Source organism: Thrips palmi, unplaced genomic scaffold (genome assembly GCF_012932325.1).
Source record: "Thrips palmi isolate BJ-2018 unplaced genomic scaffold, TpBJ-2018v1 HiC_scaffold_18, whole genome shotgun sequence".
NCBI lineage: Eukaryota > Metazoa > Arthropoda > Insecta > Thysanoptera > Thripidae > Thrips > Thrips palmi.
The window spans coordinates 600389-667565 of NW_023144627.1; the positions used below are offsets into that span (position 1 = coordinate 600389).

Consider the following 67177-nt stretch of genomic DNA (forward strand, 5'->3'; position numbering starts at 1 on the left):
TAGTTTTAGGGCATCTTGGTCGCAAATACAGAGCTTACTTTACTATGCTGGCCCAAGGCATTGCACACAAGTTTGCCTGCACATGGATAAACTCAATGATTTCACATTTGGGTTGCGTCAGAGATGCCCCGAATCTAGGCGCAATGGGTGCCCCGAATCTGGGCAGCAGTGGTTTACATTAGGTCGGACCAACCCCAAAGGTGCTCAGGTTGAGGGCGCCTTGGGCCAGCATTCATAAGTAAGCTCTGTATTTACGACCAAGATGCCCTAAAACTAGGCGACTGTGTCGCCCAGAAACTAGGCGACTGTGTCGCCCAGAAAGTAGGCGACTCAAGTCGCCCTAAAAACTGGGGCGGGCGACTTAGTCGGTCAGTTTCAGGGCACCACCTTGTCTGAGTGTAGCTGCTCCCTCCAACAAGGCGTGCCGGAGTTTTGTTTCCATATGGACCGAGTCCAAATTCCGCTTCCCTGAGTTTTGTTAATTTAGACCCCTAAAAGAACAAAACTCAGTGGAGCGGAATTTGGACTTGGTCCACATGGAAACAAAACTCCAGTTCGCTTTAATCGCAAGGAAAAGCAATTCCTTCGGCACTGCAAGAAGAAGTGTGAATAGTACAACAAATGTACAGCAAAACCTGTACAATAAAAGTACAACGGGGATTGTAGAAACTACAACGAGAATTGTACAAACCACAACGAGGCCTGGACTGCACAGCACTCGTCATGCCGGTTCCATTGGACTTTGTACAACAATTTGTTGTACTTTGAAAGTACAATAAAAACCTGATAAAAAATTTGCCAGAAATTTGTGTACTTTTGTTGTGGTTTTTTCTTGCAGAGGGTTGGCTTTCTTCCCCAGTTGAGCATAGGCCGTTCGCCTTTGCAAGTCAACCTATAATTGCTATAATTTTTTAGTTTGCCATAAGTGTTTCGGTTTGGGTATCATCCCTGGTGCGTTGTTGCGCAGTATCAGGCTTATGCTCAACTAGAGAAGAAAGCCAACTTAAGCCAAAAAAAATTCTTGTTAAGGGGAGGTTCTGGTGAAAATGCTATTTTCTCCTAAATAGGTCCCACTGTGAAAATTTGTTAAAAATTTGGTGTCTCATCAAGTATTTATTAAAATTTTTCATTGGGGAGGCACATTTTATGCCCTGAACCCAGTCGCAGAGCCATTTTCTCCCATTTAGGCTATAACTTTAAAAATCTTCTTGCGCATACTATTTTGTCGTAAAAGGTTGGCTTAGACGTTTTTCACTTCTTCGATTCATTTTTTAAAAATGCCGGCATGCACACCTCAAAATGTCAATTGCATTTTTGTTCGCAAGCTTTCTAACCAAGCATTTCACTATAATTGATCAAAAATGTACAAAATAGACAAATTTTAGGGACTTTTCAGCTTAAAAAGTTAATAATTAATAATATAATGGAAGTTTTGAGCTATGCATGCCGGAATCTTTTGAAAATGAATCAAAGAAGTGAAACATGTCAAGGTCAACCTTTTACGACAAAATAGTATGTGCAAGAAGATTTTTTAAGATACAGCCAAAATAGGCTCAAAAAGACTCTTCGACTGGGTTTACAGCCTGGCATGTGCCTTCAAAAGTCAAATTTTAGTCTCCTCAATGAAAAATTTTATCTTCTGAACAAATTATGACTGTGGGATCCATTTGGAAAATGGCAAGATTTTCACCAGAACCTCCCCTTAAAAAAGCGAACGGCCTCGGTTACATTTTGTTATTTTGTGTTTTTCAACGAATGTGATGTCATGCTCCTTAAAATTTGCCGTCACGTTTCTTTCAACTCGATACCTTTTTTGGTGTGAACGTGATTCGGCCATTTAATGGGGATGTCAAAATCACTTAAATGTGGATCAACATTGAAAGGAATATAACAGCACATTCAAACGAGCGTGACGGAACCACATTCTACACACTTAATGTTTTTGTACAAATTTTGTACGAGACATCACAGTTTTTTGTGCATACGAACTTTTCGTACAAATTTGTACAAATTTTGTACAATATTGTACTAAAATGGCGAAAATGTGCAGATTTTCGTACGAAAATTGTACGAAAATTTCGTATGCACCAAAAACTGTGATGTGTCTTGTTCAAAATTGTACATAACATTTAGTGTGTAACGAACATGACGCCAAATTCATCGGATAACATTGAACCATTTTTAACCATGGCAGGTGGTGGTGACGTCGACGGGACACCGTCTGCGCTTCCGCCGGCTCCGGGAGTGTGAGCCCCCCTCCAGTGCACGGCGACCAGCCCCGCAGCGGCAGCCCGCCCAGCGACCTCACCACCGCCGCCAGTCTGGACACGGCTCCGAGCGCGTCATCCTCACGCAGCCTGACTGCTGCAGCGTTCAGTGACGGGCCGGCGGGCCGGCTTCTGCATTCGTCACCCTCGCGATTCCTGTTGTCTGTATTCATCATATCAATCAAGAGATTCAAATCAACAAATCAATGATAAAAATAAATATCTTTCACAGTTTGTCCTCCTTGTTTTTTTTTCCCGTCAATGTTCCGCATGTGACAGCCGATATTTGAAGAACTAGCAGTGTGTCAACACGTAGGCGCCCCACGCCGCGCCCCCGACATCCGCGTTTGTAAACATTCGACGTCTCGCCGAGGCACACCCGGGAGTGTGCTTGTCATGCCACCACACTCGACGAAGGTTTCCCGCAGCCGATGCTTCATTTCAAGTGCCACGTCTTCAAGCGCAACTTATGCTTGACTAAAGCACGATGACTCGGTGATACATTTATGTAGGACCTTTTCCCTCGGTAATACATTCGTGTGCAACCCTTTTTTTTCTGTGATACTTTTTGTATTGCCGAAAATTTACTCTGAGACTCGTAATGACTTGTTTCTCTCCAATATTGACCTTTTATCCTTGAAGCAGCAATAATATTTAGTATTTCCTTTGTAACCCTCTGTACAATACTGTTCACTGTAAAGACTGTAAATTGTCAGCAATTATTGACCATTTTTGAAGTCAATTGCGTATTGACTCTTTGTCAATGGCAAACTGACTGTAAGTCAATATAACGAGCCAAATCTTATATAGATATTGAGGAAAAAGTACTTTTTATTGCTGTGTAAAATACTCTTTACCAAAAGATAAAAAGTCAACATAAGTCTGAGAGTGTGGGTGAGATGTCTCTTTGATAACGTGCAGTCAATAATTGCCTTAACGCAATTAGCGCCTTTACCGTCGTCATCCAAGAAATTCAGGCCGTTTAGTGGTGAGACGTTTTTGTCTCATTTGTCTCACATTTAGGCGACACTTTCAGGTCTGGACCTTTGGATTAGTAGTGGTAACCATGAAAAGAGAAAGAAAGCGTCGTAGACTTGCTATTTCCTGTGAAGAGATACTTGGTTTCACGAAGGAGTTTCCTTAAGGCTTCGTTGATTTTGCAGTGCATTCGTGTTCTTGGTACATTGCGCAACACAAATAAACGAAGTCTTCAAAGCTTTTGCTTCGTATCTACTCGAAGAAAATGAACGCATTGTAGAAATGCTTCGTATTATGAAGAAATGCTTCATATTACGAAGGAGTTTGCTTCGTAATGCAAAGCACTCTTCGAAAAATTTATAAATGTCTTCGGTTTCTTCGTGTTACGAAGCGATGCTTCGCAGACTTTTTCCTGTGAAGGCAACACTGCAAGAAAAAGTCACAACAAAAGTACACCAATTCCTAGCCGATTTTTGACCGGGAATTTATTGTACTTTCAAAGTACAACAATTGTCGTACAAAGTGCTATGCATCGGCATGACGAGCTGTGCAGTCCAGGCCTCGTTGTAGTTTGTACTGCAATTCTCGTTGTACTTTATGCAATCCCTGTAGTACTTTTATTGTACAGTTTTTGCTGTGCTTTTGCTGTAGTATTCAGACCCTTCCTTGCAGTGAATGCTTCGTAGGCTCTTTTCAGTGTTTGTGTTGTTGACAGTGATGGTGGTGCTCGTCCTGGCGCTGGCCTGCGGGGTGGCCGCCCTGCTGCCGCCCCCCGCCTTGGACGCGCCGCCCGAGGCCCTGTGCGCCTTGTCCATGGTGCCTCGCCTGCTCGGCGCCGGCCGCCACCCCCGCCTCTTCGTCATCGGGGTCGTCCCGTGGCTTGACGCGTTCCTTGGCCGCCTAGGCTCCACGGCGGAGGTCACCTTGGCCAGCCGCTTCGAGGACACCCTGTCCTTCCGCATGACTTACGAGGACGCCTTGGTCATGGTAAACACCCTCAGCACGTTACTGAAGATACGTTGTTCTGTCAGATCACTCAAATGTGTCACGGGTATACTCTACAAATCAAAGAGTGTACATGGTACGCTCTAACTGGAGCATGCCTGCAAGCACGCTCTAACTAGCGCATGCCTGCCAGGCATGCACTAACTAGTGCATACATGCCATGTACACGCTAACTGAAGCATACATTTACTGCATGGGATAGGGAGTTTTCTGCATCAGGAAGCGTGTACATGGCATGTATGCTCTAGTTAGTGCATGCTTGGCAGGCATGCGCTAGCTAGAGCGTGCTTGCAGGCATGCTCCAGTTAGAGCATACTATGTACACTCTTTGATTTGTAGAGTAATGCCTGGTGGAATGCTCGTTGCAGGCAGTGGCGAACACCTCCTCCACACTGGTGGAGACGGTGCTGCCCCGAGTGTCTGTCCCCTACACCACCCGGACAATCCTGTGGACAGGCCTGTCGCCGGGACCACTCAGCTCTTCCATCCATTCTGTTGGCGGGCTGTGCCTTCGCAACGCGGCGCTCGCGCTGACCGCCCCCAACGGCAGCACCTTCCTGTACCGCAACCCTTGCAACTGCGAAGAGGGCCCGCTGCGCACCGTGGAGGACAACCGGTGGGACCCCGGGCGCGGATGGCGCCACGCAGGTAGTGGCGGGGGAACGCGGAACTGAGTCGAGTAGGGGGCACGATCTATTCATATTCTAAAGAAAATTGTTTAATTTTCGAATCGATCTATTTTGAACCAAACCAGCATAAAACCCGAGTCAACCCCTCCTGAGAAAACCACCATAACTCACCTGGGCCTTAAGAGACATCCTTACTCGCCGGGGCGCTAGAAAAACGTCGAAACATGCTGGGAGGCAATCTCAACTTAAAAGGTTTTGTGCACCCACTGCTCGGGCGAATTAGGGTACGTAGTTTTCTAACCTTCCGGCGAGTTAGGATGGTCTCCTTGGGCCGAGCACTGAGATTCCAAACGCTACGAGTTATAGCACGCATGGTGCAATGCAGCTGAGATATCGCACCGTACGTGCAATGCGATAGCCATATTGCACCTTACGCGCAATGCATCCCATGCTAATGCATGGGAATGGAGAGGCATTGCACTACATGTGCAATGCTTAAGCATTGCACCAATTGACGCTATACTCAGCGTTTGGATTCTCAGTGATGGCCAGTTCCAATGTTTCTTTTAGGAGGAGTCGATTTTTAATTGATTTTGACATGAGTATCACATTTGATTATTATTCGAATAGAGTACTCCGAAGAAGCTCTGGCCAGGAAAAAGAAGAACAAAAACAGAAGTAAGAAATTGCAATTACTATGAGAAATATACGCTGCGCATGAAGGTATTTTTCATGGAAACTGCAATTTCTTACTTCCGTTTTTGTTTTTCTTCTTCCGGGCCAGAGCTTCTTTGGAGTACTCTATCGACTTTGCTCTCGTTCGATTCCGATCAATTTCGCAACTTTCGAGACTGAAAGACGCTGCTTCGCAGGGCCCGTCTTCGCCCCGCCCTGCTGGCACTGGCGGCCGCCCGAGAGCGGCGTCCTGGAGGCTTGGGTCAACCCGTACCTTCCCGGACACCACATTGAGCGCTGGGCCGCCAGGGCAGAACGCGAACTGCGCCACTTCGCCAAGTACAGTGGCGTGCCGCTGGCAATAGACAGACTCAGCTTCAACGAAAGCGATTCCAGGTCAGGGAAACACAACTTGAAATTTTCGCACATCTATTGTAGCACTGAAAGAGCACTGTCAAAAAAGTACGGAAAATTTTGTTAATGTTTTTTTTTGCCAGGATTCTCCGCAGCCCGTAGGACCGCATAGTATTCTCCATACGACCGTACAGTTTTCTCCGAGGCGGCAACCACTCGCGAAGTCCTGTGTACACCTGATTGGCCGAAATCTTGTGCGAAATCAGTAGAAATCTCGTGAAATCCCTTCGAAGTCTGGTGAAATCTCGCTAAATCCCATCAAAATCTGGTGAAATTACGCGAAACCTTGCAAAATTTTGACGCAAAATCTCTATCTTTGAAGAATCCTGTGAACAAAAAATTTCAAGTGATTGCCCCCTCCGTCTTTTCTCCTACGTATAAGGCCCTACGGAGAATATTGACAAGGGGGCTACGGAGAACTACCCCAATCTCTTCACAGAATTTTCCGTAGCTTTTTCCCCACAGTGAACAGAACGAAAATAGAACATCAATGACAATGATAAAATGTGATTAAAAGAGAAAACATATTTGAAAAACGTAACAGTAACACGACCGTGCGTTGATTTTCCTCGCGGTCCAGGCACTCGTCCGCAGTGCTCTCCTGCCGGATGGACATCTTGACCACGGCCCTGGCGCTCGTCCCCGCCCTGCCGTTCGTCCCCTTCCCCTGGGAGAGGGCGCGCTCGTACGCCGTGGTGCCCGCGCCCCTGGGACTGCGGCGGGGGCCCCTGGCGGCGTGGGCGGGCGAGATGAGCCCCGCGGCTTGTTGGAGCACGCACGCCGCCATCCTCGCTGTGGCCACGGGGATGTGCCTGCTGAGACGCCGAGGCCCGCTCTCCTGCGACGCCACCAAGGCCCTCAGCAAGCCCCTCCCGAGCGGGCTGCGCTTGCTGCAGCGGCCCGTCCTGGGGTGCTGGCTGCTGGTGGGGGTCGTCCTCCTAGCCTCGTACCAGGGCCGCCTCCTCAGCAGCGCCAACGACCGCGACTCCGTCGGAGACATCAAGTGCGTCGGGCAGCTCGCCGACAGCAACCTGACCATCCTCCTGCCGAACCCAGTGAGCAACGTGCTCTTCCTGCTGCGGGAGTGGCGGCTGGCCGGAAGAGTGCGGTACACGGAGCCCGAGGGCCTCTCGCTGGCCGACGTCCTGAGGCACATCGGCGCGGTGCGGGACGCCGCCACGCTCGTGACGCAAGCGTCCGTAGAGAATCTGCCACCGCTTCAAATGCAAAGGTCAGACTTCCCGCCGGTCCAGAGGACACTTTGGTCAGAGCTGAAAGTCTTGCCAAAATTTGGCTACACTGCTGCAAAACCACTCTGCAAACTCATCCAATTACTTAACAAACTTAAACGAAAAAAAAGAGCCACGTGCAAAAAATGCACCAGAGGAACCAAAACTCTCTGCTGACTATAGCTCCACTTGACTTGTCTCCAAATTCCACTTCGTTCAGAACATAAAAGTTGAGATGACTCTGCACTGAGAATCCAAATGCTATGAGTATGGCATCAATTAGTCAATTGGTGCAATTTTAAAGTGCACAAGGTGCAATATGACTGAGGCATTGCACGTATGGAGCGAGATCTCAGGGCATTGCACCATACGTACTATATTCATTGGAATCTCAGTGTGTTTTCCATTTTAACGGCAATTGATGAGTCACAGAAATCCTATACGCACTACGCAGTGACCTCATACTTATGTTGTTTGAACCAGTTATTATGTAAAACATTCATTCTCTTTAGTTTTACTTTTCCCTGCTAACAGTGTTTTGTTAACACTAAATGTTTATGTAGAATTTTGTACGTCGTAATGGACGATTTTAAACCTGCGTGACGTTATGCATAAAATTGTGCAGACATTCGCATAAATTCATGCATTTGCACGCATAATATTATGCGAATTCCCCGCATGCACAAAATCGTGCAGGTGGCACGTACAAAATTCTACATAAACATTTAGTCAGGGATCCTTTACTCAACTTAACATTTAACTAATACTGCTTTCATAACGTAACACAAGACAGTGTTCGCTAAAGGTTAAGGGTACGGAAAGTACTTGCTAAAGTATATCCACACAAACACTGTTATTTGACTTGCGATACAGACCGCACTTTCTGCGCAATACAAATTTCACAGCACTTTTCTGTGATGATCGTTGCTAAAAGGTGTGATGAGCTACAGTATCGCAGAATTTTGTAATGATCATTGCAAAAAACTGCAATGATAACAGATTTTTGTGTTGTCATCATCACAGTTTTTTGCAATAATTTCGATCCTCATTGCAGAAAGTTGCAGAATTTTGTGCGATACAGAAGTCATTGCATCTCAGGAGCAATGATTCGTGGGAATCACATTTCGGATATCATCGCACGTTTTTGTGTTGAAAGTATCGCAACTTAGATAACAGTGAATTCGAGACATAAAAAAATAACATACCCTTTTGAAAAGATGTTATAAGTTAAGGGTAATAACTTTAACTCTTATCATAACGTTATGATGCCCTTATGAGGTAAGTTAAGGATCCTTGCATTTAGTGTGGTTAAGTTACCTTAAAAATTGCCGAAATGGAGTTATCCCCCTTCTTCGGCTTCCTGGATCATTTGGTCTTTATTTTGAGTGTCCGTTCACCACCAACAGGGCCCGCGTGCGCCTGTTCCTGCTGCCGCAGAGCATGGACGCCACCGACCACGTCGTCATGCGGGGGTGGCCGTTCGAGGCGTCGTTCCGGAGATTCCTCGGGCGATGGCGCGCCGCTGGGTTGTACTCCAAGTTCAGCTTCAGGGAGACCAGTGGACTGGCCCACCAAGCCGCAAGGCCGCAAGTGCCACGAACCTCTTTCGAGCCCCTCAGGCTAAAGCAAGTTCAGCCAGTGGTCCGCGTCCTCCTGACGGGCTGCCTCAGCTCTTGTCTGGTCCTGGTTGTCGAATTATTCGTCTCTTTCACTGTCTCCGCTACACAGGACTCGATGGGGCGTTCAAATCACATCTCGAACGGAAGAAATTAAAATAAAAACCGACTTTGCATGACTGTAAACCGAGCGTTGTAAGGGACTGAAGAGTTCCGCACTGTGAGAAAAGAACACGGTAAATCCTGTACTGATTACTCCACACTTCGCCGTATTTCTAAAGCCAGCATCTACCGTACTGCGCCATAACAGAGTTTTTTTTATTCATCGTGTAAATTTTTCGTAAATTACAAAAACATAAATTTGCAACAATCGAAAACGTGATCCGTTCATGCTATCAGCAAATTGTTTAGATACAAAATGTGCCACTCAAAACCAAACCTCCCGGCTCGGCTCATCGAAGTAACAAGAAATCGTGTGTTTTGGGCAAATGACAACATGAAGCAACAATTTCCATGGCAACGGCACGGTCCTATCCTGCCACAAGTCAAAATTTAACATCGCAGATAAAAAGAAATCAAAACGCCGGGAAATTCAAAAGGTAATGCTAACGCAATGCACGGTGTCCCCACATTCGAACATCTTTGAGGTCAGTCAATAGTAAAATGTTCGTAGCAGGAAGGACGCTGTAAATTAATTTTCGTGGGCTGGCAAGAATTTTCTCGGCGTCTGCGCCTCTTCCAAAACAGCGAGGCTGAAGAAACGAGTATTCACGCATTGAAACTGCCCCTCAATTGTTGCTGAGGTTAGATTGTTTGGCTTGCTTTTTAAGGCCGCGGTTCTCTTGTCATGTTTTCCTCAATTCTGTAGAACAGTTCTTACAACGTAAGAACACACTGTAGGAAAAATCCACGGGAAAAGGTACAGGCAGGGTGATAAAACCTGCGGAGGCAAAACAACCGCAATAAGGCGTCTCGAGCCGCCGCCGCCTTGGTGGTGTTAGCGTCGTATTACTGCCGCCACATCCTGGCCAGCACGCTGACACAGCGACATCGCTGCGACGCGCCTACACCCGGCCGGCCGCGAACCGCGGACAGACGCTGAACACTGTAAATTAACCGAAGCAACAGAAGGAAAACAGAGACCGGAACAGAACAGAATCCACGGCTGAGGGCGTCGATGCTAGGAAAATTGACTCGTGGCACAGCACCGTCGAGCTAGAGCAGAGAACGAGGTGCAGCCCGAGCACACACAGCCCAAAACCCCAAACGAAACCATAACGTAGGGTGACTCGGAGGCACTGGGCGATTGATGCGGGTGTTAATTGACGATGCTGATGAGTCGAAGGAGAGGCCGCTACACCTAAACAAGGGACACGGCACGGCAGAAACGGTACCTGGTTTTCCCAGGAAGCCTATGGTAAAGACATAGGCGATTTCCAGGGGGTTCCTGGGAGAACCAGGTACCGTTTTTACCGTGGGGGAATACCCTGGCCCAGCCCAACCCATCCCGACGGACGACACAGAGTCACCTGGAATTCCGTGGTGTGGAGCAGGTGATGCAGGCAGAGGGATCCATTGGCGGTGATGCTGATGAGGAATCCGTAGGAAGGCTGCAGCAGGTCGCCCGCTGGGGTGCGCAGAACGAGGGCCGCAACCTAACCTCACTCTTGTGGCACGCAGGACGCTGGCTGGACATGCGTGAGCGTCGCGCCGCTGCCGGCTTATCGCACGCACTGCCTCAAGGCACACAAAGACGCACATGGCCGGGACGACCAAAAATGCTCATAACCTCCACAAAACGACACCGATCGACACACGAACAAGCACACGCAATCACTGTCAACCACCCGCGTCAGATGCGTCAGATGATACCAAAAGCAGCCATCGGAACTGATTTTATACCACCTCAACCGAGACAAGTACAGGAGCGGCTCCAAACGCGTAGCGGGCGGCTCTCCGAGGCCCCCAGCGCTCCGCCTGCGTCCTACCGGGCCGGTGGTCGCCACACGCCCAGGTCGGTCGAATTCTCTTGTAAGTTGTACTGTACGTCCGACTTGTTAAAAGTGTCACCTTGAAATCCAAGAAGTTTCGAACGAGTTTTTTAAGTTGTCCAAATTGACATTGCTGCATACAAATGGATTCGTCTCCACAAGTCAAACAAATAACAGGAAAAGTAGCGATATACATCGGCAACTTTGGCCCGTCCCGTACATTAACAAATGTGTGAATTTCGCCTTTATTTAGCCCTGATGGGTTTGAACCTGAGTCTGGGGTCAAAATGGATGTTATTTCCGTGATCAGCGCCCTAAAAAACATAAGAATCAATGGAAAAACTCGAATAAAAAGAATGTTCAAAATATACCCCACTGGGATTTGAACCCGGGTCCAAACTTCTTCGATTCGCTTGAAATTGGCACCATTGGTTTTGTCTTGTCACCCTGATTCCAAAAATACCCTTACATGCCCTGCTAGCTGTATCCGTTACCGAAATCCTCCTCGACCCCATGTAGACCATGATGCACCTGCAGCAGCGCCCCCGGGGCTCGGATCGGATTTGCTGCCACCGGGCGGTTCTTAGGGTCACCCAAGGAGGCTGCATACCAAATTTGGTCAAGATCGGACCGCGGGAAGTCCTCGGACGGCCGGACGGACGGACGGACGGACGGACGAACGAACGGACGCACAGCAAGGATCATACTATATGCCCGTCCCTCCGTCATTTTTTTACAAAAAATAAACGGGACGGGCCAAAAATGTCGACTCATGTCATAGGTTTGGATGGGAAATGCATAAGTTTGAGGTACCAAAGTGCTGAAACTGTCCGAAATGACAATTCGGTTTTTCAGAAGGCGAATTACTGTCTTTTCCCCTTGTCATGACAAATCTATTTATGCCATGCAACATCAATTTGGACACATTGTCAAAGATACATATGGAATGAAATTTGTTAATTTGGATTTGAGTTAAAAGCTGGTTGGAAATTAAATAATTAATGTGAAAAGCACATCAAACAGAAAATAATTATTTAATGAACCGATAACATCATAGATAATGAGTCAGGAATTAGTCAGGAAATAAAAATGTATCAACACGCACAGGGGTGATTCCGTGCGTAGGGGGTCATTTCAGGTCACCGGGGCCTTGCGCCTGAACTGAGGTTGATTTGGTAGCTTGGGCAATTCAAATTTGTTTTACTAAACGAAGACCATGTCCTCATGTGGATAAGTCGATCTAACTTTTGTTTATCTGGGTTTCGTAAGCTGCTAAAGTGTCGTTTTGTAAGTTCCGTCATGGTCACCAACACCTATAAGACAACATTGCCATGCTGTAGTATACGACTCAGCCACATCAAAAGAAAACTGGCTATTTCACTCTCTCCCCTGACTTATTCTTCACAAAATTACGGAGGGTGACCTTTGTATCATCACTTGTTGAACCCGAAACAGCCTTTGGGAAAATGTCCACCGTGTGACCATGTGACCTATGCTGTTTTTACAAATGACGGTCTACTGGGGTTCCTTTTCATTTTAGAAACTCGCGACCACTTGGGATCGAAAGAACATAAAAAACACTTCCAGAAGCCCGTTCCCACGGGACCTGGGGCGGTCAAACGACGCTTCCAGGCCGTCAGAAGAGTTCAAAACGGTAAGGGTGTAAAAATGGATGTAAATTCCGTTTCGGGCCGTAGCTCCTCCATCTGAGGGAGAAAGTTCCCACAACCTTCGCTGAAAAATGCTATTTTGGATGCTGAAAATGACACCGTCAACAGTTTTTACCTATCTTGTAACCCAGCGGTTCAGGAGACTAAAAACTTCGCTTTGTAAATTCCGTAATCTGTAAATTCCGTCATTATTTCTGTAAATTCCGCCGTATTTCATAGGGAGTGAAAATAAAAGTCAACTTGTAGCGCTGCCACGCTCAGAGGGGTACTGTGGGGTACTAGGTATGCCATCTACACCAAATTTAGCCCCTAAAGTTGAACTTTAAAAAAGAACATTTGGTACATCCAAAATGACCCCCTACGCACGGAATCACCCACAGACATAAAATCACATTACGTAGAATACACTCTCATTCCAAGAACGTGACACCACGTTGAAACGAACGTGACAAAAAGTCACTTTCTTTTGAGCATTGTGCCACATTCGTTTGAATATGAACGCTAATTTTGAACGCTAAACAAATGTGACACTTTGTCAATTTTTTCAAAAATGAGCTCATTTTGACGTTTCTGAAGGATACCGGGGACAGGTTACCGGGGGGGGGGGGGGGGCATTATGGCGCCGGGTGACCTGGGGGTTCCTATACTACTAGTCTGCAAAATCTCATTAAGGTTACTGTAAGATGAAAAAACTATCTTTCAAAGTACGTGGCAGTGCTTTGGTTTTTTTGTGATTTAGTTGCTTACTATGAAAAACTTTTACAGTCACAGACTGGACTCCCAACTCCCATTAGTTCCAAAGTTATGAGGGTTTTAGTGTTATTTTAGTCGTTTACTAAAGTTCTCCTTGCGATGAACCAAAAAGTTTACGGAGGTGTGAATTTTTTATTTTAAGGCCCAATGGACATGCAAACAGACTAGCAAAGCCGGATTTGACAATATGTGCATAGATAAGCTGTAATTTCTGTTTGGAAAATACATTTTGAATTTTTTACTAAAATTTGGTAAAATTTTGGCATTTTTTGGTGCTTTTTATACTCGTTCTTTTCACACCACTCACTAACATACAAAACTCTATGTGAAGAGAACGAGTATTGTGTTCAAAAATGAGTTTTGGGGGGACATCTTTCATCTCAGATCTCACAGCATGTGGGAAAATGAGAGTGGTATCAAATGAAAGATGGAGTGTCAGTCGCTTGATCGTAAATGAAGTTTTTTTTTTACTTGCAATGAGAAATATTGAGAAAATGAACATGAAAGAGAGACGTTTTTAGTGCACTATGTGAAACTAACCTCTTTTCACGTGTCTGTATCTTTTGATGTTGAACGCCACTGAAACGCAAAGTACAACAGCAATGACACGAGATCTTTGGTCAACAAAAATCTAGGAGGGTTTTTTGCAAGAAAGGGCCTATCTTGTATTGATGCAGTCATAAGTCTGAATGCTCATATCTCTCAATGTAAATGCAGGAATGAAATCTGCCTGGCTATTTTTCTTGATCTTTCCAAGGCATTCGATTGTGTCAATCATAAGACTTGGAGGGGACGTAGAGTGTGGAGTAACAAACAAAAAAAGAAGAAAACTTTAGAATATAATGTCAAAAGCTCAGGCTGGAACAATATTAAGATCATTTGTCACTTCAACATAAAGCTTGAGTTCACAACTAAAACTATTGCGCTCACCATTGTTTGTCTTAGACTAGTTCAAGGTACTTGAGAAAGAGAAAAGATACTATCCAATGCCACAAAGTTACACACAAACAGGATGATATTCTTAAGAAGGCTTCAGGACAGCACACATACCGTATTTACTCAAAATATCCTGAGGGAATATAAGATCTTGGAAATTGATCCATGCGAACCTTATGAGTTATGAGATCTGGTTCTTCAATGATGACAACAGACGGCAAGCGAGTCAGGTACAATCAAGGCAACATATTAGTGACGTGGCTGTGCTTTGATGCATGAGACACCATATCTCAACAGATTTGAGGTTGTCTTTCAAATAACAAAGGAAAAAGAAACACAGCTGAATGGATTAAGTATTGCTAAATTGGAATGAACTCAAGAGATTGAACAAAGCAAAAAGAATATAAATCGCTGGATACATTGATAGCGATTACTAATGCTTCACAAACCAAGCAGGAACACATTAAAATGACAAATCATTTTAAAAACATAAATGAAAAAGTGACAAGTGATTTATTGGTTGACCAAAGCATCCATAAAAATAAATAAACATCAAATACTGGTAACTGCTTTACAAGAAGCTTGTCCGCACAAATTTCAAGCCACAGCTTGAATTATAGATGCTGCATTGATTCACCAATGAATATGAAGAGGAATAAGCAGCTGCACCCCTGGCTCATGAGTTTAAGTAAATACGGTACCATTGATTACGAGGACCAATTTTAAAACAAGAAGCTATAGGGCTTCTACACCCTTCTAATAACTGAGAGTCAAACATGATTAGAAGCAAATAAACTCTGTGGAGACCACAAACACACACAAAACACCCACTTGGGCTTTGATTGTTGATACAGATATCCACATACAGCGATCTGTGACACAACATACGGGTCATTCCACGCCAAGTCGTCAAGGTTTTGAGGGACGTGTCGGCCGAACCCAGCGGCATTTTCAGGGATTGTTGGCCCTATGGGCCCATTGAAGGCCCGGTACTTTTTTCCCCGGAAAGTCGACAGGGGTCTGAGATATCTCAAACTTCATTTTTGGTAAAAGAAATTACCTATCAACCTGAAAAAAATTATAGCTCGGAAAGTATTTGTCCTTTCTCAAAACCGCTTATACCGTTGGAAAGAGGAAAAAAAACTGAAAAAGATAGGATTTTTTCCAAAAATTCTTCGAAACTTTTACTTTTTGCACTTTTATAGTGAAATGTTAAAAATGATGCAACTTTTTTGTACCCTGATCAAAAATGGCGTTCTATGGCTCAAACTGTACCTTGATATGTCCTCTAAACGAAAAGATCAACGCCCCAATGTATTTTGTTTAGTTCCGGAGAACGAGCGGTTCTTGTGGACCACTGCAAGGCTACTTTCCCGCTGGAACGGCTCCCACGCCACGCTCGCCTTCTCTGTGTTAGCGGACGTGATCGCCAGTGTTCGGCGACCGTCAGGTAGGATTCCCTCCTCACTTTCCAGCCCACTAAGGAAGCGCTGGACCTCAGCGCCTGAAGGGAAAGCAAGGGAGAGACTGGGAAGCAACGAAGGGTCACCTACACACACATTTTTGAGGGTTGGCCGCGACTGTGCTCCGCGGTGCGCGTCGCCGCCGGTGGCGGACTGCGGAACTAACGAACTTGGTGGTGTGTGTTGTTTCTGACCATCGCATGTTTGGATTAGGTGTCAGGCAGAAAGGTTCGGATACTTGCTGCATCACGCCCTGCGTTTGTTCCTGGCAGTTTGGTGGTGAACTATGTAATAGTTCTACACTGGAGAATATCTTTGCGTGGCTTAAGTCTGATTCATTTGCTGGTTCAGATTCACGACGGGCTCTCTGCCGTAGTTTGATTTTTTTTCCGTTTCCAACCCAACCACTTTTTAGTCATCTTTTACTGGTTTTGTCACTGTTGTCAAAATGTTTCAAGTATGCACATGTTCAGTGTTCTCGGAGGGGTCAGTGCGGAGAAAATACGGGCAGGGGAATAACTGAACACCAAATATTTTACTTCGACTGAAGGTGTGTTTTTCATAGTTGATATTTGTTTGGCATAGAGGACACGATCCTTGTACCCAGTGACCAGAAACCCAACCTGAATCCCAACCCCAAACCGAGTTGAGGCCCCCCCCCCCCCCCCCCCGGCGTGAGCTTGATACGGCCCCGATCTCAGCCCGGACTCGAGCCTCAGGTCGGGGCTCAATCTGGGCTAATGTCGGACCTCCAGATATTAGGGCTTTGGGGCTTTGGGTCAAGGCTCAAGTCTTGGCACAAATAGGTCATACAAACAGGCATATTTGCAATATTTTGACAACAGAGACATAATTAGTTAAAGATGACTAAAAGCTGGTTGGGCTCGGCAAAGAAACAAAACTCTACATTCGAGAAACGTTCATGGAAGCATACGATACTCGTTTGGTGCTGTCCGCGCACGCCGAGCCGTACCGACCCTTAGGGCTGTACCTGGAGAGTATCGGTGATCCACGCAGGCTGCGAGCCACCCATTTACTCACTCTCCCGCCCCGGCAGCCAGCCCCTAAAGTTGTTAGGATACGCACTTGGTTTTGGACGTGGTCTATACCGCACCAACCGGTGTGGTCGAATGGATGCCAACCACGTTTGGTCAGGGGGTAGCAAAACGGCACTTTCGGCCGCTCCGTGCGGTAGCGAGGCCCGGCCCCCCACCACCGCCCCAGCCGGTGCCGGCCTGTTGTGAGCCTAGCTAACCTCTCAGAAAAACACTGTTTTTGTACTTTATTTGGTGGCAAGACGGTCTCGTTTGTAGTCAGTGCCCTCGTTCATTTTGTTATCTTTCGATCAAGCACAAAAGATTTTGTGCCAAAATCACAGAGCATTTTTGGTAAAGCGAAACGTCTACGCGCCGCGGCCAGTTGCAGCGGCTCGCTTTAGCAAAAATGCTCCGTAATTTTGGCACAAAGAAATTATCTTTTGTGCTTGATCGAAAGATAACGAAATGAACGAGGGCACTGACTACAAACGAGACCGTCTTGCCACCAAATAACGTACAAAAAAAGTGTTTTTCTGAGAGGTTAGCTAGGCTCACAACAGGCCGGCACCGGCTGGGGCGGTGGTGGGGGCCTGGGCCTCGCTACCGCACGGAGCGCCCAAAAGTGCCGTGTTGCTACCCCCTGGTTTGGTGCGTTGCAAATATTGCAAATATGCCTTTTCTATAGAACTTACATAGTTCACCTCCAAACTGCCAGGAACAAACGCAGGGCGAGATTCAGCAAGTATCCGAACCTTTCTGCCTGACACCTAATCCAAACATGCGATGGTCAGAAACAACACACACCACAAAGTTCGTTAGTTCCGCAGTCCGCCACCGGCGGCGACGCGCACCGCGCAGCACAGTCGCGGCCAACCCTCAAAAATGTGTGTGTAGGTGACCCTTCGTTGCTTCCCAGTCTCTCCCTCGCTTGCCCTTCAGGCGCTGAGGTCCAGCGCTTCCTTAGTGGGCTGAAAAGTGAGGTGGGAATCCTACCTGACGGTCGCCGAACACTGGCGATCACGTCCGCTAACACAGAGAAGGCGAGCGTGGCGTGGGAGCCGTTCCAGCGGGAAAGTAGCCTTGCAGTGGTCCACAAGAACCGCTCGTTCTCCGGAACTAAACAAAATACATTAGGGCGTTGATCTTTTCGTTTAGAGGACATATCAAGGTACATTTTGAGCCATAAAACGCCATTTTTGATCAGGGTACAAAAAAGTTGCATCATTTTCAACATTTCACTATAAAAGTGCAAAAAGTAAAAGTTTCGAAGAATTTTTGGAAAAAAATCCTATCTTTTTCAGTTTTTCTTCCTCTTTCCAACGGTATAAGCGGTTTTGAGAAAGGACAAATACTTGCCGAGCTATAATTTTTTTCAGGTTGATAGGTAATTTCTTTTACCAAAAATGAAGTTTGAGATATCTCAGACCCCTGTCGACTTTCCGGGGAAAAAAGTACCGGGCCTTTAATGGGCCCATAGGGCCAACAATCCCTGAAAATGCCGCTGGGTTCGGCCGACACGTCCCTCAAAACCTTGACGACTTGGCGTGGAATGACCCACACAGCTACTGTTAACATTAACTAAGTAGCACATCTATCAATTATGTACACATCTGTTATTTAACAAAGAAAAAAAAAGGTAAAAGAAAGATTCATCAGGTTGGAGCAGCATTAAAATTTATAATCATATCATATGCAACTGCATGTAGCTTAACGTAGACCTTAAGATTACGTATGCCTGCCCATGTACATTGACAATTGCAATTATGTTGCGGTCAGATTTCTTATGGCATATCACAATTATAGAATTATGGAAATCACAATAATGATCACAATTTTTCGGCTAGCTGTATCCTGACTGTCTGTGGCTTTATCAAGTTAAGGCCGACGACAGACTACAGACAACAGATAATGGGAGCGCCAGACACAGTGAAATGAAGTCCCATTATCTGTTGTCTGTAGTCTGTCGTCGGCCTTAACTTGATAAAGCCACAGACAGTCAGGATACAGCTATTGATCGCCCCTTGTCAGTTCGCATTTGGCACTAGTGCCGCGGCCCCGCCCATCGGGTCCCTGGGTGATTCCGTGCGTAGGGGGTCATTTCAGGTCACCGGGGCCTTGCGCCTGAACTGAGGTTGATTTGGTAGCTTGGGCAATTCAAATTTGTTTTACTAAACGAAGACCATGTCCTCATGTGGATAAGTCGATCTAACATTTGTTTATCTGGGTTTCGTAAGCTGCTAAAGTGTCGTTTCGTAAGTTCCGTCATGGTCACCAACACCTATAAGACAACATTGCCATGCTGTAGTATATGACTCAGCCACATCAAAAGAAAACTGGCTATTTCACTCTCTCTAGACTGTCCCACGAAAAATTCGATGTTTGAAAATGCAACCTCTCACCCCGGACTTAAGTTCCTTATGTAAAAAAAGGATTCCATGATTTTTTTCAGAATTTTTGAACAGAATTTAGAGGTCGCGCATCGGCAAAAACACGTTTTTTGCCATTTTTCTCGATTTTTTAAATATGCCCTACCACCACACCACACCCAGCCCCACCCCGTCTCCTTAGTTGGACTTCTAGTGACCCTGTGACGTCGTTCTGTAGGACACCCGTTCCTCCTGAGCCCATCTAGACCCTCAAATCGGCATCCAAAACGATAAAAATAAGTCGAAAATTTCATAAAAAGCTGCAAAAGTTGTGCAAATGTTGTGTTTTTTGATAATCTGACATCACAGAACGATAGAGCGTGAAAAATTACGTAGGGGTGAAGACAAGTGAGCACGCCACACGGTCAGTTTCGGTTACATAAACGTGAGCGAAATAGAACGCCCCCACGAATTTATACATTTCCTGCTCAAAACTTGAAGTGTGGGCTTTTAATCCTTTTGTGGGATGTCAAGAATCATCTGATTGTTTTATATGAAATTTGTCGAAATAAAAGCTCTGCATGTAATAAAAGTACAAATATATGGTGCGGGTCGCTGGTGGCGCCTCCAGTCAGTAGTCACGAGAACTACATCGCCGCCTTTTCGCGCGCTTTGCCGCGCACACGAAACGAACCGCCCAGCGCACAGTGGCGCGAAACGCCAAAAAATGCGACATCGTGCGACTTAAAATAATTTTCCGATCTCTCTGCTTTTTCCACTGCGTATGGTCATTTTATGATGTTCTCTAGCAAAAGAAATGATTTCCTAGTAATAGCTGGGCATATAGAGCTAAAAATCGCGAAAAACATGAAAATATTGTACCAAAATCTGCCATTTTTTTCACGTTTTTTTCCCGTAAAACCGACCTTTTTTTCGAACGGGCAACTTTTCTCAACAGATTCTGAAAGCCAAGGACAAGGCCTACAACTTTTGTTATGGTCGCTACGCTGTAGCGAGGTCGGCCATTCGACTTTTCTGGCCTCAAAGGTTTTTCTTTCGTAAATTTAATTGGAAAATTATTCCTATTTTGACAAATTTTGTTATTTTCGTGCCCCTGCGGTCCGTTTTACGTCCAAACCAGTATCAATTCATCCAATCAAGTTTATATGAACTGGAAATAGATGTAACGAGGCAACACAGACCTCAGGGGCACAAAAATAACAAAATTTGTCAAAATAGGAATAATTTTCCAATTATATTTACGAAAGAAAAACCTTTGAGGCCAGAAAAGTCGAATGGCCGACCTCGCTACAGCGTTGCGACCATAAAGTTGTAGGCCTTGTCCTTGGCGTTCAGAATCTGTTGAGAAAAGTTGCCCGTTTGAAAAAATGTCGCTTTTACAGGCAAAAAACGTGTAAAAAATGGCAGATTTTGGTACAATATTTTCATGTTTTTCGCGATTTTTAGCTCTATATGCCCAGCTATTACTTGGAAATCATTTCTTTTGCTAGAGAACATCATAAAATGACCATATGCAGTGAAAAAAGCAGACAGATCGGAAAATTATTTTAAGTCGCGCGCATTTTTTGGCGTTTCACGCCACTGTGCAGCGAGCGTTGTTTTGAATCGTCGTTTGTGTTTTGGGATTTATTGTGTGGAATGATGGCGTCCCGATCGAGAAGAGGGTGCAGGCTCACCTACCTTTGAGCTAAGGAGACAGTCATTCATAGACCAGCTAGACTCTCTGTTTGACGTAGCTCATCATGAAGCTACAAGCCAGCACCGACAAGCCAGTGCAACCTCTTCTTCCGTCGGGACGGCATCATTCCACACAATAAATCGGGGGCGTTCTATTTCGCTCGCGCTTATGTAACCGAAACTGACCGTGTGGCGTGCTCACTTGTCTTCACCCCTACGTAATTTTTCACGCTCTATCGATCTGTGATGTCAGATTATCAAAAAACACAACATTTGCACAACTTTTGCAGCTTTTTATGAAATTTTTGACTTATTTTTATCGTTTTGGGTGCCGATTTGAGGGTCTAGACGGGCTCAGGAGGGGCGGGTGTCCTACAGAACGACGTCACGGGGTCACTAGAAGTCCAACTAAGGAGAGGTGGTGGGGCTGGGTGTGGTGTGGTGGTAGGGCATATTTAAAAAATCGAGAAAAATGGCAAAAAACGTGTTTTTGCCGATGCGCGACCTCTAAATTCTGTTCAAAAATTCTGAAAAAAATCATGGAGTCCGTTTTTTACATAAGGAACTTAAGTCCGGGGTGAGAGGTTGCATTTTCAAACATCGAATTTTTCGTGGGACAGTCTAACTCTCTCCCCTGACTTATTCTTCACAAAATTACGGAGGGTGACCTTTGTATCATCACTTGTTGAACCCGAAACAGCCTTTGGGAAAATGTCCACCGTCTGACCATGTGACCTATGCTGTTTTTACAAATGACGGTCTACTGGGGTTCCTTTTCATTTTAGAAACTCGCGACCACTTGGGATCGAAAGAACATAAAAAACGCTTCCAGAAGCCCGTGCCCACGGGACCTGGGGCGATCAAACGACGCTTCCAGGCCGTCAGAAGAGTTCAAAACGGTAAGGGTGTAAAAATGGATGTAAATTCCGTTTCGGGCCGTAGCTCCTCCATCTGAGGGAGAAAGTTCCAACAACCTTCGCTGAAAAATGCTATTTTGGATGCTGAAAATGACACCGTCAACGGTTTTTACCTATCTTGTAACCCAGCGGTTCAGGAGACTAAAAACTTCGCTTTGTAAATTCCGTAATCTGTAAATTCCGTCATTATTTCTGTAAATTCCGCCGTATTTCATAGGGAGTGAAAATAAAAGTCAACTTGTAGCGCTGCCACGCTCAGAGGGGTACTGTGGGGTACTAGGTATGCCATCTACACCAAATTTAGCCCCTAAAGTTGAACTTTAAAAAAGAACATTTGGTACATCCAAAATGACCCCCTACGCACGGAATCAACCCCCTGCAACAGGAAAGAATCAAAATTAATGCACTGGCGCGGGACTAGGCCTTTACCTGAAGGTCCCCTCCCCCCTATGAACTTTGAATCGTGCCGCCAAGCGACGTGAGCCGCTCCCCCGCCCCTCCCCGCCCCCCCGTCGCGCGTATGACGAGGACTCTAAGCTTGTGTAAGGGAGAGTGGGGTAATTCCGGACGCTTTTTTTCTTTTTGGTCTTTGAGCTTGAATATGCTTCTTGGGTTTAATGTTATGACAAGAGAGTAAAGTATGGACCTTTACCTTCAAAATGGTATACATGAAAGCCAAATCTCAGCAACGGTTAGGGAGATATAGGCGCCTAAGAAAAACCCTGCACGTGTCCGGAATTGCCCCAGGCTGGGGTAATTCCGGACGACCTATGGGGCAATGCCGGACGACCTTAAAATTTGACACTACTCGAGCTTACTTTCGCTTGTTTTGATGTGAGGCATGCTTTTAGAAGGAGTTCAAGGACATTTGCTGCGAACTGAAGTGTTTGATTATTACTCAAAGCATATTATAAGGAATAATTTCTATCAAAACCCCTAAATTGACTACATTGTCTTGAGTTAAGCTCTTAAACATAGCTGCAATGCTATTTTTCGTTCCTTCTTTATCCTTCTTAACGGTGGGGATGCATGTCCACAATTTTGAACCCACTACCTTAACATTATGCGGGAAATTGAAGAAAATAACCCTTATTGTCCGGATTTACCCCACAGGTAGTGAAAACCTTTGATGTTCAACTGTAAGAAAACGGCGAGCCATACAAGCACTCCCGAAACGCCAAAGTAAAGTCCAATGACCATATAATATGATAAAATTTTAGTCATGGGGCTGAACTTGACGGTAAGGTACGATAAGTACATGGAAATACGAGGGAAAGATGCAACTTTTGCCTATTTTTGATGGTACTCAAATTTCGTGAAGCGACCACAGGCAAACGGTTTGACCTCCTACTTTGGCGATTTGGAATTCTCCTTTTAAACTGATTATCTTCCTCTGTTAGGCGGGCTTTTGAGTTATCTTCACTCAAACCCAGTGAAAATCGAAGTGTCCGGAATTACCCCGTGTCCGGAATTACCCCACTTTCCCTTAATGGTATTTTATCCAATTCTTGGTTCTTCGGCTCCTTGAAATTGCACATTCAGGGGACAACATACAGCGTTGCGACACGGACCTTCGGCGAACTACTGATATGGCGAGAGATTTTGAACTTGGAACATATCAATCAAGGTTTGGGAAGTGAATTTTGATCCGTATGACCTAAAGTTCAATGAAGATGCTTCCCATGATAAAATATTGTGGCCTGAAATGGATCCCAGGCACATGATTGACTACTTTTTGGTGTTCCCAAGAACTCGGGTTGGGGTGGTCCGACTAAAGCTTTCTCGACATCTTTTATTTTAGACCTTATGTTTTTTCTTGAATTATCGATTGACTATTTTTGTGTTTTGTGATCACTGATCATATTAACCTAATGTTTCATTAGAACTTTAATGTTACTTCTTCTTGAACAATTGAGTGAAAAAGTTATTTATGCAGCTTTTTTCTTTGACTCTTTGTACACAAATGAAGTGAAAAATTAATGTTCCTCACCTTTGTTTAAAATTTGTAGAGACCTTCGGTCAACAGAACAGTAGGATGGTGTCTCTTAAGTGACATTGCATAATTTTGAGAAATCTGGTTGTAAGGAAACATTATTGTTTCGCCCTAACCTTGATACATGTCTGAGAACTGGAAGCTTTGTCATCTTAATGAAATATTTTTTGAAGGTGTCGCATGTGTTATGTTCAAGATGACAGATAAAATAATAAGTTTTCTTTGACTGTTTTTAAAAATAAATGCGCTTTTCAGAGGTAGTGTGTCTTGGAAAAAGTAGGTTTTTAGCACAGACACAAGTGCAAATTGGATTATTTTCGAGAGTTGATACCTCAAACTATCCCGATGTCTTGATGTGCCCTGCCTGAGATGAGAACCAACCGGAAGCGTTGTTTCCGCGCACTATCCTTCTATTTGGTTCACTTTCTCAATGCTTTAGTTCTCATTTAAAAGCAAACGAGTTTACAATTCATGACTGACAACTTCAAATTCATCAACTGACACCTCAGGCTACCTTTGTGAAGAACAAGTCACTCCTGTGTGATAACAATTTATTGACGTCTTTCTTTCTTGTTTTCAGCTGTCACGTTACCAGCTCGATGACAGTTTTCTCAATAATCTGGAAAAGGGAAGACCAACTTCTGAACCTGTCATCATCACATGAATATTTTTTTTTTTTTTTCACATAGTGAGTACGACCAAAGCCGCTCAAATTTAGCCAGATCTAATTTAAAATATGTGAGCCGCTATGTCGAATCCCGCTGTACAGGTGATTCGGACAAGATGCGCGTCGAAAACCGCACCCTTCTAGCTTGCAATGCGCGCGGTACGCTAGGAGGCATTTTTTTTTTTAAGAAGTCCGATCGTGGAACACGACCGATGCCGATTTCCTCCATTTTTTGGTCAAAGGTAGTCCTTGTGGGTCTAAGAAAGGCCACAAATTTTTTGGGCCGAAATATGCACCGTTCAGATTCTATGGGCAATTTTCGTTTTCTCTGACAACTTTTCACATTATATGGCCAAAATTGAAAAATCACCTTTCTGAGGCCTCTATGCACTCGATTGAGCTCAGAATGTGGTATCTTATGTAAAATCACGTGAGGAACACGAATCCGGTGCCCGTTTGTTGATAGGACAACCCAAACAGATGTTATGACTGTTTTTCTGGTTTTGTAGTGGTTTTTACTTTTCTTGGGGTTTTGGTGTTCGGCATCGATTTTCGCCAATCCGATGAGTGGATTTTATAGATAAAGGACCAATCTATCATACTACGAGAAAAAAAGTTTGTGTACGCCGCGTGAAAAGCAGTGGCGCTGCAAAAATTGAAAAACCGTCATTTCTGGGTAGTTTTAGATCAGATAAGCCACCTTTCGCGTGACCGTCTCCGCCCCATATTCAGTCTAAATATTGTCCCAAGTGATGTCAGAGTTGGTGTGAAATTTCACCGCTGTAGCTCAAGTAGTTTGGAAATGGCAGCTTTCTAAAGTTTTGCAATCACGTAAGGCATTTACTTTAAGTAGAATTGCGGTAAATGTGAAGACTTGTCACAGATCGGGTAATAAATGAGATAGATGAGTGCGTCAAAGTTCTCTAAGCGTAATTTTGGACAAGGAATCCGATTTTGCCGGTACGGAGACCCTAGGTGTACTCTAAAACTACGTTTTCGTGCAAACCACATAAAAATGGCCTTTTTTCCGACTTCAGAGTTCGCCTAGGGTCTTCGTACCGGCAAAATCGGATTCCTTGTCCAAAATTACGCTTAGAGAACTTTGACGCACTCATCTATCTCATTTATTACCCGATCTGTGACAAGTCTTCACATTTACCGCAATTCTACTTAAAGTAAATGCCTTACGTGATTGCAAAACTTTAGAAAGCTGCCATTTCCAAACTACTTGAGCTACAGCGGTGAAATTTCACACCAACTCTGACATCACTTGGGACAATATTTAGACTGAATATGGGGCGGAGACGGTCACGCGAAAGGTGGCTTATCTGATCTAAAACTACCCAGAAATGACGGTTTTTCAATTTTTGCAGCGCCACTGCTTTTCACGCGGCGTACACAAACTTTTTTTCTCGTAGTATGATAGATTGGTCCTTTATCTATAAAATCCACTCATCGGATTGGCGAAAATCGATGCCGAACACCAAAACCCCAAGAAAAGTAAAAACCACTACAAAACCTGAATAACAGTCATAACATCTGTTTGGGTTGTCCTATCAACAAACGGGCACCGGATTCGTGTTCCTCGCGTGATTTTACATAAGATACCACATTTTGAGCTCAATCGAGTGCATAGAGGCCTCAGAAAGGTGATTTTTCAATTTTGGCCATATTATGTGAAAAGTTGTCAGAGAAAACGAAAATTGCCCATAGAATCTGAACGGTGCATATTTCGGCCCAAAAAATTTGTGGCCTTTCTTAGACCCACAAGGACTACCTTTGACCAAAAAATGGAGGAAATCGGCATCGGTCGTGTTCCACGATCGGACTTCTTAAAAAAAATGCCTCTAGAGGGGAGGAAGGAGCGCTGCGCCGGTGAAGAGGCTCGCCCCTGCGGGCCCGGCCCTTATGTTTCAGGTTAGCGCAGTGGTCAGCGACGTCGACAGCGAGCAGCGAGGAAAGTCCTAAGGAGAGGGGCCCGGGAACGAATCCAGCCACAGTAGCCCCACCTCGGCCAACGCCAGTTTCATTTTTTTCCGGACGCGTCTCGGACGGCCCGGAACGAGCCCGACCAGCCCTGTCGGACTCCCCGAAATCCTTCTGATTGTGGTACTTTTCGACCGATTCCCGGCAAGTCCGGGAAAGATTTCGGAACTGTCCGGCGGGGACTGACGGACTGACCTCCGGAAAATTTCGGATCGTCCGATCGGACCCATTTCGGAACCTTCCCCGTTTAATAAGGGAATTTAGAAGAGTTCTTCATTCATAAAGATTTGAGGACGTTCTCTCACATGGCTGAGCCGGAAGATGCACCGAACAATCCCCTTGACGTAACTGTACAGTGTGCCGAAAAGTATCAGAGTCCCAAAGAACCGTTTGTTGGAGATTTCATGATGTTCTCTGACATGGCTGAGCCGGAAGATGCTCCGAAAAATCTCCTTGACAGAACAGTGCACTGTTCCGAAAAGTGTTTAATTCCCAAAGAACCTTTTGTTGAAGATTTAGTGGTTTTCTCCACAATGTCTGAGCCGGAAGATGCTCGGAACAATCCCCTTGACGTAACAGTGCAGTGTGCCGTAAAGTGTCAGAGTCCCAAAGAACCGTTTGTTGAAGATTTTAAGATGTTCTCTGACATGGCTGATCCGGAAGATGCTCCGAACAATCCCCTTGACCTAACTGTGCAGTGCTCTGATCCTTGCTTGGAGCCAGAGTACCCTGTGATGTCTCGGTGCATTGCCCAATTGCACGCCATTGGTTTATTGGCTGAGCGATAGCGAAGCCTGTTACTCCAGTAGGGTTGAAAAACTTTTTCTGTCTGTCTGTCTGTGTGTGTGTGTGTGTGTGTGTACACTACTCCTCCTGAACGGCTCGGCCGATCTGGCTGAGATTTTGTAGGCTTATTAGGGTGCGTCGATATGCACGACTTTTCAGATGCAGCTTTTGGGTAGCACTCAAAAGTTTCGTTTTTTTGTGCTGATTCCATAAATGACCTCGGTTTTGCGATAGGACAAAGCCTTCATGACCCTACCGGGCGTTTTATGTCAAAACCCAAGGGAAAGAATCCCTATGATTTTAAAGGGACGGTCCCTTTCCGAAGGGGCCAAGCCCTTTCTCGGATAGGGCTTGGCCCCTTGGAAGGGGCTCAGCCCTATCTGCCATAGGGCCGGGCCCTATCAAGTTAGGGACCGGCCCTATGGACTTGGGGACCGGCCCTATGAGCTTGGGGACCGGCCCTATGAGCTTGGGGATCCGCCCTCCAGACCACAAGGCCCTATAAATCAGCCTGCCAGTTAGGCAAAATGTGGGTGATTTAGGTAGGCAAACCCGCTACACACCTATTAAGGGTATCTTGTAAACGGCTTTAGATAGAGTGTCGGCGACACTACCATTGTTATCGGCGTCAAAAGTTTACTCAGGAACTGTTTCTTATATTGTACTTTGATGTTCAAGAGGTAGATGTTTTGAACACTTGAACACTCTGGGCACGTCCCTTAACCAAAGGGATATTTCGCGGCCCTTTGACAAGGGGACTGTCCCTATCCATAGGGGCTGGCCCTTCCAAGGGGATCGTCCCTATACCAAGGGGCCGCGAAATATCCCTTTGGTTAGGGACGTTAGGGATTTTTTCCCTTGGGAAAGCGGAGTTTTTGTATTTTTACTTGTTTTTTGGTTCCGCATTCCATCCCAAACTGTCGGCGCGGCTGTTGCACGGTCGGATGGCCACCGCCCACACTAAATACAAGTTTTGCAGCTTGACAGGACCACCGGACACCTCACGTGTGTGTCCCAAACCTCAATTTTCACCCTTTTTTTACAACAATTTTTCATTTATTTCCCTTTTTTTCAGCTTTTATCGAGGATTGTACCGACCCAGTCGGTCTATACCATGACCAGAGGTTGTATAAAACAGTGTAGGGGTACATAGAACGCAAGGCAGCTCCCGGACGGGGGCTGTGTAGGGAGGGGGAAGAGGGAGGGAGGGGAGGCGGAGAAAAAAAATGCCCAAAATCGGCCAAAATCAGCTGTTTTGCCCTGTTTTGCCTGTTGGTAAATACTGTATTGCGGTGCAGCGAGCTCGGCAAGTGTTTCTTCCCCTTGCCTACGCAGGACTCACCAGGAGCGCGTCCGCTACGAGTGGATACGCGCAGGAAGATGCCGCAGCACCGCCGATCGGAGCGCCCCCAGCGGCAGTAGTGGGGACTGGCGCGGGGCACCGTGAGACGCGAAATTTCAAACTGGCCCGGGGAAGGGAGAACACCGCTTGAAAAAGGAGCGAACTAGGGTCAGTTGGGGTAATTATGGGACACGGGGTAAAAATGTGACAGCTGATTCTTAGTCAAGATTTGACATTTTTGAACGCATTACATACCAAATGTGATGTTTTTATTGAGAAAATAATTTTTGCTACGGCACAAGTTCTAAAATCTCGATTCTTGACTAAAAATCAGCTGTCCCATTTTTACCCCGTGTCCCATATTTACCCCAACTGACCCTAATTAAGTTGGCAGAACAAAAGAAGCAAGTAGCAAAACAAATGTTAGGGAAAAGCGCGCGATTATCGGTCATTTCTGTTCTGTCGGTCAACCTGTGAAGATGTACTCAAAGGAAGCATGTTCACTGTGAGTAACAACACTGGCTGCCTTAGACTACTTTGATCATTTCTCTATAAAAAATTTCTTGTCTGGCCTCCGGTGTCCAGCTACATATGAACACAAGAAAACCTTGTACAGGCACATGCGCTCCAGACATGGTCTGGATCCAACAGAGGCAAGCAGTGAGCCTAAGGGAGCGACTTGTTACGTGTGTGACAAAGTATGTATAGTCTCATGTACATGTGAAAACCACCTCATCGGCTTAAACATCTGTAAACATCTTCACACGGTCCATTACAAATTAAAATCACAAACACCAATCAACGTAACTATTGAAGAAGCTCAGTTATGTCCGCACAAATATTTTTCCCACTTTTTCCGTTCGGACCCACCCACATAGTCCTTCGTCCGCCAGGGGCGGCACAGTCTCACGGTGCCCCGCGCCAGTCCCCACCACTGCCGCTGGTCCGCTGTTCGTGGTGAGTCCTGCGTAGGCAAGGGGAAGAAACACTTGCCGAGCTCGCTGCACCGCAATACAGTATTTACCAACAGGCAAAACAGGGCAAAACAGCTGATTTGGGCCGATCTTGGGCATTTGTTTTCTCCGCCTCCCCTCCCTCCCTCTTCCCCCTCCCCACACAGCCCCGGTCCGGGGGCTGCCTTGCGTTCTATGCACCCCTGCACTGTTTTAAGCAACCTCTGGTCAGGGTATAGACCGACTGGGTCGGTACAATCCTCGATAAAAGCTGAAAAAAAGGGGAAAAAATGAAAAATTGTTGTAAAAAAAGGGTGAAAATTGAGGTTTGGGACACACACGTGAGGTGTCCGGTGGTCCTGCCAAGCTGCAAAACTTGTATTTAGTGTAGGCGGTGGCCATCCAACCGTGCAACAGCCGCCCCGACAGTTTGGGATGGAATGCGGAACCAAAAAACAAGAAAAAATACGAAAACTCCGCTTTTTGACATAAAACGCGCGGTAGGGTCATGAAGGCTTTGTCCTATCGCAAAACCGAGGTCATTTATAGAATCAGCACAAGAAAACGAAACTTTTGAGTGCTACCCAAAAGCTGCATCTGAAAAGTCGTGCATATCGACGCACCCTACTTATTAGGTATGTTCTTGGCTCGGCACACGTGAAATGTCACTATCCTAGCTCAACTGGTTCAGTTTTTACAGCCGAAAAACACCTTAAAACGGCGAAAAATCAAGTTTTCTGCAGGCAGATCACTTCTGTCTTAAAGAAAGGGGGTCTGGAGGGCAGAGCCCCCCAGCCCCAACAAGTTAAAAAGTTTCAAGGGTCAAGATCGTGTTATCTGTAGATGAAGCAACTCTAGAATTAAGGGGGGTCTGGGGGTTCCAGCATGCAACAAGTAAGAAGTAACGGACGGTGGACAAGCCATTGCCTGCCGAAGGCAGGCTAGCGCCGCAGGCCAAGGTAGGTACGCAAGGCGCGGATTGGAGTAACAGGCCGCGAGACATCGCGAAGTCTGTTACGACAAGACGCGGTCTGGCGTAAACCTACCTTGTGCAGCACGAAACATTCCAAGGAACAGCTCGAGGTGGTGTGCAAGGCACTTAGTTCTAGTTACAGCCAGCCAATGCTGTCAAAACAGGCGTCGATGGAAGACATCAGGGCAGTGCTCATTGGCATTTTGTCAGTGTTGGTCAAAGACATAGACTCGCCTGTAAGAGACACTTTGTTACTCATCATCGAAAAAGCTGACCACACTCTGGTGACTTGGTGAGAATCATTCACTCGTGTAAATCTTCATTTTATGAAACCTTTCTAACAATGTTTTTTACTCGTTCTTTACACACCACTCACTAACATACAAAACTTTATGTGAAGAGAACGAGTATTGTATTCAAAAATGAGGTTTGGGGGGACATCTTTCATCTCAGATCTCACAGCATGTGGGAAATTGAGAGTGGTAAGGGAATGTGGGGCGATTTGTAACAGGGGCGATTCGTAACAAATGCGTATATTAATTTGAGTGAAGGGAGCAGAGGAAAACGTGAGTATGGCCCTTCTTTCAATTCAAGTAGAGGGTCCTTGAACAATCGAAGCGGATGTGGTCGGTGCACAGGTATAGTTTTGGAGGGCGTCTGAAATATACTGAAATATAGGGTACACCGAAAACAGGCAAATCTTTTATTTCGAGTTCTAGGAAGTTTCAGTCTGAGGCTCCCCAGGTATGAATCATCATCAAAGTACCGTTGGGGCCTTGTACCGTGACCCCCGTACAATGTAACCACGTGGCTTCCTAATACCAATATATATTTAAACAGCTCAAAATGCATTTTAAAGGAAGTTATTCTATTCTTTCCTCCAAAATTGAAAAAAGTGAGGATAGGGTTGACATAGCCGGTCAGTAAATGCTGAGGCGGTCAACGGCAGCTTGAAATGTAGATTTTAAGGCGTCTGCAGGACATCCGAAGAACAACTGCTGGAGGAGGTAACATTCCCGGCGATGTTTCATTGAATGTGTAGGATGTTATGAAAAGCCCCATGGCTGTTACAAATCACCCCATGCTGGGGCGATTCGTAACAGCATGCAAGGGTTTGGAAAGCGTCTTAGATTTCCAAGATTACGGATTCCAGATTGATCCAATGGAGCTGTACAGTCTAGATAAAGGGCCAGACTGCTCAACTGGTACAAGTTTGGAACCGATAAGTAGAACGTTCTATATTGGTATAGAGAATTCCGAAATCTGTTACAAATCGCCCCACATTCCCTTATCAAATGAAAGATGGAGTGTCAGTCGCTTGATCGTAAAAGAAGTTTTTTTTTTACTTGCAATGAGAAATATTGAGAAAATGAACATGAAAGAGAGACGTTTTTAGTGCACTATGTGAAACTAACCTCTTTTCACGTGTCTGTATCTTTTGATGTTGAACGCCACTGAAACGCAAAGTACAACAACAATGACACGAGATCTTTGGTCAACAAAAATCTAGGAGGGTTTTTTGCAAGTGGTAATGGATAATTTTGAGAAATTTGGTATTAACGAAACATTGTTTGACCCTTACCATGATACATGTCTCAGAACTGCAAGCTGTGTCATCTTAATGAATTTCTTTTTGATGGTGTTGCACGTCTTATGTTCGAGATGAGAGATGAAATAATAAGTTTCATTTGACTGTTTTCTAAAATAAATATGTCCTTCTGAGGGATTTGGTCATGGAAAAAGCAGGTTTTTGGCACGAACTCTAGTGTAAATTCGATTATGGACGAGAATCGATATCTCGAGATATCGCGATGCATCGATGTTCCCTGCCTGAGAAGAGAACCAACCGGAAGCGTTCGTTAAAAGGCAAAATTACAAATCGTCAGAGGACAATTCATGTAACGATCAGCGACTGACACATCAATCTAGCTTTGTAAAGAACGAGTCCCTCCCATGTGATATCAATTCTTTGATATCTTTCCTTCTTGTTTTGTTTTTTGACAAAAATTCCTGTTTCATGTTCGAATTTTGGAAATCCGGCTTTGCTACGAGATAGGCAAATCAATAAAGAACTTGTAAAACAAAAATCAAGTCTCGACAACTTATGGTTCATCGCAAGGAGAATTTTTAGTAAACGACTAAATTTGTTACGTAAACTTCAATAACTCAGAAACTAATGGGAGTTGAGTGCCTCAACTTTGGGTTAAAGTTCATCTTACAGTGAGCAACCTGAAACCTAAATACAAACATGATGCCACAATTATTTTGAAAAATGAAATTTCATATTTTTTCACTTTACAGAAACCTTAAAAAGCTATAGAAAATTTTCAACATGCACAAGGGGCCACGCGAATCGAATTTCGCGCCGACTTAATCCTGGGGATGCTATCAGGCTGCATAAAAATGCACTGTTAAAAATAATCGTAAATTTACGACATTTTGTAGAACAATTATGTCGTTTTTAAACGACATATTTTGTTACGACTCAAGTCGTAAATATACGACTTGAGTCGTAACTGTACGACATATTTGTCGATATTTTTGATAGCGACTTAATCGTAAGTTTACGAACAATCGTAAATTATCTTTCGAATATGTCGTGCAGTTATGACTTTAGTCGTACATTTACGACTTTTGTCGTAAATTTGTGTTATAAATCGTAAATGAACGACACAAATCGTAAATAAGTGAGCAAAATTGTAACTTTTCACCTCCTTTTCGGGGATTTCAGGTGTCAAAATATGTAATCGTGATTACGACATTGTCGTAGAGAAATGATTTTTTAGTCGTTCAGTTACGACGAAGTAGTTTAGGAACGATTTCCGTCGCTATGAAAATTAGCGATTTTTTTGTCGCTAATTTACGACAGTGTGAGATCGCTGTACAATAGAAAGTTAACGTTATTACAGTTTCAGATTTGGTGAGTCTTGTTTGCAAGATTTGGCTAGGCCACTTTTTCACCTCTATGAAATCGGATCACATACCGGTACTGTCTTTTTGAGAGTTGATGACGAGCTCAATTTGGACTGCAGATTTGGATCGGACTCGGTGTCAACCCCCACGAGACGTTTTCCCCGTTTCCTAGTCTCATGTAGATCAACATATATTTCCAGAAAAAAAACAAACAATTGTTCTGCACTCTCAGCACGTTACTGACTTTTCCTCGTCAATTACATATTCGTATCAACAGCAATAATACTTAGTATTTTCTAAGTAGAATAATTTCCTTTGTAAAGTTACGTACAAAACAACATTCTCAGTATACTATTTAATATTTCCTAAGTAGTTCTTTAAAAAAGGAAAAGTACGTGTTATGGTTGCACAAATTATTTGCATAAGTACTGACAAAATGAGCAAAACGTCAATAACGTGCTGAGAGTGTGATAAATATCTCCAGTCCAGCCGATGTTATCAGGCCTAAAGTAATCAGAAAATTGAGGCATCAGAGTGTTTCTTAATTATCAGAAATAGGTGTCCGAAAAAGTATTAGGACAGACATCAGAAATGTTCTGATGTGCGAAAGTATCAGACAATTTCTGAGATGATTTACACCAGTGACCCTAGTAACGGGCTTCGTTATCGCTCAGCCAACAATGTGCACCGAAAAGTTTGGAAATTTTCAAAAAAAACATGACAATGCAGTGAGCGACAATGACGGAGCAATTAGCAAGAAATGCCAGCTGCTGTCAACATTCACTGGGAGGAATGAGACAGAGTTCCGGGAAAAGCAACGTCGCCACTGGCATTCCCTGCAGCAGTGAGACAGCAGATAATAGACGATTGTATGTAGTATAAAAGCGCCGGTTAAGGGGCACACCAGTGAAAATCGTCAAATTTTGGCCTCCTTTTTATTTTATCATATTTTTCTGCTATTATCCCGAGTCGAACGCCGCAAACCCAACCTCAAAATTCCAATTACTTTGGCTTGGGCACATTTTTGAAGTTCCTAAAAGGGTAACTTTTTTTGCATATTTTACCTCAATTGTCAACGTTCAGGTGTTTCACTTGAAGTCCAATGCCAAAACCCTGGAACCATCGAAACGCAGTTGGAGAAAGGAATATTTTGGCGCAAACCGAACTCAAAAATGTCAATAATTGCGTCCGTAATGAGGAATAATGCGAGTATACCGTAGTTTCACTTCAAACGTCGTTTTCTCGAAACGCCATTTTTGGACCTGGTGCCCACGATTGCGGGCGCAAAATTGAGATAATTGAGTGTGGTTTGCGGCAAAATGTTTCTTAAACTTGTCGCTATCGTGTGAACCTCGGATATGGTCGTAGCATGTACAGGGCCTGAGCCACAAACACGGAAACGTGAAAAATATGGTCAAAAAATGAGTTTCGTTTTTTGCTTCTCAAAAAAACATATTTAGGATTGTTTTTCCGACATGTCCGTGGTTCACACGATAGCCACATGTGTCCTGATGAGAAATTTTGAAACCCCATGTTTCAGGCTCAATCGAGGGCTTCACAAAGTTGGGCAAAGTGGAGCCGTGTCACCGAAAAATGAAAATGGCGCCCACCCCCCTTCCCGTCGCCCCCCCTTGCTGCCGTGTACTTTTTTGGTTAAATTGACATATTTTATGCTTCAGAATAAAATTTCAACCCATTACCTTCGTTACTTTACTCAGAATAACGTTTTTACGAAGCCTCTGCATTTTCACTGGTGTGCCCCCTTAACTCGGAGACACCATCGACTTTTCGTCCAGACCTCTATAGCCATGACCTGCAAGACCGTCATCATCCTCTGCTTCGCGCTGTTCGCAGCTGCTGTAAGTTAAGAGTTATCTTTCCTGAAGAATTCTGGAACTGCAAAAAAAAGTATCATGAAAAAATGTTCATGAACTATCTTCACTGCAAATCAGTGAATCTCGATATCGCTGAAAAACAATGTCCACGTATTTATATAAGGACAAAACTTTGTAACAAGCTCTTCGGTGAAAAATTTTATAAAGTTTGTTGGCTTCACGGACTTTGAGAAAAGACCGCTCATTACGTCACGTGCAGTTAGGATAGTTCTGAATTGACACTAACAGTTAGGATTGTCTTGGGTCTGCTTGGATCTCAGTCGAGTTCAGCTAAAAATTTCCTGATGCCCTTTTAATATCCAGAAGAATCTCGCGAAAGCCCACAAGAAGCCCTTAAAATCTTGCTCCATACCGTCATTAAATCCTAAGAGACCCTCTTAAGTTTTTTGTGACATTTCGTTAAGACCCTTCCTTTTCACACGCAATATGTTCATGGAGAATTCGGCTCTGGGAAATTGCATGATTTTCTGCAAGCATGGAATTTTCTTATTGCTATGGGAAACTATGCAACACTGTAAAAATAATGTTGTGAATTTACAACGGAGTATTTTACGAAGGTTTTTGGGAATGTCCAAAAGTGCACTGTAAATGTTTCTTTCCTACAGGAACTTTTGTAAATCAACGGAAGTTCGTCGTTAATTTACGAAGGTTCTTAGAAAATTTACGAAGAAAAATCGTAAATGTACAGAATCTGTTGTAAATTTACGAAGGGCTTCGTAAATTTACGACGGGCTTCGTTAATCTACGACGGGTCTTCGTAAATCTACGGCGGACCTTCGTAAATAAACGAAGGAACTGTTGGAAATTTTTTTGCCGAAGGATCCGTTGTTAATTCCAGACGTAAAATTACGAAGGTTCTCTGTATATTAACGAAGGTTCTTTGTTTATTAACGAAGGGTCCCTGTAAATTTACGAAGGATCTTTGTAGATATACGAAGGTGCTTCGTAAATTTCCATTGTGATTGTAAACTTGACAGAGATCGTTCAAAAAATTAACGAAGGTGTTTGTGAATATACGAAGAGCTTCGTAAATTAACGAAGGAACGGTTGGCAATTTTTTTGCCGAAGGATCCGTCGTTTATTCCGGACATTAATTTTTACTGTGAAAATTTTATACAAATTTGAGTGCAATTTTATGCAAAACCATGGGTCTTCACCTAACATGATTGTTCATAGCGTGACGAATCCTTTTTTGAAGAAGTGGTAGCCTTTTCGAGGTACTTGTTCGTAGATGAAGTGGTTGTGTGTCGTTAGAATAAACGTAAGGCCTTCGAGACTGTCCAAGGTGTACTGTATTGCATGTTGAGTGGATGCACACAATTTCGGCTTGCATTATGTTCTAGGTGGCGACGGTGAGTGCTGTGACGCAGATGCGGACGCAAGGAGCCCCATCGTAACTCGAGTGCCACTTCAGAACTCTTGAGTCATTCATCCGACACACACTAAATGTTTATGGACTTTATGTTCATAACTATGGCCGTATTTGTGCATACTGAAGTTATGTACAAATTTGTACATAAATTAGGTACAATGTTTTACATACTTAAGCACAATATGGAAATATTGTTCCTAATGTAAGTACAAATTTGTACACAAGTTCTGTTTGCACAAAAACGGCTATAGCTATGGACAATAAAGTACATAAAACATTTAGTGTGCATGACTTCTGTGAGGATGTGAATTTTGACATGTTCGTTTGGATACGATGGCACATGCGTCGAAACAAGACGCGGCTGTTTCTCGGGGGGTACACATCATTAAGGAACTGGCCCTCCCCCACACACTTAATGTTTTATGTACTTTATTGTCCATAGCTATGGCCGTTTTAGTGCATGCATACCTTATGTACAAATCTGCACATAAATTAGGAACAATATTTCCATATTGTGCTTAAGTATCTAAAACATCGTACCTCATTTATGTACAAATTTGAACATAACTTCAGTATGCACAAATACGGCCTTGGTTATAGACATTAAGTCCATAAACATTTAGTGTGCATAGTAGAGCCAGGGATCCTTAACTTACCTCATAAGGGCATCATAACGTCATCATAAGAGTTAAAGTTATTACCCTTAGCTTCTAACATCTTTTCAAAAGGGTAAGTTATTTTTTGATGTCTCGAATTTGTGTGGATATACTTTTGCAAGTACTTTCTTAAGTCCTTACCCTTAACCTATATCGAACATTGTCTTATGTTACGTTATGACAGCAGTATTAGTTAAATGTTGAGTTAAGTTAAGGATCCCTGGGTAGAGCATGCTCAGGTGCCTAGTTTCTAGGCGACCAAAGTGGCCAGATTCTTGGCACTTTTGGCACCTCAGGCATTGTTTAGACATGGGTGAAGGCAGGGCACCTAATGGTCTGCCTGTGAGGAACTAATTCGCGTAATTCGGTCTTTGCTTCGTCGTTTTGAGCTTGTTGAAAACGACGATCAAGCAAGTAAAATATGATGAGGCGGCAACGAAAAAAAAACGCATTCGATCGTCTGCTTGCGGTCTTGGGCCGAGGGGCTTAACTCCAAGAAAACGTGTACAGAGTACTCAGTATTATGGTGTTAAAATGTCAAAATTTGGCTCATTTAGCCCAAAAATATTATTACAACTACGTGTATTAGCCGTAATACACGGTTTATGTGTACAGGGTATTACACACACCCCCTCGTCTTGGGCTCATCGTAAAAATGTACACGTTTACGACGAACCCAAGACGCGATTCGGACATCCACTTAGCTGCGCTCAAGCCGTTCCATGTGTCCGAATCTCGTCGTCGGAAAAGACGAGATTCGGACCCGCAGATATTGAGGGAATAGTACTTTTTACTGCTGAGTAAAAAACTCTTTATCAAAGTACGAAAAGTCTGAGCAGCACTGAACAACCAAACGTGATCCAGACCACACCACTGGTGTGGTCAGATGGGTGCCATTTTGACCACATCAGTTGGTGTGGTCTAGACCACGTTTGGCCACATTTGATGCGGTCTAGACCACGTTTGGCCACGTTTGATGCGGTCTAGACCACGTTTGGCCACATTTGATGAGGTCTAGACCACACCAAACGCACCAAACGTGGTCTAGACCACACCATCTGATGTGGTCAAAATGGCACCCATTCGACCACACCAGTTGGTGCGATGTAGACCACGTTTGGTTCTTCAGTGAGTCTGAGAGTGTGGCGCACTGCATTGATCGACGCCCCCAACGGTCCGCTTCCAGAGCCTCTACACCGACGAGCAGATCGCCGACCTGGACGGCCGCATCGCCACGTGCCTGCAGCGCCTGCCCGCCGGGCCCAGCGACGCCTGCCGCGTCAGTGCGGGCATCACGCCCATCAAGGAGCAGGGCGCCAGGAGGGAGTACCGCGTCGAGCCCATCGTGGAGTGCCTCGTCGACGCCGGCATCCCCCAGGGACCGGCCCTCAAGTCGGCCAAGTACTGCCTCACCCTGAGCCTGTGGAGGCCCATTTAAACAGTGTGCCAATGCCGTGCCCTGTCTGATGTTACAGAAATAAACGAACCTGTCTGGACTCAGACTCCTTGCGTTTCACTTTTAATTCTTGGGAGGCTGACATCGTCCACGCTAGGAAGCGTAGACCACGGATGTCCCCTTGTCTTGTCCGTGGGAAAACTGTCTGAGAGAAGCCAGTGGTCCAGCGCCCCATCCCCCATCGCCCCCTCTCCTCTCCCCCCCTAGTGTATTCTGAATTTGCATGACACCTGTTGTCTGCGCTTCTAGACTATGTGTAGTGAGGAGAAATAATATTTGAGAGATTTGGACGTGTCCTACATTTTATTTACGATCGTCGCAAAATCAGAAACTAATTGAATTTGGCCGGCCGTTAGAACGACCGCTGCGCCCTCTGCTGGCCGCAAGCGGTACTACCCTTTCCTGCGTCCTTCCGCCCTTGTCCGGTCGTGTCATAAGCCGTCCTAGAAGTAGCGTCATCATGTCGTTCAGCGAGGAACAGCTTGATTACGAGCCTTTGGAGGAAGGCGAAATTGAGTCATCTGGAGACGAAACGCTCGATTTAAACATTTCGGGCAACCTGTTTAGAGAGGTAAGTGAAATGTTGTGTGTGTGAGAGGGAGAGAGAGTGTGTGTGTGTGTGTTTCGCTGCGTCAGCACGCCTCGTGGTGTGATTGCGTCATGTCCCATTCTCAATGCTTCTGAGTGTTTTCCGCGTTTATGTAGTGCTCACTGCACTGTAAAAAATAAGTTCGTAAATTTACAAACAATTTATGGGTAATTTCGTTGCTCAAATTATCTGTAAATTTACAACGTCTTTTTGTTTCTTAACGATTTATGAATTATTCTTCACGCAGTAATTAGTAAAACTACAAACTTTTTACCCGCTCCAAATTACGTGGACCGCTTTTGTTCTACCTTGTCACGCTGATTAAATGGAGATTAACTTATTTCAGCGTTTTTGTTTTGTTTTATGAAACATCTTGTAAAATGATGAAGGCATCACCATATCTCGTAATCTTACAAGCGATTTGTGCAACGGAATAACCTAAGCATTTGTTGTAATTTTAGGAAACTTTTTATGTTTTGGTGACATTGTTGTAGTATTTTAGTCACGTTTGAGATGTATTTTGTTCGTACCATTTCATAAGACGGTGTTCATGAACAAATTTCATAAAATTAAGAATATTTCTGTGATGAATAATTCATATAACGGCCTCTACGAATAAATTTCATAAAATAACGAAATGTTATTGTTACTTTACAGAGAATTTGTAAAAAAAATTTTCGTAAATTCACAATAATTTTTTACAGTGTGTGCTCGTGTCAGAAAATCCTTTTCGTGTCAGTAGCGTTAAAATCATGAAATCTGGGGTCGGCGTCCCCCTGCGCCATGCGGTCGCGGGGTGCACCGGGTTGCATCTGCCTGTTCGGCTTGTTTGCGTGTTCTCTCGTTTCGAATCTTGTGCGAGACGCTTCGCGAGAGTGCTCGCGTGTGAAATTCGTGAAATTTGGGTCAAAAAGTGTCGAATTACGGCCAGTTGACGTTGACGTGTGCGTGGGAGCCGGGCAGTCTCAGTGTTTGTGCCGCTTTCTGAGGGTAAATTCGGTGTTCTCGGTTCGAATCATGTTTGGGGCGCTTCGCGAGGGTGCTGCAGTGTGAAACTCCGAAAAATTGTGTTAGAAATACTCAAAACTGAGTAAAGTTGTCCTTCCCTCTGGTGGCGTGGGTCGCGAAATCTCTGGCATTTGTGCGTGTTGCATTTGTTTGCACGCGCCGGGCGAACGCACGGCCGCTCGCATTTGCGACGGAACGTTAAGGGTTTGTTTTTCAGTGAGAATTTTGAACCTGGTTAGTGTGGCGGTTAACTTTCAAATCGACGCGCCGGGCAGGGAGGAGGTGGGGGAGGTGTGATGACGTCACGGCCAGGCCGGAGTCTGTCATGGCCGACGAAGGCTTGTTTACGCGTTGCAGCGATTTTCGTTGTTTTCTTTCAAAGATTTATCATTGACTATGTGAAACGAACTAGTGTTGTGCCGAAATCATTCGTCTGTCTGAGGGATGAAAGGGAAAATGTGTCGTTCCAAGAAACCGCGCCAGTCGCGTGCTTGAGTCTTTGGTAGAGAGGTTAGGTTTTCTTTTGGTCTTGAAAATGATTTCTACATTGCATCTTTCTTGTTTCAGCTGAGCGTGCCTCCTGGTGTTTTACGTGAACAAAACCGAAGGGATGAGGTTCACAGCCCTCTAGTGAGTGTAGAGCGATTCTCACGTTTCGGGGTAGTTTTGGCGTCTCTGATTTGCCGAAAGTGAGAAATATCCAATTAAGTTTTTCTGATTATTGGGGTCCTGGATGATACTAGAGTTATGGCAATGGTATTTATAGTAAAGACCTTGTACTATCTTCCTAAAAACATGAGCCATAAGGTATTCCCATACGTTTTAGTGGGTGTTTTGATCACGGAAATTACGTTATCACGGAAGTTACAAAGTGTGAAAATCAGCTTTAACGGCTGACTCGGGCTTGCTGTGGCTTAAAAGTCGTTCCAGGGTCAAATCAAGAACCTATAAAGCCCCAATCCGACTGACTCACTCACTGACTCACTGACTCACTCACTCATAGAAATGTTTGGGGTGAAGGAGTGGTCGTAGAGACTTGCGGTTTTTTCCATTCGATTCCAAATTTTATGGGAAAATTGGGAAAAATCCCAAAGTTGAAATTCCTCACCGTTTCCGAGAAAACCTACTTTATCTACAAAAAAGGGGAACAAATTTCTCACCGTTTCCGAGCAAACCTACTCAATCTTCAAAAAAGGGGACCGACCGACTAGAAATTTTTATTCGCCCCATCGCACAGTGGGCTAAAACACCCTTTTAGGCGCTCAAAACCTGTTTCTTAAAAATCGTTTAAACAGGCAAACGTTTTCACTATCGGATAGGAAATTTTCTGCAGATTTCAAATCTGGTCTTATTTTTGTTGTCAGACCAAAACTACGACCACTACAGGCCTTCAAAGTTAATACTTGTGATAATGTGTTATTTTTAGTAAAAAATGCAAGAAAACGCCACAGCGATTTTGACGGCTTTCCATCTAGATTTTGAACCTCCGGTGGTTCCATTTTAAAGACCAAGTATTCCCGTTCAAAATGATACCCAAGTTATCTTCCTGCGATAATTTGAAGGGTGTTGGTGTGCATATAATCGCTTTGTTTGTATAATTTTTACTTTAAAAACAAAAGTTTGAGATCTACTATGGAATTACGCACTATTAAGCACGTTCCACCGCTGGAAATTATCAACCTATGTGTCAATTGAAAGGATCAACAGAGAAAACCTGCGCATATTTGCGCAAACAGTAATACGCGGCTGTGAAACATTATAAAATTGGCAATTTACCCGTTTTCGGTAGAAAATGCGTCCCAACGAAGAAAGAAGCCAAGCATCCATGTCTCCATCCCAACCGTCCCTTATCTTTTCACGTGCTATTTGGCTCCTTTTCCCTAGCCCCACGCCCTTTCTCTACAACTAACCCTCCAGAAAAGGCCACCCGGAAGTGCAACAGAATTGATGGGAATGCAGATCTTCTGACTGCCATTTGTTTTATCTGATCCTGTTATCAGCTCTTTCAGAAAATAAAACCTAAAGCCAAGTCTTAAAAACTGTGTGCCACAGTTCTTTCACTTATAGTTGCCCCTTTGATGGCCAGGCAAATGAGCCTGCCATGTTATTGTTCCATGAAGAGTTAAATGATATACCATTTAAAAATTGATTTTAGGAAATTGAAGTTTGACAGTTGTTATAAAATCTGTAACCATGATTTTTTACAGTATTGTTTTTAGGAACGCACATATAATGTTAATGATGTTTTTGACTCCTTTAAGCGGTTTTCAATTGTTCCGTCTGAAATTAACATTAAAAAAACCTACAATATGTTTTGCATCGATCTAATAGAAAGAGAGAGTGCTCCCGCAGACTCAGAAATATACAACATAAAAATACGATTATATTATATCAATTTTCGGTGAACCACGGCTGAGATAAGGTCATAATTGCCGCCGCTTGTTCAAAATCTCATAAAGTAAGACCAAAAGAGGGTCTGTACCAAATTTGGGACATATACGATCAAAAATGGCTGAAATACAGGTTTTGAGCGCCTAAAAGGTTGTTTTAGCCCACTGTGCATCGGTAGGTCTGGTCGAGACATTTCCGAAACTGTGCCGAAATCGGGTCCTCGTCACCGGCAACATCCTCAAAAACGATAAAATAGGCCTAAATTTAACAAAATCCACTCAATCTTCAAAAAAGGGGACCGACCGACTAGAAATTTTTATTCGCCCCATCGGTAGGTCTGGTCGAGACATTTCCGAAACTGTGCCGCAATCGGGTTCTTGTCACCGGCAACATCCTCAAAAACGATAAAATAGGCCTAAATTTAACAAAATCCACTCAATCTTCAAAAAAGGGGACCGACCGACTAAAAATTTTTATTCGCCCCATCGGTAGGTCTGGTCGAGACATTTCCGAAACTATGCCACAATGGGTCTCCGTCACCGGCAACATCCTCAAAACGATAAAAAAAAGGCCTAAATTCAACAAAATCCACTCAATCTTCAAAAAAGGGGACCGACCGACTGAAAATTTTTATTCACCCTATCGGTAGGTCTGGTCGAGACATTTCCGAAACTATGCCACAATGGGGTCTCCGTCACCGGCAACATCCTCAAAACGATAAAATAGGCCTAAATTCAACAAAATCCACTCAATCTTCAAAAAAGGGGACCGACCGACTGAAAATTTTTATTCACCCTATCGGTAGGTCTGGTCGAGTCATTTCCAAAACTGTGCCGCAATCGGGTCCCCGTCACCGGCAACACCCTCAAAACGATTAAATAGGCCTAAATTCAACAAACCCACTCAATCTTCGAAAAAGGGGACCGACCGACTAAAAATTTTTATTCGCCCTATCGGTAGGTCTGGTCTCGACATTTCCAAAACTGTGCCGCAATCTGGTCCCCGTCACCGGCAACGCCCTCAAAACGATTAAATAGGCCTAAATTTAACAAAATCCACTCAATCTTCAAAAAGGGGACCGACCGACTGAAAATTTTTATTTGCCCTATCGGTAGGTCTGGTCAAGACATTTCCGAAACTGTGCCGCAATCGGGTCCCCGTCACCGGCAACACCCTCAAAACGATTAAATAGGCCTAAATTTAACAAAATCCACTCAATCTTCAAAAAAGGGGACCGACCGACTGAAAATTTTTATTTGCCCTATCGGTAGGTCTGGTCGAGACATTTCCGAAACTGTGCCGCAATCGGGTCCCCGTCACCGGCAACACCCTCAAACGATTAAATAGGCCTAAATTCAACAAAACCCACTCCATCTTCGAAAAAGGGGACCGACCGACTAAAAATTTTTATTCGCCCTATCGGTAGGTCTGGTCTTGACATTTCCAAAACTGTGCCGGAATCTGGTCCCCGTCACCGGCAACATCCTGAAAACGATATAAAAATATCAAAATAGGCCTAAATTCAACAAAATCCACTCAATCTTCAAAAGAGGGGACCGACCGACTGAAAATTTTTATTCGCCCTATCGGTAGGTCTGGTCGAGACATTTCCGAAACTGTGCCGCAATCGGGTCCCCGTCACCGGCAACACCCTCAAAACGATTAAATAGGCCTAAATTCAACAAAATCCACTCAATCTTCATAAAAGGGGACCGACCGACTGAAAATTTTTATTTGCCCTATCGGTAGTCTGGTCAAGACATTTCCGAAACTATGCCGCTATCTGGTCCCCGTCACCGGCAACACCCTTAAAACGATATAAAAGTTGGCCTAATTTTAACAAAATCCACTCAATCTTCAAAAAGGGGACCGACTGACTCAAAATTTTTATTCGCCCCATCGGTAGGTCTGGACGAGACATTTCCAAAACTGTGCCGCAATCGGGTCCCCGTCACCGGCAACATCCTCAAAACGATAAAATAGGCCTAAATTTAACAAAATCCACTCAATCTTCAAAAATAGGGACCGACCGACTAAAATTTTTTATTCGCCCCATCGGTAGATCTGGTCGAGACATTTCCGAAACTATGCCGCAATCAGGCCCCGTCACCGGCAACGTCCTCAAAGTCATCAATCAAGAACCTATAAAGCCCCAATCCGACTGACTCACTCACTGACTCACTCACTCACTCATAGAAATGTTTAGGGTCAAGGGTGGTCGTAGAGACTTGCGTTTTTTTCCATTCACCTCTATCCTTGTCAAAGCAGTCTTCAATATTTTCCGGACCTTGTATGCACCCATTGACTGCCACAGTAGCGAATGCAATACAAGCTATCTATTTGGGCAGTAAAAGTAGCTTATTATATGGTCTAAAGCTGTTAAATAGGCCTTTCATAGAAGCAGTACATTTACTTCCTTAGAAAATTAGCCTTTGGTCACCACGGACTTACTGAAAATACTTCGGCACGCGCCCCACACATGCGGGGGTCTGGGGGCGGAGCCCCCAGCGAGCAGCGCGAGTGATACTCTAAGCCCGACATTTAAGCGGAATTTTTTTTCACCTAGTGCTGCTGCAACATTGGGTAAAGGGTGCCACGGAAGTTACAGGTAATTGTTGATACACGCCATTTTATAATGCTCTAGCCCGCTTTGAGACCGTGTTCAGCATCTTAGAATTCCGCGACCCATGCAATAGAGTATTCTAGTCGTCGCCGATCGAAGAACAAGAAGAAGAACAAAGCCGGAACTGGCGCCGGCTACATAACCTCCCAGACGTCTATGAGTGGACTAGTTACTGAGTTTTCTGTGGTGTATCTCCTTCAAAAGCACTTTCGTTTGTTCCAAACACTTTTTGACACAGGAAATTAAAATATTTGTCGACATTTCTCGCTGGAACCGGGCCTGAGACCTACTCCGTTTCTTCCCGGCTTCCGGTTTTGTCCTTCTTTTTGTTCTTCGATCGGCGACGACTAGAATGCTCTATTATGTCCCAGGGACTCCACTTTGATGGCTTGTGTCATGGAAAGTTACAAGTTTGGCTTGAGGAGAAGTCCAGAGCTGCCTTTTCGAAATTTGTGTAGTGAAATTGAATATACGGAGGACATTTTTCGTTGCAGCATAAGTACCTTCGAAAGAAGTCTGGCGTATTGGTCTTCGGTTGAAATTAGCTCGAGTCATGCCAAGCTTCGAATCCCCATCGACAGTTGGCAGCATTTTCGAACCACACCGCCACACTGGGGGCGGAAAGTTCGAGTATGTTCTCTTTGGACAATCACGGAAGTTACATTTGGGGTATTCCAAACGCTACGTAGACCAATCCAACGAACGTGAACTTTTCGAAATGTGTGCGTTTAGTGGGCAATGGCCCTCCCTAACATCAGAAACAAACCCCATGTCGATATCTGCGCTCGTTTGGGCACAGGAGTCAGAAGAAACGAAACTACCCCGAAACGTGAGAATCGCTCTAATGTTACTTTCTCTTTAATGTGAAGAACCGTTGAATTTGTGTGCAGCATTTCATGTGTTCTTTGCTTTTGGTTACAGACTGTCTGGGAGAGGCTGGAGCCTCGAAATGCGACAACGGCCCCACTCGGAATTATTGAGCACTCTTCTGATGAAGAGGAAGAGCGTTTTGGCAGATTTAGGGCTGAGCGCCCTCCCCGTGAAGTGGTCGTTAATCCAGAAGATATCGAAGAAGGGGAAGTGCAAAGCTCTATCCTTTTGAGAGAGACAACCCACACAACACACCGCACACACCCATGGCACAGCACCAAAGCCATCCCCGCCACCAGCGTGACGTCACCTTCCTGCGGATATACGTTGGGACAGCGAATATGAGCGCAGTGTGTTTTGTCGTTGTGGTTGAATGAAAGGCCTGTTGTCGAGCGTATTCCGGCGTACGTGTTGGCGTGTAGGCGATTCTATTGGCGATTTTTGTGCTGGCCTCGTGTTCTCTCGAGTTTACCATGCCGACTCTCAAGTTAAACCATTTGAATAATTTTTACCTTCTGAAAACCAAGCAGGCTAATCAAGAATTATTCAATGGTAAGTATATTTATATGTTAATCCCACTCATGCGATACTGTCAGCGTGCTTAGTTTTGTTTAATGATTGGCCTTACTAAAAGGCAGGCAGTTTCAGTTTTATTTCTTTATTTGTCTCCATCATCAGGCCATGCATTGATTTGGCGACCTACTGAAAATATCTATTAGTCTTTAAATTCCCACCTTAGCGTGCGTGGAGTCTAGTGACCACAAGGTTGGAGGGAATGCCACTTTACTTCTAACACTGAGATTTTAAACTGTATGAGTATAGCTCGTATGGTGCAATGCCCTAGCCATATTGCACCTTACGTGCAATGCATCCCGAAAATGCCCTATGCTTATGCACGGAAATGGGGCTATATTCATAGCGATTGGATTCTGTAGAGCTACTTCTGGGACATTTCATCCTTCAATGTATCTTATCACTGTGGATTGCAAGCAACTGTTCATCTTAATTTTGAGGCAAGGGGTTGTGAAAAATGTCAATTTCTGTCTGATTTGTTTTTTAACGTCAATGTGCTCTTCAGACCCAAACATACAGCGAATGGCGGGGGAGCTCCTGGTGAAGATGGGTGTTGGGCCCTTCAATCTCAATCCTCATCAGGACATCATTGAAGCAATTATTAATGAAGATGCCAACGGCTTTCAAGGTTTGTGTCAAAATGATGTGGTGTGAAATATTTGATTTTGTGGCAGCCATCTCCAATTATGTGAATATGTTTGTTTTAGAAATGACATAAGGAGCTGCAGCTCCATCTGTGAGTGAGAACTATTACACAGAATTGACGAAAACATGACTAGAGAACCGTAGCCTTTTGAAACAAGCCAAACAATTCAACGTCAGCAACAATGGAGGGGCAGTTTTAATGCGCGACTACTCGTATTTTCAGCTTCGCGATTTTCGCAAGGGCGCAGACGCCGACAAAATTGTAGCCAACCCGCGAAAATTAATTTACTGCCTTCTTTCTGCTACCAACATTTTAATAATGATGGACTTCAAAGGTGTTTTATTGTCAGAACACTGAGGAATACATTAGCATTGGAATTTTTCGAATTTCCCGGCATTTTGATTTCTTTTTATTGCCAAGTTTAAATTTTAACGGGTACCACATTGGTACCACTACCATTCGTAGCCACCCCCTATCCCTTTTACACAACTTTTTTGCTTTCCCCACACTTCCACCCAAATTGACTTCGTGACTCCTAAGATTTCTTGAAGTCGCGTACTTAAAAAAAAAAAAAATTCGGACGGACGGCGAAATGTCGAGGCGAAATAACAAGAAGACAACGACACTACTGTAGCGCCCCCTGCGACGCCAAGCCAAAAATCTACACTCTACAAAAATCAAATAAAAACACGAGCGAAGTAGATTTGGAAAGGAAAGGCATCTCCAAGATAAGAGCATGTAAATTAATTTATGTCCGGACAAACCATTTTTCGAACGACGAATATCGTAAATAAAATCCGGACCGGAAATGACCTACAGGCAGCTGATCAGCTGTCGTTCGTTTGGCGGGAAGCCGACGAAGTCTGTCAGGCGGCAGACCAACTACGGCGCCAATCGAGCAACGGCCATCGATCTGCTACTGTCAGTAGCGAGGCTGCAGCGGCCGCAGCAACCACGGCTCTGAAATTAGAGTTCCGCTGCCGGAAGTACAACAAATCCGGAATTATGTGCAAGGGGGCCTGCCACACACGGCGCGACCTGCGCGGTTAAGTGGTTCACCCGAACCATTCGTGTCAACCAGATCCGCTGCTCATGCAGGGCACCATAGCGTATGAAGAGATCAAAACTGCCTGTCCGGCATCACACAGCGAGAAATCGTAAGCCTCAACTCTTGTAATGCTGACCTTCACCTCGAAATGGTTCCAGAGTGTTAAGTCAGACACTAGGATAACATTTAAATGCACGGGAGCAATATGGGTGTCATATAGTCAATTTTTCACGATCCACTAAGATAACTTTTCAAGTTTTTGGCCCGTCCCGCGTATTTGTTTATAAAAAAAAATGACGGAGGGACGGGCATATAGTTTGATGCATGCTGTGCGTCCGTCCGTTCGTTCGTCCGAGGACTTCCCGTGGTCCGATCTTCACCACATTTGGTATGCAGCCTCCTTGGGTGACCCTAAGAACCGCCCGGTGGCAGCAAATCCGATCCGAGCCGCAGGGGCGCTGCTGCAGGTGCATCATGGTCTACATGGGGTCGAGGAGGATTTCGGCCGAACTTCTGATTTTTTTGTCATCAAACAAAAAATTTCGCAAGAAGCCTTCTTAGGAATGTGTAGTACCTCTGAATCTCTGAATTGTAATTTTAATTTAAAGAAGCCTTAGCTTTATGTGATTTGTGCCATTTTCCTGTCCCTTTTCTACTTGTTACCTATTGTATATTTTGATAATTTAACATTTTGCTTTTGTTTCCAAAACACCTCTCCTCCATTTGTGTGGAACTGCAATGGGTGTATATATTTTGATAATGTAAAATTTGTTTTTGTTTTCAATACACCACTCCATTGATGTGGTACTACCATTGTTGTATTTATTTTGCGTCTTCTGCACAGCTTTCCAGCGGGCAACCATAAACCACGCGCGTTACGGACGCAAAATCGACCTAACAATCGAAAATACGCAGTTAATCGATAGTTTCGATTAATTGGCACATTTCGACAATTGAAAAAGCTCGATTAATCGACTTAACTCAATTAATCGAGTTTGATTTCAATTCTCGATTCTCATTCATCGAATCGAGTGAAATTTCGATTATTTGGGTAATTGATCGATTCCAATTATTTTTAACAATCACACAGGCCTACGCAGAATCAAATCTCGTTGGGGTTAAACAAAGGCGAAATTCGCACATTTCTCAATATACGGGACGGGCCAAAGTTGCCGATGTGTATCGCAACTTTTCCTGTTATTTGACACTTTCTCTGGTGTTTATGGATTGCCGTCCCCAATATTTTGCTGGCAGTTAGAGTACCCCCCTAGGGCCCTTTGATACCAATATGGTCAAAAAGTAAGATGGCGTCATTTGGGAATTCAAAAAACCAAACAATGGTCGATCTCCATGCTCTTCAGCGCGGACGATAAGCAAGCAGACCACAACAACTAAAGACACTGAGAAATGATGCCAGGATTCGGAATCTCACTGACAGCTACTTACAAGACAACATAAATGTTGTTACGTTCCTCATGGAAGCATCAAAGTCCCTTGAAGCACCTTGTGCCCTTGTCTTCCATTAGTTGATAAGAACAGGCAGAAATGTTGGTGTTGACCTTTCATGTCAAATCAATTATCTTCCAAAATCAGTTATTCTGCCTTCTTCTTCTGTTCCTCCAAATGCTTTGTTGTCTTATCTAAATGCATTTATTTCTTCAATATTTGAAGAATTAATTTCAAATGTGGTCTTCTTTTTCCATTTATTTGAAATTGTGTGGTTTGGTGCCCGACTTCTCTACTTTTATTCATTTTCTATGCAAAATGTGTTTTGCTCAGAAGTGTAAAAGTGTCATGCATAATCTGTAGTGGATAAAGTTTTATCTCTTTATTTGAAAGAAGGGTTGCAACAGATACCTCTGTACCATCAATGTTATCCATGGATAAATAAATAATATAGTCAACATTACAGAATTTTTGACGGGTGAAAGGAGGAAGCACCTTCCGGGTTAAGTTGATGAAGATGAAGAGGATGATGACGTCTTTGGCAAATAGCCTTTCATTCAGTTTCTTGCAGTTTGGCGTGTGCTCGTTTCTGAAACTTTGAGCTTCTTAAAACTTGGCTGTACCAACGCCAGGGGCATTGAACTGCCCAGTTTGCAAAGAGCGGGTTACAGTAGCCCGTAGAGTATTCCGTCTTAAGAAAATAGAGAAACCTTAGTGGCATTTTCACCTTTGCCGACTTAATCACACACTTTTGTTTATTTCATGGACATATGATAAGTTTCGATGGGAAGAAATTTTCATTGCGCCTCAATGTTTGATTTAGAGTGTTTTTTGACGTGTAGCCTTTGACAACATGTTAATTTCGTTTTGTTTTCTTACTCTGTTTTACCACAATGTTGTATACCCAAGTTTCTGGTAATATTTTGTGGATATAAACAATTAGTGGCATTCTCTACCTACACTGACTTAGTAACTCGTTTGTGTTTCTAAGACATATGAAAAGTCTTTGAGGAAAGCAGTTTTGAGTGTGACAAGTTCATGCCCAGTTTATTACTAGTAAGACTAGTTAGCATGTAAGACTTTTTAAAATTATTCTGTTCTACCTCAGGCTGAATGGTATTTTTTTATATCTTTGCCTTGCCGTGTCATGTCATTTATTTTTGTAGAGAGTTGTTCTTTCTATTAATAAACAACATCTTTTGAGCATTTTTACACTGTAAAAATTAATATCCGGAATAAACGACGGATCCTTCGGCAAAAAAAAATTGCCAACGGTTCCTTCGTTAAGGGGGCAATACACTGAAAATGGCCAAAAACTGACTTGTGCGATTGCTTCCATACGCGTTGTTAAGCGTTGTTCAAACTTTTCATGTGTCAAGACCTTACAAAAAGAAGCATTTTAAGCCCAAAATGGCATCGATCGGACGTTAGGGAGCGGAGCAGCGCCCAATCAAATTTTCGTCAAAAGTCGAACTGGCGGGCGTCCCTGAGTCCGCAAAAATGAAGATATATCGACCCCGTTTGCGCCAAAATGTAGGAAATTGAAGCGGCTATAGCGCAAACTAGGATTATGAACATCTAGCAACCGGAAGTACAAAATTTCAGCCAAAAACACTTTTTGAGGATTTTGCAAAAATGATCAAAACAGGTTTTTTCGTAAAATTTTGTACTTTTGATTGTTCGATTGTTCATAATCCTAGTTTGCGCTATAGCCGCTTCAACTACCTACATTTTGGCGCAAACGGGATCGAGATATCTTTATTTTAGCGGACTGAGGGACGCCCGCCAGTTCGGTTTTTGACGAAAATTTGATTGGGCGCTGCTCCGCTCCCTGACGTCCGATCGACGCCATTCTGAATCACGATTCATGAATCACAGCCAACAGTTGGCGTTGCAGACAGCAAATTCAAATGTTTGGACACCCATCAAAGGAATCTTGGGGCATTTATTATGAAGACATTTTGCAGGGTTTCATACAACCTTTCAGATACAACAATTTTTGGCTGAGCGATAGCGAAGCCTGTTACTTCAGTGGGGTTGAAAAGTTTTGTCTGTCTGTGTGTCTGTGTGTCCGCACTACTCCTCCTGAACGGCTCGGCCGATCTCGGTGAGATTTTGCACACTTGTTGGGTATGTCCTTGGCTCGGCACACGCGAAATTTAATCATCCTAGCTCAACTGGTTCAGTTTTTGGCCCGTCCCATTTATTTTTTGTAAAAAATTACGCAGGGACGGGCATATAGTATGATCCCTGCTGTGCGTGCATCCGTCCGTCCGTCCGAGGACTTCCCGTGGTCCGATCATGACCAAATTTGGTATGCAGCCTCCTTGGGTGACCCTAAGACCCGCCCGGTGGCAGCAAATCCGATCCGAGCCCCGGGGGCGCTGCTGCAGGCGCATCATGGTCTACATGGGGTCGAGGAGGATCTCGGCAACGGATGCAGCTAGGAGGGCATGTAGGGGTATTTTTGGAATCGGGGCGACGGGAGAAAACCAACGGTGCCAGTTTCGAGTGAATCGGAGAAGTTCGGACCCGGGTTCAAATCCCAGCGGGGTATTTTTTGAATATTCTTTTTATTCGAGTTTTTGCATTGTTTCTGATGTTTTTGAGGGTGCTGATGACGAATACGACATTTATTTTAACCCCAGACTCAGGTTTAATTCCCGTCAGGGTCAAACATAGGCGAAATTCGTACGTTTCTTAATGAACGGGACGGGCCAAAGTTGCCGATGTATATCGCTACTTTTCCTGTTTTGATAGCCGAAAAACACCCAAAACACGGCGAAAAATCAAGTTTTCTGCAGGCAGATCACTTCTGTCTTGAAGAAAGGGGGGTCTGGGGGGCGGAGCCTTCCAGCCACGGGGAGTTAAAAAGTTACCAGGGTCAAGATCGTGATATCTGTTTATGAAACAACTCTATCTAGAATGAAGGGGCGGTCTGGGGGGCTATGCAACAAGTAAGAAGTCACCGACGATGGACAAGCCAATGCCTGCCGAAGGCAGGCTAGCGCCGCAGGCCAAGGTAGGTACGCCAGGCGCGGATTGGAGGAACAGGCCGCGAGACATCGCGAAGCCTGTTACGACAAGACGCGGTCTGGCGTAAACCTACCTTGTTGTAACAAAATTCAGTATTCACAAATACAAGGTAGGCTTACGCCAGACCGTGCCTTGTCGTAACAGGCTTCGCGATGTCTCGCGGCCTGTTCCTCCAATCCGCGCCTGGCGTACCTCCCTTGCACTGCGAGAAAAAACCACAGAGAATCCTGTTAATTTTTTTACAGCGTCGCTCTGTACCCAAAACTACAATGATCTCCGTCTTTTAAAAGACGGATTTCTGACAGTGAAGACGGAATATAACATCACTCCAGCAGAGCAAGGTGGACGAGGAGACAGTTTAGTTAACGTACAGTACGACTCATTTTAAGATGGAGACGGGTTCAGGTGTTATGAAAATATGCACAGTACCTATATAGGAAATTTCTATATTCAACAACCTTATCCTCTGCCTGCAGGACGGATAAACGCCCACGCACAGTGGGCCAGAAGACCAGTGGGGGCGGCCAAAACTCTAAACGCGTTTTGATCTCAACAGTCGCTAAATGGGACTAGAACCGAACGTGTGACACCACCAAATGGATTGCCGTCCGTACGAGGAATCCATTGGTGGAGGCACACGTTCGGTTCGAGTCCCATTTAGCGACTGTGGAGCTCAAAACGCGTTTAGAGTTTAGGCCGCCCCCACCTGTCTTCTAGCCCACTGTGCCACGCCACACTTCATTTCGGCCATCCAATAGCCTAGCGATCGACCTGTTGGTCTAGTCCCTTCCTCGCCGCTGCTAGTGTTCGCTGACGTGGCGAGGGACTGGCTCGGTGCCCGCGAGGGGGTCTGTACTCGCGCAACGGTCGAGTCATCATTCGGAATGTCACGCGTAGCGGTCGCATTATCCGAAATTCTCCGCACTTGACCTAAATTCGGAATGCATGAGCTCCATACCAGTAATTTGGAGGAGTCATAGACGTGGGTCCTGTTGATTGGAGCGTAGGTTTGGAAAGTACACACTCCCTAGTGCAATAGTCGAGGCCCTATTCGGAATATATTTACTGCAATTCATAGAACGAGACATCTGACCAATTGTCGGTGATACAAAAAGTATGACCGAAAAGAGGCCATACTTAAATATATGTCTGAAAAAGGGTCATACACAAACGTATGTCCGAAAAAAGGTCTGACATCAGCGAGACTGGCCCTCGTTTAACTTGAGGATTTATCAACCTTTAACAGCGACACGCAAAAGTTTGGCCATTTTTCGCTCATGCATGCAAGTATCACCCTTTTTACGGTGATGCATTTCAGTATCACTCCGTCAAGGGTACAAAATCTCACCATTCTATTTTCAGGTGACAAATTGTCCCGTGCCTTTGAGCATTGTGTCACATTCGTTTGAATGTGAACAAATCGGTGTTTGGCCAATTCACACTCAAACGAATGTGACACAATGTTCAAACGAACGTGACATTTTGTCACGTTCCTTGAATGAGAGCACTGTAAAAAATGTTCGGAATTTTACCATACAGTGGTCTAGGAAAATTCCTATACATGTATAGGAATTACTGAAATTCCGATACATGTATAGGAATATTCCGATTTGTATAGGTTTTTTGCTATTCGGGCTGAAAATGTATAGGAATATTCCTGTACATGTATCGGAATTTGAGTAATTCCTATGCATGTATAGGAATTTTGCAGCCCTGTATAGGAATATGGCCAACTGAAAAAAAGGAATTTGCTATCAACCTCATGACCAGCGATTCATATTATTGTATTTTGTCTTAACACTCGTAATCAGTGCGATTATTTGTTAAAAACGTACACAATTCACAGCTGCTTGTTTGCCCACTGTCCGGATTATCCGCTAGATGGCGCTAGTGTCGTTTCGACGGACTTCTCGGTGCACGCTGCGGCTAGGAATTTGGTTAGGTCAGGGGGCTCGCGACCCATCACGATGTAAGAAAGTTGAGGATCTTTCAACTCTTACATCATTTTTACTGAGGTGATAGTACTTTCACCTTGGGTGTCCCTTTGGTAAAGTTGAACTTTGCCAATTTGGAAGACCGTGATGAAGGATCAGTAGTGATCCATGCTCGACGGTCTATAACGGCGTAAAGTTCGGCCGTTGTATTAAATATCTGACAGTTCATCCGGTTCAGCCGTCTAATTTGGATATTTGGTGGAAATCCCATACATGCATTGCAGTTACGCCATTCCGATGTGTAGGAAAATTCCTATACAACGGATGGGAGAACGCCTATACACGTAATAGTTATAATCCCGTACTGATGCATAGGAAAATTACCATACGAGTGCATGGTAAAATTCCTATACGTGTATATGTAAATAGCTTCATATACATGTATAGGAATTTGACTAAAAAAAATTTTTACAGTGAGTGTATACGTATTAGTGGCCAAGGGGTCCAGAACACATCTTGCGCGCGGTTGGCTGTATATTGCCCCTATTACTATATCACTTCAAATGCAAGGGCGATACTTAAGTACATATTTTGGCGATACAATTGAGTATCGCCAACAAACGGCATTACGGAAAAGTATTGCCTTCAGAACGGCGATACACAGAAGTATCGCCAACATTTGGCGATACTTTTGGGTATCGCCAAAACCGCAGCATTTAACTAAAGACTTGTCCCCTTGATTTGTTCAACGTTTAATTCCGAATCGTGGCAATTCTCTGAAGTATCGCCAAATTTTGGCGATATTTTTGTGTATCACCGTTTTGAAGGCAATACTTTTCCGTAAGGCGGTTTATTGGCAATACTCAGTTGTATCGCCAAAAAAGGTACCAAAAGTATTGCCTTTGGATTTGCAGTGATATATGATCCAGGAAGCGGAAGAAGGGGATAACTCAATTTTGGCAATTTTTCAGGAGAAACAAAAAACTGTTAGCAGGGAAAACTAAAACAAAACAAATGAATGTTGCAGATGTTAATAATTTCAAAAAGCATTAGTAAAATTTTGAAAAAAGAATCAAAAGTGTAAGGTCACTCCGTAGAGGATTTCTGCGACTTGTCACTTTCCGTTGAAATGGAAAACAGAGTCAGCTCACCTTATATTTCCTTAACAAAGAGGAATTTGGAGACAAGTCAAGTAAAACAATAGTCTGCATAAAGTGTATGTTACTCTGGTGTATTTTTTGGACTTAGCTCTTTTTTCCAAATTGAAATTTAAAATTAAGGGGGGGTTAAGTTGAGTTGATTCTTTTTACACTAGATTCATAAAAACACAAGTTGAGTTATATCCTTTTGCCAATTTGTCAAACGGACTCATGCAGACTAAGGTTGAGTTATCTCCATTTTCCAATGAAATTTAGACCGAAAAAGGGGTTAAGTTGAGTTATACCCTTTTCCCATGTGGATTTTCTCCTAAACTGCTTGGAATTCAGTCAAATAATTTGGTGTAATGATGTAAACCATTCTAAGGTACAATAATAAAATAAAAACTCAATTTGGGGATAAGTCAAGTTATTCCCTTCTTCCGCTTCCTGGATCATATCTTGCTGTATATTACAGTTGTATTGACTATATTACTGGTAAGGGAAGTTGTCGACCCCTCGTCAGTGGCGTCGTAGTCGAATCACAGGTTTTACGAGTGCCTACTCCCCCGTCGTGGTCGGATCACAGGGTTCAAGAGTGCATACTCCTTCGGATGGCTTCGCCTGGAGACGGCTGGCCATGGGCTGCTCTGTGCTCGCTGCAGTGGCGCTTGGTGCTGCTGCTGCTTCTCGTCGGCGGTCACTGCTGCGCGGCCGGGTGGCCGCCGAGACCCTCGCGGTCCTGGACGCGCTACTGCGTCTTCCTCCTGATCCTGGCAGCCGCATTCAGGGGCTGGGCTGTGCAGACGTCTCTGCGCGAAATGTTCACTTTCGAAGGGGGTGGAAGCTTCATGCACAGCGTAGTGTTCGTGGACATCCTGGTGAAGAACTTGATCGTCACAGCGCTGCAGGTAGAGAATCTTACATGATGAATAAGTCCAAGTGATATCCCAAGAACGGCGCGTCAGTCCCCACGGTCCTCACATTGTACTTGTATCCACTTTACAAACACTGCCGATGGTAGCACGGTAGAAGTATTGATGAAGTATTGTCACAAAGCTTTTGACTGCTTTCCATCACAAGCGCTTTTACCTCCCATTCATTTCTACATGTTCTTATTTGTGAAGTGTTCTTTCAACAAAACTACGAAATTGAACTATGGAGTAAGAGTTCAACTCACCTATCGTCCACATTTAATTTCTTTTTCGGAAACTTCTGTTTCACACTTCTGAGCACTCGAGCAGATCCTGGAAATAAGTTTTGTCAATCATTTAAGGGGAGGTTCTGGTGAAAATGCAATTTTCTCCTAAATATAGGTCCCACTGTGAAATTTGTTTAAAATTTGATGTCTTACCAAGTAATTATTAAAAATTTTCATTGGGGACTCACATTCTATGCCCTGAACCCAGTCGCAGAGCCTTCTTCTCCTATTAAGGCAATAAGTTTAAAAATCTTCTTGCGCATACTATTTTGTCGGAAAAGGTTGGCCTTGACATTTTTCACTTCTTCGATTCATTTTTAAAAGATGCCGGCATGCACAACTCAAAATGTAAATTACATTCTTATTCGCAAGCTTTCTAACCAATCATTTCACTTCAATTGATCAAAAATGTACAAAATAGACAAATTTTAGGGACTTTTCAGCTTTAAAAGCTTACAGTTAATAATATAATGAAAATTTTGAGCTATGCATGCCGGAATTTTTCGAAAATGAATCAAAGAAGTGAAAAATGTCAAGGTCAACCTTTTACGACAAAATAGTATACGCAAGAATATTTTTCAAGATACAACCTAAATAGGCTCAAAAAGGCTCTTCGACTGGGTTCAGAGCCTGGGATGTGCCTTCATAAATCAAATTTTAGTCTCCTCGAAGAAAGATTTTATATTCCGAACAAATTATGACACTGGATTCCATTTGGAAAATGGCAAGATTTTCACCAGAACCTCCCCTTAAGAAATCTGTCATTCTGCAACAAAATAAATCTTCCGCTGCAACAAAATAAATCTTCCGCTTCCTGGGACAATTGTGCGTTAAAGTTGGCATGCTCAAAGTTGTGGGCGGGCACGTAAACGGTTGTACATTTAATGTGTCGGCTCCTTTTCCTCTTCACAGGCGATGCTAATCCTTCGCCGCTTCGAGCTGGCCGCCCTGGTGCAGTGCCTGGTCAAGTACACGTTGTGGTGCCCGCCCTCCGCGCGCTCGTGGCGTGGTATGACCCTAGTCCCTGCGGCATTCTTCGCATCCAGCTTGAGCCTCCATCTCCTCTGCGCTGCAAGTTTTCAGGAGCAGGTACCGTTAGCCGGGGTGGTACGAGACAATTTCGGGGTGATATGAGACGCATTATTTTTATCGTTAGAATTATAATGCTCGTGGCATTTGATGACCCATCCCTGTCAAACTTCACGGCGAAAAATGGCACCAGCAAGAGTAATGAATTTGTTATAGTGGTGGCTCTTTTCGTGGCCGAATAGCGGGCTTGTGAATCTTACGTAAACCAAACTCCGTCTCATATTACCCAGAAATTGTCTCATATTACCACGGCTTACGGTACGTGGTCTTCTTGTTTCACTGCAGAGGTGTATCGCGCGATAAATTTCCTCTCCCGGAAAATGATTTTCAAATACTCGGGCAAAGTCATGAGTGTTTACACCACACCGTAAATGTCTTACCGTGAAAGGCAGCACCAACATATAATGGTGGAGATTTTCTCCATAATACCAACGAAATTCGTCGAAATCTGTAAGGTACAGTGAATTCTCAATGGTATGTTCCGAAGTCAGCTGCACCACCATAATATTGGGAATCTTCACTGTACACCATTTAGAGTGCATCCAGCGTCTTTTAAGAAAATTTTGTTCTTCCTTGCGAAATAGATGGTTGTCAAAAAGTGTAATGAGGTAATCAGGCAGGACCCCGGCCCGGCGTCGACGCTTGAAGCTGTATATAACTTGTTTATTCCGCATCCAAGGCCATGACATTGGACTATTCGCTTTTCTTGTCCAGACAAATCGATTTCCATATGTCAATTTTGTCTATTTTTGAAATTCTTCCCAAGCACACACTGAAGTCCTTACGGATACCGTGTTTTGAGGTTTCGGAAAATTTTTGGTGCAGCCATATTGCGGGATCGAATTTCGTTTGTGGTACGGAGCTTCCCAATACTCAAAAGAAAACGGCGTGTTGTCTTGCTCGTTTCATTGTGCACTCTCAGAGCCATACTGACATTTTTGTCTGTACTTTTATTTAAAAATTATTTCTATGTAATTTATGAACAATTTTTTAGGTATCTCACTGATAAAAATCTATGTGTAACGTATTGACATTTTGTATGTTAGCCTTACTAACAAATCTGTCACTAGTTATTTAAAAGAAGTATGGAGGCCTTCTGGGACTAATTTGTTAGTGCCTACTAAGAGATTTTGTCAATAGTAAGAAAGAAACGGAGTCAGTAGTAACTAATAAATAAAGTCAGTACATACAAATAAAATTCTATGTACATGATCAATATTTGTCGCAGACATTACATATATTTTTATGGACTTGCAATACTTGTCGCTGACTAACAAGTGGTCCAACAAGCTATCCGTTCCAAAATAAATGTTGTCGCTGAAAAAATTAGCATTAAAAGTGTCGTTTAGTAACGACAAAAGTTTTGTCAGTGGTTATTCTGGTAAATTTTTATCAACAAATTTATCAACAATTTAATCAACAAATTTGTTAGTAATGTACTAACAATATTGTCTATGGAATTGTACATATACCATGGACTTTTTATTCGTGGCATATGAACAAATTTCTAAGTATTATTGTTGCGTAAAAAAATTCATATGCTACTTAGGAAATGTTGCTGCTGCTATGAACAAAAAGTCAATATGGCTCTGAGAGTGTGATGTAATTCTCCTGGAATGTGACAGGTATTAGCTCAGGGTACTATACAAATCGAAGAGTGTACGTGGTATGCTCCAACTGGAGCATGCCTGCAAGCACGCTCTAGCTAGCGCATGCCTGCCAAGCATGCACTAACTAGTGCATACATGCCATGTACACGCTAACTGAAGCATGCATCTAGTGCATAAGGGATAGGGAGTTGTCTGCATCAGGAAGCGTGTACATGGCATCTATGCGCTAGTAAGTGCATGCTTGGCAGGCATGCGCTAGTTAGAGCGTGCTTGCAGGCATGCTCCAGTTAGAGCATACCATGTACACTCTTCGATTTGTAGAGTAATATTTTTGCCAGTTACAGTTGCCACTTTTTCATTTGCAGTCGAACAACAGTGTCACGGTGGTGCGCACCATCCTCAATGTGGCCTCTCTGTACCTCACGGACCTGGTTCCTTCACTCATGGCGATGCTGGCAGAGAGTGCATACGCCGCTGTGATCGCCACCTGCGTGTTTTGCGGAGAGGACAACGCCAACGCCGTCTGGGATCAGGTCCGCTCCCTGGCCAGGCGGGCCGGCGCCATGAGCCCCCAAGAGGACGCCCTTGCCGCGCTGCAGCTCCGCGCGCTTCGAACGCGGCTGCAGGTCGGTGATGAACGGTGCACACTGTAGGGAAAAAATCACAGTAAATCCTGCAGTGGTTCAGCCGTCACTGTAGTTCAAAGTACAGGATTTACTGTACTTTTTTGCAGGATCCACTGAACCACAGGAGTGGAGTACGGAATATCCTGCTACAGTAAATACTGTAGCCAGGCATAGTGAATCCTGTGTTCTGAACTACAGTAAATCCCGGCAAAAAAAATTAACGGGATTCACTAGTGGTTCTTTCGCACAGTGCACGGCTAGGGAAAGACACAACAAACGTACGGGCCATTCCACGCCAGCCAACCGAACCCCTAAAATAACGCATCTGATCAGTACAGATCTGTCTTTTACTATTACTCTACAAATCGAAAAGCGTACATTGTATGCTCTACCACGAACATGCTTGCGAGCACGCTATAGCAAGCGCGCCTGTCAAGCGTGTACATGGCATGTGTGCACTACGCAATAGTTCGTGCGTGCTTGGCAGGCATGCGCTGGGTAAGGGAGAGAGTGGTAATTCCGGACGCTTTTTTTCGTTTTGGTCTTTGAGCTTGATTATGCTTCTTGGGTCAAATCTTATTACAGGAGAGTAAAGTATGGACCTTCACCTTCAAAATGATATACATGCACTGTTCGGGATTATTTTGTGAAATTACGATTAATTGTCTGTTAAATATGTACCACGAACTGCTCGTAAATTTCAAAAACGATCTGATCATCCATCTTTTTTTCGTCAATTTACAAAAATATTCTTAAACTAACAAACTTTATCCTCAAAGTTTGGTCGTTTAAGAACCCTCATGAGGCTACTGGACGAGCCCCGGACACGGATAAATAGGAGGTCGTTGGACGAGTAAAGGATGCCACTCAGAGAAACAAAATGCGGAAAGTTACTTGTCACGGAATTTGGATTTATATGGGTTTTCTTGAGCTGCTGTTACTGACATTCTAGAGCAAGCCCCCTATACGACCGAGGGGTCAACCACTCAGCTCCGGAATGTACACAAGATTATTGATATTTCCCTCCCACCAACATGAATGTCGACTATAAAATTGACTTAGAGTGATTGAAATATAGCAGCATGTCCTAAAAACTAAATTCGCAAACAATAATTAAAAACGTAAGTCACCATATTAAATATGTGAGAGTAAAAAACTAAAACTACACGAGAAACATGGGAGATCAAAGAGACAGCCATCATTAGGATCAAAAACAAAAATTCCTTGACATCACAAATACTTAGTCTTTAGGTCTAAACATTATATATAAAATCATGACAATGACCTTACTTAATCATTTTAAAACAGGACAAAAAATAGTGTTTTCTTTAATCGTCATCCTCATCGCCACTGCCTTCACTCTCACTGTCGCCACATAAACTTCTTTCTTCCGGGTCATCTTCATTTTCTTCGCCATCATTCAGAGGGTTTGCCACCTGAAATTTCACATTTTCATAAACGCGTTGCATTAGTTTATTCTCTACAGCTTCATTAGGAGTTACTTCAACTGGCATATCATTTTCTTCCTCTGGAATGTCAACAGGTGGATGAGTAGGGCTAGGGTCAGGGCGGGGAAGAACTGGACAGGGGAAGAACTGGACACCCCATATTTTAACCTCTGTGAAGGTGGCCTGACCCATCAATCCCGCCCAAGTCCGACCGTATGTTTTTGATTGTTTTTCGTTTTACTTCAAATACCGTAGGCACAGGAATAACAACTATCAAAAGTTGTTCCGTGGCATCAGCGGTTTATTACACGACAGTTGTCAGGCCAGTACATACGGCATTTGAAGTAAAATGTGGGGTGTCCAGTTCTTCCCCTGTCCAGTTTTTCCCCGCCCTGACCCTAACTGAAGTCCACTTGTTGTAAGTTGGTACAAAATCTTGTGGATTGTAGGGTCAGGGCGGGGAAGAACTGGACGTTTTGCAATCTTTCTCGATTTTGACTCTGATTGACTATCTTTAGCCAATGTATCCGTTGGGTCTGCTGATCGAGCCTCAAAGAAAGGCATTTCAACCCTCAGCGAGTGCGTTTGCGGCTTCATTCAGTAATAAATTAGAAAAAACAGTGTGCGATTCTTCCCCGTTGAAACGGGGAAAAATCGAACACCTAAAAAGGGGAAAAATCGGACATAGGCTTTAATTTAACAAGGTAGGTTTACGCCAGACCGCGTCTTGTCGTAACAGGCTTCGCGATGTCTCGCTGCCTGTTCCTCCAATCCGCACCTGGCGTACCTACCTTGGCCTGCGGCGCTAGCCTGCCTTCGGCAGGCAATGGCTTGTCAATCGTCGGTTACTTCTTACTTGTTGCATACTGGGGGGCTCCGCCTCCCAGACCCCCTTCATTTTAGATAGAGTTGCTTCATCTAAAAATAACACGATCTTGACCCTTGTAACTTTTTAGTTTGGCGAGGCTGGGGGGCCCCGCCCCCCAGACCCCCCTTCCTTCAAGACAGTAGTGATCTGCCAGCAGAAAACTCGATTTTTCGCCGTTTTTTAGGTGTTTTTCGGCCATAAAAACTGAACCACGTAAGCTAGGATAGTGAAATTTCGCGTGTGCCGAGCCAAGAACATACCCAATAAGCCTGCAAAATCTCAGCCAGATCGGCCGAGCCGTTCAGGAGGAGTAGTGTACACAGACAGACAGACAGACAGAAAAAACTTTTCAACCGCACTGGAGTAACAGGCTTCGCTATCGCTCAGCCAACAAAAACCTATGAAAGTTGGTCAGAAAGCTCTTGGGAGCGATATACCCACTGAAGCGGGCGCACGAGTATTCCTAGGTAGACAGAAATCATCGTAGCATTGTCAGGGGGTCCGTGGCGGCACGTTTTTGAGGTTAAATGACCAAAATGTATGAAATCGTCAACAGCCGTGTTTGTTTTCCCACTAATTGTTGGGAAATGCTAAAATACACTTGTTACGACCACTTTTTGGTGGGATGTTAGGGCAATTCGTCGATTATTTTAGAAAAAAGAGGTGTTCGATTTTTCCCCGCACCAGTGTACGGTTTTTCCCCGTTTCGTATTTAACCCTTCATATGTAATTCAGCTGGAAATCTGCTAAAACATTTGAACGTATCTTGGGCTCCACACTTCCAACTTTCGTTTACAATAAGAATATTCGTCACAGTAGGCTCGGAAAGTCGTTAAAAAGAGATATTGCGGGCACCAACTTTGAAAGTTTTTAAGGTGTTTCAAACAAGACCTCGTTTAAAGGTGACTCTGAATACTTTCCGGTTCAAGTAGGCTTAATTCCTCTTAAACGCAATCTAGCAGATCATCAATAAGCAATACTAAATACTTTGCACGTCCCGAAACAGGCAAATTTGTGGCGAAAGTGCGGTGTGCGTTTCTTCCCCAACTTGCAGGTGTCCGGTTTTTCCCCGCCCTGACCCTACCCTTTTTTCATCATCCAGGCCAAATCTGTCTTTAGTTTGGCTCTTACTGGGGGCAGGTCGTGACAGACTCGCTCTATTTACCGTATTTCAACGATTTAAATGTTTCAAAGCATCGATTTGCCAACCGCGAAGTAAATTGTCAGCGATTGTCACACAACAAAACATTAATTATACTAATTTTTACAACAATTTCGTAGAACATTGAATTTGATAGGCATTGTAGTAAAATGCAGTTTCTTGAAAAGAAAATGGCGCAGTTCAGAATGGTTTGACATAAAAACAGCTTAAAGAGCATGAAACGGATAATTGGCATTTCTTTCAAAGGATCAGTCCAGTTATGTTTGAACATAATTACCCCAGGAGTTGGGCCAATTTGTATCTCTTTGAGCTTTGAAACTTGGACCCTGTCCCATTGCAAACGAGTAGCAAGATCCCTGTAGTGATATATCTCAGACTGCTTCACTTCATGGACAACATAAGTTGTTTTTTTTTTCACTTTTGCTGTTCTCATAATACCATAGTACTGGCATGAGACGGTACAAAAATTTCTTGCTTCTTTATTTTTTCTCCACACGAGAATGCACACTATCGCATTCCATTTGTGTATGGCCCTTTTCAAGATAACGTTGAATGATGGTAATTTTGTACGTCCTTGTTCCTCTTGTCCGACGCCCCGAACACCCCCAACAACGAACAGAGACAATTAGAGTCCCGATCGCGGCCAGACGACAGGGAAGCCGACGCAGCCACGGCGCAGCAGGGACGGGCCGTGCACCGCCCCCTGCCCGCACTTGTCGCAAAGCAAGCATTGCAATGGCATAGTACATAGTAAACAACAAGAAGTAAAGAAAGCTATAAACACAAAGTGCTGTACAATATCAATCAATTGATATTAAGATGAAAGGACTCGTTCTTTACTATTATGCACATGACAAGTGGATTTTGGTGGGGGGTGGGGGGGCTCTCTTCCATCGTCTGCTGTAGCCTCGAACAGGGTTGCAGGAATAAGTACTTCACTTCCTACGCCACTAAAGTTTTCAACGCACGCCGCTGTTGCAGGTGGTGCAGGACGTGGTCCGGGCCAGCAACCGCGCGCACGGCGGCGCGTCCCTGTGCTGCCTGCTGATCGCCGTGATGGAGGCCTCCGTGGGGACGTTCGGCGGCGTCGCCTTCCTACAGAGCCTGTTGGGCGTGCAGGGGCCGTGGTTCGTCGGCGGCATCCTGGGCCTCGTGCCCATCATCTGGGGCGTTGTCATCATCCTCAGGTTCATTGCGTTTTGCATCCTGAGTCAGCGATTGTGCAAAAGTGTAAGGGATGTTTTTTTGAGGCCCGGCGTGACGAAATGTCTCTCGGTTGGGGAAGAAAAGAACACTCTACGAGGCGTAGCACCAGGCCTCTCCACAACCGTTTGACAAGGATGTCACTGTCATATTTTAATTTCTGGTTTGAATACCTGGCAGTCAAAGTCATGATAGCTTCGGTTGTACTGATATATTTGACAACGTACTGGACCTTTGTCGCGCCCGGCGCGTTTCGCTCATATGGACCCCCCTACGAGGCTACTTTGCCAAGATGAGAAGTTCGGCACTCGCGGCACTTTGTGGTTCCGACCGTTAACACCAGATCGCTGTAGCATCGCATCGCTCGTGTATTCCCCGCGTCTTTCGCCCATGTAGCTTATGTAGCTTCGCTGATGAAAATGAAATGGCCAATCCAACGAATTTCCTTTTGCCGGTGAGTATTATATCACCCATGCGTAGCCTTTTTCACTATTCGAAACTTTATTTTCAATCCCGGTTCCAATTCATCCCTCCGGAGTTGGGTGTTGCACTGCAGCTCATTGGACCTTTTCCCCCATTTGTGCTTAAGTCGGCTAACTATGGTGCTGACTTTCCCTTTTCTTTATTTTCAAGCCAACGTTGATAAAGTCTTATGTATTTATTAGTTTTTCTTGATGCGCCGGACCATAGGCTTTAACCTTCCTGTTTGACAGACCCACCTACCAAAGCAACAGTTACCCTCAGCAGAAGTTCATCTTCAATCCAATCTTTCATGTCCATCTTGATGTCCATAACAATGGCCGTTTTCGTGCGTACTGAAGTTCTGTACAAATTTGTTCATTACTGAGATACAATTTTGAAAATACTTACGCACAATATGGAATCATTGTCCCTAATTTAAGTACAAATTTGTGCAAAACCTCCGTACGCACAAAAACAACCATAGCTACGGACAATATAAGTTAGTAACATTGAGCGTGCACTGATAATCAATTTATTTGTAACTTTCCTGGCGTCTCCACTGGCACTATGTTAAATGCCAAATTCTGCAGTGCAACATGGAAACGGATCCATGCGCATTAGTCTATAAAATGTTTGAATTTACAGAAGTTTTTTCTTGATTTTAAAGCATTCCAGGATATTGGACACGTTTTATGGGTACCAGTCGCAAAATCCCTCCATTCCTAACAGGACGAAAGGAGAGGTGAGTGAAACTCGAGGGGGACTTGACATCATAAAACATAAAACTGAGTGCTTACGAGCCCTCCATACGATGTGGGCAGGGCTGGGACAGATACTTTATATTTTTATCTAGGTGCAGATACAGATACTGGATCAAAATAGTACCTGGGTACAGTTACAGGTACTTGATTGAGCTCAGTACCTAGGTACAGTTACAGGTACTTCGGCAAAATACCTAGGTACTTTTCAGGTACTTTCAGTTATTTTGATATTTCAACACATCCACCCAGTAACGCAACGAAAACAAACCTCGCGCGACTTTTTCGTCCCTTTAAACTTTCTTGCGTCAATGACCCTTCCGTGCCAACGTGTGTGCTGTTTACAACCCCGATTCGTCACGCCGCATCGCCAGCGGCTCTAGGGACCATCCTTGACCTCGCTCCTATAATGGGATGGTTCCGGTAACGCATTTTAGGGACAAACCCCAAGAGCCCTGCTGAGATGTATCCATTGTTTCATGGTGCAAGTCCTCTGCGTTCACCTTGGCAGTGCATGCGGTGACCAGACCTACCACATGGAGCCCGGAGGAGACACATAAAAAGGGGAGGGGGTCGAATATCTGTTTCTTCCCCGAAAACAGGCAGTCCTCTTTCTTCATCCCCGCACTGTTCTGAGCGCATCTCATCACCCGTCTTTCCCTACATTCGCGCCCAAAAGTACCTGTAAAAGTACCTGCAGTTCTAGGTAAAGTTACTGCCCCAAAAGTACCTAGGTACAGGTACAGATACAATTGTGACTTGAGTACCTAGGTACAGTTATAGGTACCAAAAAAGTACCTAGGTACAGTACCTA

At 44.2% G+C, this 67177-nt stretch overlaps 5 protein-coding genes across 5 annotated transcripts in view; all 5 read left to right on the forward strand.

The window, feature by feature from the left end:
- The window catches only part of LOC117645451 (heterogeneous nuclear ribonucleoprotein A1-like), an 11951-nt gene extending 9571 nt beyond the window's left edge, over positions 1-2380 (forward strand). The window contains exon 9 of the mRNA XM_034385657.1: positions 2195-2380. Coding sequence (XP_034241548.1) covers positions 2195-2380 — 186 coding nt within the window. The remainder of the gene's footprint in view (positions 1-2194) is intronic.
- Positions 2381-6576: 4196 nt separating this feature from the next.
- On the forward strand, positions 6577-8970 carry LOC117645452. Its single transcript, XM_034385658.1, has 2 exons — positions 6577-7199; positions 8604-8970. Exons 1-2 carry the CDS (start codon positions 6577-6579, stop codon positions 8968-8970), a joined length of 990 nt encoding a protein of 329 aa, XP_034241549.1.
- Positions 8971-35052: 26082 nt separating this feature from the next.
- LOC117644622 lies at positions 35053-38679 on the forward strand. Its single transcript, XM_034384231.1, has 3 exons — positions 35053-35116; positions 36496-36504; positions 38367-38679. The coding sequence occupies exons 1-3, from the start codon at positions 35066-35068 to the stop codon at positions 38616-38618; spliced, it is 312 nt and encodes a 103-aa protein (XP_034240122.1). The 5' UTR covers positions 35053-35065; the 3' UTR covers positions 38619-38679.
- A 14992-nt stretch (positions 38680-53671) lies between these two features.
- Positions 53672-60489, forward strand: LOC117645455. The gene is made up of 4 exons (XM_034385664.1): positions 53672-53848; positions 56526-56847; positions 58050-58226; positions 60202-60489. Exons 2-4 carry the CDS (start codon positions 56551-56553, stop codon positions 60487-60489), a joined length of 762 nt encoding a protein of 253 aa, XP_034241555.1. The 5' UTR covers positions 53672-53848; positions 56526-56550.
- Positions 60490-64985: 4496 nt separating this feature from the next.
- On the forward strand, positions 64986-66518 carry LOC117645457. Its single transcript, XM_034385665.1, has 3 exons — positions 64986-65170; positions 66273-66347; positions 66459-66518. Exons 1-3 carry the CDS (start codon positions 64997-64999, stop codon positions 66516-66518), a joined length of 309 nt encoding a protein of 102 aa, XP_034241556.1. The 5' UTR covers positions 64986-64996.
- The last annotated feature ends 659 nt before the right edge of the window (positions 66519-67177 follow it).

Bases quoted from the DNA above. Each gene is read 5' to 3' on its own strand.
- LOC117645455 (XM_034385664.1), top strand. From the start codon at position 56,551: ATGGCTTCGCCTGGAGACGGCTGGCCATGGGCTGCTCTGTGCTCGCTG. The intron at 56,848-58,049 runs GTAGAGAATCTT...TCCTCTTCACAG, and splicing joins TGATCGTCACAGCGCTGCAG to GCGATGCTAATCCTTCGCCG. The intron at 58,227-60,201 runs GTACCGTTAGCC...TTTCATTTGCAG, and splicing joins CTGCAAGTTTTCAGGAGCAG to TCGAACAACAGTGTCACGGT.
- LOC117645457 (XM_034385665.1), top strand. From the start codon at position 64,997: ATGGAGGCCTCCGTGGGGACGTTCGGCGGCGTCGCCTTCCTACAGAGC. The intron at 65,171-66,272 runs GTAAGGGATGTT...TTGATTTTAAAG, and splicing joins GTCAGCGATTGTGCAAAAGT to CATTCCAGGATATTGGACAC. The intron at 66,348-66,458 runs GTGAGTGAAACT...ATTTTTATCTAG, and splicing joins CTAACAGGACGAAAGGAGAG to GTGCAGATACAGATACTGGA.
- LOC117644622 (XM_034384231.1), top strand. From the start codon at position 35,066: ATGACCTGCAAGACCGTCATCATCCTCTGCTTCGCGCTGTTCGCAGCT.
- LOC117645452 (XM_034385658.1), top strand. From the start codon at position 6,577: ATGGACATCTTGACCACGGCCCTGGCGCTCGTCCCCGCCCTGCCGTTC. The intron at 7,200-8,603 runs GTCAGACTTCCC...CACCACCAACAG, and splicing joins CCACCGCTTCAAATGCAAAG to GGCCCGCGTGCGCCTGTTCC.